The sequence below is a fragment of the Pinus tabuliformis genome, chromosome 3_2 (genome assembly GCF_031772625.1).
Source record: "Pinus tabuliformis cultivar Carrire ecotype Pingquan chromosome 3_2, CPIR1, whole genome shotgun sequence".
Classification (NCBI taxonomy): Eukaryota; Viridiplantae; Streptophyta; class Pinopsida; order Pinales; family Pinaceae; genus Pinus; species Pinus tabuliformis.
Window position 1 is genome coordinate 375487896 of NC_142302.1, and position 72089 is coordinate 375559984.

Consider the following 72089-nt stretch of genomic DNA (forward strand, 5'->3'; position numbering starts at 1 on the left):
AATATTTTCTAATACTTTTAGTACATTTCTGTTGGTAAGTATTTTTATTACATTTTAGAATATTTTTAATAGTATGTATAAATATTGATGTTATTTTAAATTTTTATTGAATATATTTATGGATAATGTTTAATTTTGATTTTGTTATTAATAAAAAATTGTTATGTGGATAGGGAATTACCTTTTGTATAATATTTTCTAATATTTTTAGCACATTTATGTTGGTAAGTATATTTATTACATTTTAGAATATTTTTAGTAGTATGTATAAATAAAAGGATCACATTTATTTTGAAATAGATTTCTCTTTTTTGTTTTTCTTAATTAAATTTATTAATTAAAAAATATGATATAAACATTTATGATATGAAATGAGTTATATTTTTTAGACTATATTGTATTGATTATTCATTGTTTTGGCCTATAGTATTGTAACAAAATCTATTTACAAATTAAGAATATGAATGATAAAGAGATGGTGGATCTCCATTATTAAGAATCTTGTGATATATATATATATATATATATATATATATATATATATATATATATATATATATAGATATCACTTATATTTTAATTTTTTCATCATTAATAACAATAATTTTAAATAAAGCTATAGCTTAACTAATTATTGCATGAAGAGATTATTAGCTAAAGCACTCGAACAGGTAGCCATGGAAATGGTAGAACTGGGTCAAGTATCCCTGTCATGAAAAAGGATCTGAAAAATATCCAAGTCACTTTACTGATGCAAGAGAGGAAGATGGATGAGATCATGAAGTTACTTCAAGCAAGCGGTGCGGGCGTCAAGACTGAGAAAGAGGCCAATCTGGAGACAAGGACTGAGTAGAAGATGGAGCTGCTGCAAGGAGGTTTTTTGCTTTCAGTTTTGTTTAGATTTACTAGTTACTGATGACTCAAATGAAACTTAGTTTGAATGTAGTACAATTAGATGGATATATAGCATGGATAGAAAGACTGGTGGTATTCTATTTTTGGATGGCTGTTAAAAATTTCAGGTGGTCAAGAAACCCGGTTTCCCTTCGGGGCGGGTTGAGACCTGCCCATGTATGTATGTTTCTTATTTTACAGTAATAGAAATGCAGTATCTCGCCTTAGCTTACAAAAAAAAAAAAATTATTATCATTCTTAAAATTTTAACCACCTTCATATTTGTATGACAAAATAAATATTTTGATACTTAGCATTTAGTTACTATTTTTTTTTAAATAAAAATGAAACTAAACTTAAATTTTATTTTATGTTTGGTTATATATTTGTTTCTATTTTTGTTATTTTTATATTAGAAATTTTTCCTTATAATTCAATAGATAATAAATAAATAAATAATCATATATATTTAGTAGTTATATTTTAAATTTGTTAACATATATTTAGTAATTATATTTTAAATTTACTGTTTTAATTATTTGAATTAGAATTACATTAAAAGATAATAACTTGTTTATAATTTGAAAAAATATTATATTATTCAAATAAGAACTAGTGTAAAAATGGTTTCTTATTTCAAATATTGAAGTACTAATTTGTATTATTGCATATGCAACCGGACATAATTCTTCCCTTTGGAAATATTCTTGGGTAATTTTAAATTTTCATTTTAAGAAAAATAGGTGGAAATTCATCTTCCACTTTCGTGCCTCATATGGAAGGTTAGAATTCTTAACTAACCCTAATATTATAAATGTTTTCAGTCGGTTTCTAATTTAATATATTGAGTCAATCTTTCTCCCTATGACTTCTCCCTATTTATATTCGATCTGGAAATCCGTTTGAATCGGGCTCCAAACGGGAAATAATTATTGAAGATTTGGTGGGTGAGTCGTTAACGGTCAAATTATTACATCAAACGTTCATGTGATATTTTTTTTTTTTTTTTGTAAATTTAAAATTTAATATTAAAAAATAAATTTCAAATATGACCTGATTTAGAAATTCTCTTTTCGAACAATCATTATTAGTATAATAAGTTTGACTAACATCATTATTAGTTTTATAACAATCTGCTAATAATATTAAGATTTATTAATAATAATAATAAAATTTTAAGTATGAAAATTTAATATTATTTAATAATAATAATATTTAATATATAAATATTAAAAATTATAATAATATATTATTATGGTTAATATTTACATAATTTTTAGTAATATAATTATATTTAACAATAGTCAAATTAGCTCAAAAATGGTCAACCTAAAAGAATTATGATTCTTCGAATAAAACTTCGTGTACATTTCAAACTTTACCTTTTTACCTTAACCCTCAAAGAATAGGAATCGACAGCTTCTACCATACTGCACTGGTAAGCTAACCTGACAGTATTATACACAGACACCCGAGCTCGTCATGGAAGTTACCAGGCATCTAAATAATTCTTCATATCCCATATGCTTTTAGATTCATTTAATTTATAATATTTTTCTTAATTTTATATTTATTTATTTATTTACTTATTTATTTACTTACTTACTTGATCAAATGTTACTAAAGTTTTCTCAAATATACTTTATCAAATAATAAATAATAAAGTTGGTAGAAGTATAAAAGTTATTATTATAGACTAATTTCGTTTTGCAAATAACAAAATATTTCAAAGTTCTAATATGGAGGCCCTTGGGGTGAGGTAGAAAATATTATAACTCTCGAGAGTAACTTTTGAAGTTAAGGAAAAGCTCATGAGGTTGATTCCGGGAATTTAAATTTTTGGTTTTTATATATTTTTTAAGTATAAAATTTTAAGTGTATTTTTATATTATGTTTATATATAATAAAAATATTAATGAGGGAAAGAAAGATTTACAAATGTACAGGTTAAAGTTAAGGCGGCTGAAAATTTACTGATAGAAAATAAACTATTTGTCTTTCAAAATAGTGTACCTTTTGTGGAATATTTATAAGTAATAAAAGTAAAGAATGAAATAATAAATTTTGCATTATAAATATAAATATATTTATTAACTTACTTATTGAGCTATTGACTTTTGTGTATGATTTAAATGTTATTAGTATATGTATGAAGTATGTGTATGCTAGCTATATGACCAAATGTTGCACTCATATGCTAGTATTCTAAAGCTTAACATGTTAGATGGTTATTTAATGGTCAAATTTCATTAACTATAAATTTTGTGAGTATCCATATTCTTCATGAATGGATAAGCTCGAATAGTAATTAATTAACCCTTAAATCCTAATTTATAATTGGTGATTATATTTTAAACATAATTTGTCAAGTGATTAAATTAATAGAATTTTTATGAATCTACAAATTTGACTAACATTTGAATCATTCCCAAACATTTGAATGATTGAAGGATTGCCCAAAGTTTTAATTAAGGGATAGAGGAGTAAGTGCATTGATAAACCAATTAAAACATGTTTTATGGTTTGTTTTTCTTTGATGTTATTTTAAAATTTTTATTGAATATATTTATGGATAATGTTTAATTTTGATTTTGTTATTAATAAAAGATTGTTATGTGGATAGGGATTTACCTTTTGTATAATATTTTCTAATACTTTTAGTACATTTCTGTTGGTAAGCATTTTTATTACTTTTTAGAATATTTTTAATAGTATGTATAAATATTGATGTTATTTTAAAAAATTTATTGAATATATTTATGGATAATGTTTAATTTTGATTCTGTTATTAATAAAAAATTGTTATGTGGATAGGGAATTACCTTTTGTATAATATTTTCTAATATTTTTAGCACATTTTTGTTGGTAAGTATATTTATTACATTTTAGAATATTTTTAGTAGTATGTATAAATAAAAGGATCACATTTATTTTGAAATAGATTTCTCTTTTTTGTTTTTCTTAAATAAATTTATTAATTAAAAAATATGATATAAACATTTATGATATGAAATGAGTTTTATTTTTTAGACTATATTGTATTGATTATTCATTGTTTTGGCCCATAGTATTGTAACAAAATCTATTTACAAATTAAGAATATGAATGATAAAGAGATGGTGGATCTCCATTATTAAGAATCTTGTGATATATATATATATATATATATATATATATATATATATATATATATATATATCACTTATATTTTAATTTTTTCATCATTAATAACAATAATTTTAAATAAAGCTATAGCTTAACTAATTATTATCATTCTTAAAATTTTAACCACCTTCATATTTGTATGACAAAATAAATATTTTGATACTTAGCATTTACTTACTATTTTTTTTTAAATAAAAATGAAACTAAACTTAAATTTTATTTTATGTTTGGTTATATATTTGTTTCTATTTTTGTTATTTTTATATTAGAAATTTTTCTTTATAATTCAATAGATAATAAATAAATAAATAATCATATATATTTAGTAGTTATATTTAAATTTGTTAACATATATTTAGTAATTATATTTTAAATTTACCGTTTTAATTATTTGAATTAGAATTACATTAAAAGATAATAACTTGTTTATAATTTGAAAAAATATTATATTATTCAAATAAGAACCAGAAATAGTGTAAAAATTGTTTCTTATTTCAAATATTGAAGTACTAATTTGTATTATTGCATATGCAACCCGACATAATTCCTCCCTTTGGAAATATTCTTGCCTAATTTTAAATTTTCATTTTAAAAAAAATAGGTGGAAATTCATCTTCCACCTTTGCTGCCTCATATGGAAGGTTAGAATTTTTAACTAACCCTAATATTATAAATGTTTTCAGTTGGTTTCTAATTTAATATATTGAGTCAATCTTTCTCCCTATGACTTCTCCCTATTTTCTTCATCCTATTACATGTTATCTTTTGAGTTGTCGAGGAAATGCTATCCCCTCCGTTTAGTGAGTTGTCTCCTCTTATTTTTTGGTTCCTTCCTTGTTTGGGACGAGAACTTTATTTGAAAATAAGTTAGGCAGGTTCCTTCCTTGTTTGGGATGAGAACTTTGTTTGAAAATAAATTAGGCAAAAAAATGTATATTTTTATAATTTAATAGGTGTGTTCACTAAAATTTCTATTGTTTTAATAGAATGTGATCTCAAGACTTTTGCTTAGGTCAATTTCTGTACATATGGTGGAGAAGTAAAATTATTTTTAAGGTTCTATCTAAATAACTTTTTTTAAAATTTCCCAAAATGTTGTGGAGATAGTGTAGAACCCAAGAGTTCAAAAAATAAAAGGGAAATTTTGGAAGCCTTACCCACACTCACATCATTATTACCACCATATTTGTTGCATCAAACCCTCACCTATTGAATAAGAAAAATCCCTACCCTAACTAAAACCATGAATCGTCTTTTAAAACCTTTTCCACATATTACCTGTTCTCAAATTGTACAATGAAAAAACTTTTAAAACATAAAAAAAAATAATGTGTTTTATAGTCCATCAAAAATGTACCCACTCATACAAATTGTCAGCTTTTGGTCAAAATAACCAAAATCCATCAACACTCAAGGATTTTAAATCATCATGATAAAGTTGTATCTCTGGGGTTTTGAGGTCCACATATGAAACCTTGTCTGTTTGCTCTACAATGTACGGGACTGGTGGATTTTTAAATGGATCCACTTATGTGGCTGCGTTCCCTTCAAGCACATCTTTGAATGAAGTGGTGCCATTTTGATTTATGGAACTTCCGGGCATCCTCAGATTTAGTATTATTCTTCCATCTTTTGTAACACTAAATGTAATTTATTTATTATTTTTCACTATGATCCTCCTAATCCTCACGATCACAATTAGAAATTTCAACGGAGCAGCGCTGATCTGAATAAAAAGGGGCCTGAATGATAGATCTGGGCCGATATACATTCAACGCCAACAGATTGATGTAGATCTCGTCAAAAGTAATTAGATCTGTCGAAATTTTTATCAAAAGAAAGCCTCCGATGGCTTCATTCAACGACAACGCACTTATGCAGGTAAATCTAAGGATTTTAATTTTGTATAGTTAATATGGTTAAAAGAAGATTTTATATGGTTTGATAATAATAGAAATATTAAGATTGGGTAATAATAATATTCAAATATAGGTAATAAGGTTTAGTATTATTTTTATGTAATAAGAGATGTAAAGCTGCAAATCATGTTGTATTTTGGATAACAATTCAAGGTATATATTACACATATGTATATGGATCTTCTTGAAATATAATAGAAATATTATATAGCTTTTTCTTCTGAAAAAAAAAAAGAAGGTTTAGTATTATTTATTATTATTAATAATAATTAACATATAGATATTAAAGTTTTATAATAATAATAATATTATTATTATTATTTATATAAACTTTTAATAGTATGATTATATGTAATTATAGTGTTACTAATTCAAAGATGGTCAATATTTGTCATCATGGTCATCCATGTTTAATATTGTCAATCATAATGAACATGTCAATCATATTCATCTATAGTTAAGTATTGAAAACCATGTTTAGCAATGTTTACCCATTGTCAACCATTGTTGACTCTAGACAACAATATTAAAAGGTTGACATATACATATCATAAATAAATGTGAGTGTCCTAATGTGTCAAACAAAAATCACTCAATCTATATGTATAGATATGTTTTCAAAAGGGCATGAAATAGATAAACTTAAGGAAAGGAAAGTATTTTCAATTTAGAATAACAATAAAATGCAATGTTGGGAAACCAATAGCCATGGATATTAATAATACATTATTCAACTTATTAACACTTTGTAATGCCCCTTCCTAATCATGTTATCTTACATTACCTTATTAACCTACCTACTATGTGGTTGACTTTTAGCTTGATTCAAGTGTTATTAGTATACTTAAGAGGCAAGTGTACACTAGCTACATAAGAACACCTTGCACAAATTTGATAGTACAATCAACATCTATAACACCTCCCAGATAATAGTCAAGAATTACTTTATCATAATTAAGATTTTAGTAAACAGAACTCAGGAAAGACCAATGACTTTTGAGATGAATATTTAAATAGCAAATAATTTTTTTTTTTGTAATTATGAAATCTCATAATTCAAGAAGGAAGACCAAAAATGAATTCCAACCTCCAAGAAGCTAGAAATAGTTAAAGACAATTACACCTTTCTCTCCTGGAGATAAAAAGAGATCTTTGTGCAAAGGAAGGGGTTCAACCTTGAATTAAAAATAAGAATAAAGGAAAGTCTCTGAACGAACAACACGCTATTAGAAGGGAAAATCCAGAGTTGGACCTGGCCTAGTGGATAACCTCAATAAAAAATTAGAATTAGTGGTATTTTGGAATGGACTATAGTCTTGACGTCTATTACTAGATTCGAGAGATAATACTAAAAAAAAAGTTCGCAGGTGTCCCAGAGTGGATCTTGGGGGGAGATGTGGACGTGATTTCCCTTCTCAAGGTTCAGTGGAGAAGGTATCACCTCATATAAATTCGTGCATTGACATAGATAGACAAGTATTCCAACTTTGCTTAAGTCTAAAGTTATGAGTTCATGAATGAAAATAGATATATACTTGGCTAGTGTATGTGGTAAAATAGGTATAAACCCAAGTGTTTATGTTATATTGAACATAGTAGCTTGAGACTCTGAGAGTATGATAAATTGTGTAATTTTATATAAGTAAAACTGCAACGCTAAATTATGATAACACAGTGAAATTTTAGAAGAGACTTTTGAAAATATAGACCAGCAGATTGTAACTCAGAGTATTGGATGAATTCCTAATGCCTTTATTACATAAATTATATTCCCTTATCCCTTTAGATTTTCTGATGGAAGCAATTGGAAAATTGGTCTCCAATAGGGAAGAACCAAATGCATGCTTAACCATAAATTAAAAAATGCAGTTACGACTTCCTATAGGAAATGTATATATATGCGCCAACATTACATTAAAATTTGGAACCATTTGATTTGTATAAGTAGAGAGTTTACATTTGGTTAACGAAGTGGTTAGGACCTAGCTGATGCTTCCACAACAACATCGTCTAGTCCCATAGGAATCTATTAACAAGAAATTCGAACCAAAACTAGAAACTCTCCTACCATTTCTATCTACAACATAAGTATTCAAACTAAATACAATAGAGTAATTTCATAAAATAACACACTTTGCAAGAAGCCTAAGTTATTTATCAGGATGCAACACAATCTAATGAAACAATTCCCTTTTCCTTGGAACGAAAATTGATAGAGATATAAAACAGTGAGAGAGTTATAAATAGAAACCAACGAGAATTTCCCATTTCCATCATGAGGGAACATCCATCCATATAAACCAGTTGCAGTCAAATAAATAAAACAACATAAGTATAAATATTTAGCGAAAATGACAACTATCTTTTTACCCAGAACTCAACTATTGAGAGCACTGATTTAGTTCAAAAGTCAAACTCGACTGAGGAGGATAAGTTAAATAACATTCATCAAAATCTTAGTTACTTAGTAAAACTGGTATTTAATATGTTACTTTTAGAGACATTTCTGGAGTGGAAAATACAAAACCCTTGAAAGGCTTTACAAGAAATTTATGTGCGGAAATTCTAATTTCTAGCTAGCCCCTCTAAAACTTAAAAACCCTCATTTATATTCACTACAAGCCAAATGGATATGTTTTAAATGAAAAGCACCTGGTGGTAAGGATATCGAAGTGGTGTAGCAGTCAACATTCGAAACCCACTCAAATGTAAGCCTACAAATTACAAACAAACAAAGGTAAGACTCTAAAGAAAACCAATAAAGCACCAAACAAAAAATACACCTATTCTGTGCATAGCGTTATGAGTAATTTTCGATATGAATGAGGGTTACCTTCAGCAAGGGTTGTGGTTCCCCGGAATCTAGGGATCCAAAAGCCTACAGTTTGTCCATGAAAATTCTCGTTCGAGGGTTAGGACCTCCATAAATGAAAAGAAGATTGTGAGGAAGTTAATCAAACAACTGAGGGTCATGAGGGTTACATCAAATGAGACAGTGTAATTAACAAAGATACCTTTACCTATAGTAGAGAGTGCAACATGTGTGCTGGAAGAAGCTTTAGGAGAGAAACTCTCTAGATGGCAGAGTAGCTTGTAAAGAAATTGATAAATCACAGACATAATTGAATAACTAGCTATTGAGATTGCACATAGCCCAGTGGATAACCCATATTTGTCCGTGAACCAATTGGTTAACAGTGAAAATTTACCCCTTGCATTGAGTTGCCAAACACGTCCTCATGGATCTGCGTCGAGCGAATGGAGCAGATTAGGAACAAAAGCACCCTATCTATAGCCATAATCATTCACAAGCAAGTTCATGCCATCAGATCAGAATCATAATGATCAATGGTTCCATAGCATCCAACTGTCCGTGGCAGTGAAACCCAGTTGTAATCATATAAACCTTCTTGATGCTTTCATCGTTTCTTTTGCAGGTTCATTAGGGCACTTAATGGATCTAATTAAAACACATACCATATTGTGATCCTTACACATATGTATTATGTTCACCGATAATGAAGCCAACGTATATATATATGATATTAATAAGGTTAATACCAAATTGCAATCTTTATGCATATGGTAATGATATGGTCATGAAGGTAAGGGTTTAATATTATGAGTTTAGAATAGAAAAATAAAAACAATATTTTTTAATATGCCTTTACATGTTACAAGTGGTATTAGAGCCACGAGTTCTAACTATGTAGCCTTGGGCAAGAAATTTATCAATAACCAAATGTTTAAATGCACAGAGAGGAGAAAAGAAATAGTATGAAAAGGGGACGAGGAACTACACCATCTAACCCATAAATGTTGTTATAGTTGGGAGAAATTTCTACAAATGAGAAAGTTGTGTTGCTAGAGACTCTTTAATGATTATGAGTAGAAGTGATGAACATGTGCGCTGATAATTAGAGATTGATATTAGAGTAGGAGAGAATCCTGAAAATCCTCTTGAATCGACAAAATCTAAGGGATCCAGATCCTAGTGCAGACAATGGAAACATAGAGGAGACAAGGCAACAATAGAGAGGTGCTCCGAAAAATAAGGAAACTCGAATGAATAATGATGAGGAAGAATCAGGGAATATTTCTAGAGATAGAGGGGCTAAAAATCTAAGAATTGAGTTAGAGGGAGAATTTTAAAAAATAAAAACTCCATTATTTGACGGAGAAGCAGAAGAGGCAGTAGAAGCTTGGTGTATTAATATGAACTAGTTTTTTCATATATACGAATATGATGATAATTTGAGGGCTCGACTAGTTGTGTACCAATTGCAATGTAAAGCCACCCTTTGGTGGGAAGAGATTAAAACAAATTAAAACATAGACAAGTAGGGGATAACTTGGGATACCTTCGAGAAGTATTTTAAGGATAAATACTTGAAAAAAAGGTTGTATGATGAGAAGGCGAAGGAATTCCATGACTTGAGGTTAGTACAATAGTCCATGGACAAATTTATCACCAAATTTACATCTTTGTTGTGCTAAATTCGATACATGAGTGAAGAGAAAGTTAAAGTACATCGCTTCCTAAGAAGTTTTCCTACTCATATGAAGGACTGAATAGAGTTTAAAAATACGAAAATAATGGATGAAACTATTCAGAAGGCTCATATCTGCGAGACACAAATGTAGCAGAAAGGAGAAGGTAATAAGATCTAGATAGGAAAAATGAGGAAGAAAGGATTTTCAAGAAATTTCAAGGGAAATAAATTAGGTTGAATGAAATTTGTACCCAAAAATGTAGGGGGAGGAGGCCTAGGAAATTATCAGCCGTGAAACTGAAATCTGTATGAATCCAAAACAATTGAAACTCACAACAAGACAAGACTTGGCGAACCAACAAAATCACCTTGGAATGTTGGGATTGTGGAGAGCCTCACCATACCAAAACTGGAATTACAACAAGTGTTAAAGAATCTTCCATGGTTGGAGATGTGGCCATGAACATATGAAATATTAATGCTACCTTGGAGGATCATCAAGAAGAGTATCAACCTGCTATGGTCGAGTTTGAAGGTAAGATAGCTAACGAGATAGTGTCTATTTTGATTGACCCAGGAGAAAGTCTTAGCTATTTCATTACAAAAATAGTCAAAATATGTCATTTCCAAGTATGAAATTTAAAACTTCGTGGCTAGTGAAATTAGCCACAGGGGAAAAATGTAGAGTGACATCCAAGATAGAAAATTGTTCCGTAGAAATTTAAGGTCAATCCACTAAAGTAAACTTAAATATATTACCTTTGGGTTCTTATGATGTGTTAATTGGGATGGATTGGCTGGAAGGACATTAGTCCTTAGTAAATTCTTAGGATAAACCCATCATTTTCCTCACAAAGGAAGGAAATAGAAAATAAATATAGGGTATTAAAATAAATATTAACTTGCCATCTATAACCACTAACTAGTTCAAGGAATGTGTCTAGAAAGGTTGTCAAATATATGTTGTGTAGGTTAGATATGCCAATTAAAAGGATAAATTGTTAGCTTTAGAAGATATACCTATTGTCTAAGAGTTTATAGATGTGTTTCCAGAAGATATACCTTGGTTACCTACAAAAAGAAACATTGATTTTACCATAGAACTTATCCTTGGAGCTTCCCCGGTGTCGGAAACAACATACCATATCAGTATTTCTGAGTTGACTGAACTCAAAATGCAGCTACATGAATTACTCAACAAAGGGTACATCCAACCAAGTGTATCCCCTGGGGGAGCACTCGTATTGTTTGTAAAGAAGAGAGACGGAACGCTGAGACATTGCATTGACTATAGGAAATTAAACAAGTTAACCATCAAGAATAAGTATCATTTTCCTCAAATATATGACTCGTTTGATCAGGCCAAAGTTGCCACTGTATTCTCTGAAATAGATCTGTGATCGGGGTATCATGACATTCGAATTAAAGATGAGGATGTTTGTACAAAACTGTTTAGAACACAATATGGCCATTATGAATTTATCATGTTACCTTTTGGATTGACTAATGCCCCAACAACCTTTATGAGTTTAATGAATGGGATTCTCCACCACTACTTGGGCAAGTTCATTCTAATTTTCGTTGAGGATATTTTAATCTACTCGAAAAATGCATAAGAACATAAGGAGCATCTGAGGATTGTTCTCCAAACCTTAATAGAAAATAAGCTCTATGTGAAATCCAACAATTGTAACATTTTCAATCAACAAATACAATATTTGGGGCATGTGATATCTTCAGAAGCCACTGCAGTTGACCTTAAAAATATTATTACTATCCTAGATTGGCTTGTCCCTAAAAATGTAGGAGAAATTCAATCCTTTATGGGTTTGGGAGGCTATTATCATCAATTTATTGAGGGTTTTTCTATAATTTCTTACCCCGTGACATCTCTATAGAAGAAAGGGAGAATTTTTTAGGCAGACAACAGAATGTCAACTCAGTTTCAAACAATTGAAACATTTTTTAACATCTGCTCCAATACCAAAAGTAGCTGATCCAGAAAAGGACTTTACTATTTGTATGGATGCTTGCCAGTAATGAGTTGGATGTGTGTTGATGCAAAACAATAAAGTGGTGGCTTACGAGTCAAGAAATATTAAAGAGAATTAACAGTGATCTTCGACATACAATATAGAACTTACTGTAGTAGTGCATGCATTGAAAGTGTGGCACCATTACTTGTTGGGAAAGAAATTCTTACTTATGACAGGCCATACAATTCTAAGTAATTTATTTAATAACCTTTATTTAAATGCACGCCAAGCTCAGTGGACAACATTCCTCAGTGAATTTGACTTTGATATAAGACACCTTCACAGCAATAAAACCAAGTGACCAATGTTTTAAGAAGAAAGGTTTAATGTGTGTATGAAATTTGGTATCACCGCATAGACTTTGACGCGATAGAACAACTAAAGGAAGTTTCCCTTAAGGATCCTGAATATAATTTTTTATGGTGGCAAACTAAGAAAATGCAGGATTTTAGGAAACCTACTAAGTATGGCATAGATGATAGGAAATTTTTTATTCTTAAAGGAAGTGTGTATGTTCCTAATCAGGTAAGATTCAAACAAATGTTGTTAGATGAGTTTCATCGCAGACCTTATGCCACTCAGCCAGGTTATCAGAAGTTGTTCTCTACAATTAAGAAAATATATTTTTGGCTTGGAATGAGGAAGGACATCATGACATACTTGGTGACATGTCTATAATGTGATTTGGTTAATGCTGATCATCAGCATCCCGTTGGACAGCTTCAACCACTTCCTATACCTGAGTGGAAATGGGAAATGTTTACATTAGACTTGATAACTAAACTTCCAAAAGCTCATAAGAAGCATGAGTCCATCATGGTGGTGGTGGACAAGTTGACAAAAATCTCTCATTTTATTCGTGTTAAATCTGCCTATAAGGTGGTGGAAATCATAGACATATTTATGAAGGAAATATTCGAACTACACGGCATGTCGAAAGTAGTAATTTCAGATAGAGATGTGAAATTTACATCTGCATTCCAAAATGTTGTTTTTAGAGGGCCAGGTACTTGGATCCAATTTAGTACCACTTATCAGCCTCGGACGGATGGACAAACAATGCAGTTCAATCAAGTATTGGAAGATATGTTACGAATATATGTGATGCAACAAACAACCAAATGGGAAGACTATCTCCTTTTGGTTGAATTCACTTATAACAAAAACTACCATGAATCACTACAGATAAACCCCTATGAAATGTTGTATGGAAGAAGGTGTAGGACTCCAGCTGGTTGGCACAAGTTAAAAGACAAGATGATCCTAAGACCTAAAATGTTAATAGAAATGGAACAAGAATTAAAGAAAGTTTGACAAAACTTGAAAGGGGCTCAGGATAGACAAAAGCTTTACACGGACAAAAAGAGAAGTTTCAAAGAATTCCAATTCGGAGATCATGTTTATGTCCAGAGGAAACCCAAGAAAAGAACCTTGTAGTGGGATAGTTGTGCTAAATTGGTATTCTGCTACTATGTCCCTTTTCAAGTCTTGGAAAGGATAGGACTGATACCTTATGAGCTTTCTCTTCCTCATCACATAAAATTTCATAATGTGTTTCACATGTCACTATTAAATAAGTATGTTTATGACTCCAATCGCATTATTAATTGAAAATTTGTGAAAATAATTATGAATGAATTTTAATTATATTATATCCAAGATAGAATGGATAACTAATTGTGGTAATGATGTTTTTGACAGTTCGAACCGGAAGGGGAATTTTTGTTAGAATCCCCGTGTATTCTCGATTGTAGACAAACAATGTTGTGGAAGGAAGTTATCACCCAAGCTAATGTGCCGTGGAAGCACTTTATCCTAGATGAAGCTACTTGGGAAGATGAAAGTCTATTGAGACAATCTTATCCTACTATGTTCCATGGGCTACAGTAGACACCGAGGATGGTGTTCTTCCTAGGGGGAAGATGTAACACCTCCCAGATAACAGCTAGAAAATAATTTATTGTGTTTAAGATTTTAGTAAATAGAACTCAGGAAAGACCAATGACATTTTAGATGAATATTTAAATAGTAAATAATATTTTTTTTGTAATTATGAAATCTCAGAATTCAAGAAGGGAGACCAAAAATGAATTCCAACCTCCAGACATTTACGAATAGCTAAAAATAGTTACACCTTTCTCTATTGGAGATAAAAAAATATCTCAGTGGAAAGAAAGGAGTTCAGTCTTGAATTAGAAATAAGGAGAAAGGAAATTTTGTGAAGGAGCAACACACTATTAGACAAGAAAATCCAGGGCTAGACCTGGGCTAGTGGATAATCTTAGTGCAGACTAGACTATAGACTTGATGTCTATTACCAGATTCAACAGATAATACTAAAAAAATTGTTACCTGATGTCCTAGAGTGGAGCTCGAGAGGAGAAGTGGATGTGATTTCCCTTCTCAAGGTTGGGTGGAGAACGTCTCACCTCAGTTGAATTCGTGGATTGACATAGATAGATAAGTCTTCCATCTTTGCTTAAGTCTAAAGTTATGAGTTCATGAATGAAAATAAATATATGTTTTGTTATTGTGTTTGGTAAAATTGGTATAAACCCAAGTTCTTATGTTCTACTGAAAAGAGTAGCTTGAGAGTATGATAAATCGTGTAATATACTGTTAGTACAATCGTAAAACTAAATCATTATAACACAATGAAATTTTAGAAGAGTCTTTTGAAAATATAGACCAGCAGATTGTAACTCAGAATATTGCATGAATTCCTAACTTCTATTTTACATAGTGTATATTCCCTTATCCCTTCAGATTTCGTGATGGAAGCAACTGGAAAATTGGACTCCAATAGTGAAGAACCGAATGCATGCTTAACTATAAATTAAAAAAATACAGTTATGACTTCCTGTAGGAAATGTATATATATGCGCCAACATTACACTAAAATTTGGAACCATTTTATTTGTATAAGCAGAGAGTTTTCATTGTGTTAACAAAGGGGTTAGGACGAAGTCATCGATTCCACAGCCACCCGATCCAATCCCCTAGGAATCTATAAACAAGGAAGTTGAACTCAGAAGTAGAAATTGTCCTACGATTTCTATCTGAAGCATAAGTATTGAAACTAGATATAATCCAATAATTTCATAAAAGAACACACTCTGCAAGAAGTGTAAGTTATTTATCAGGAAGTGGCACAATATAATGAAACAATGGCCTTTTCCTTGGAACGATAATTGATATATATATATATATATATATATATATATATATATATATATATATATATATATATATATATATAACAGTGACAGAGTTATAAATAGAAACCAAAAATAATTTCGCATTTCCACAATGGGGGAACATCCATCCATATAAACTAGTTGTGTCCAAATAAATAAAATAGTATAAGTATAAATATTTAATGAAAATGGAAATTGTCTTTTAACCCAGATCTTAGCTGCCAAGAGCACTGAGTTTAGATAAACAGTCGACGTCAACTAAGAAGGATAATTCAACTAACATTCATTGAAAGATCGGTTACTCAGGAAAACTTAAATATTTAATAAGTTACAGAAAGCAACATTTTTGGAAAGGAAAATACAAAAACCTCGAAGGGTGTCACAAGAAAATTGTCTCGGAAAATTCTAGTTTTTTACCAGCAACTCTAAAACTTAAAAACCCTCATTTCTGTTCACTACAAGCCAATTGGTTATGTTTTAAATGAAAGGAACCTCATGGTTAGGATATCGAAGGAGTGTGGCAACCGCCATTCCAAACCCACTCATATGTAAGCCTATAAGATCCAAGAAAACAAAGGTAAGACTCTAAAGAAAGCCAATAGAGTGCTAGACAAAAAGTACGCCAATTATGTGCATGGCATTACGAGGAATTTCTTGTATTAATGAGGGTTACCTTTAGCAAGGGTTTCGGTTGCCAAAAATTTAAGGATGCGGAACCCACCACTCTATCCATGAAAATACCTGCTTGAGGGTTAGGACCTCTATAAATGAAAAGAAGATTGTGAGGAAGTTAATCAAGAAACTCAGGGTTATGAGGGTTACATCAGATGAGATAGGGTAATGAACAAAGATACCTTTACCTGTAGAAGAGAGGACGAGTTGTCTACTAGAAGAAGCTTTAGGAGAGAAACCCTCTAGATGGGAGAGTAGCTAGTAAAGAAATTGATGAATCACAAACATAATTAAAGAACTCACTGTTGAGATTGAACATAGCCTGGTGAATAACTTAGATTTTTACATGAAACAATTGGATAATGGTGAAAATTTATCCCTTGCATTAAGTTGCAGAGCTCGTCCTCATGGAGTTGCGCGGAGCAAATGGGGTAAAATAGGAATTTAAACACCCTATCCAAAACCCTAACCATTCACAAGGAAGTTCATGCCATCGGATTGAAATCAAAATGGAATGGTTCCAGAACATCCAACTGTCCATGGGAGTGGAACCTAGATGTAATCTTATAACCCTTATGAATGCTTCAATCGATTCTTTGGAGGTTCGTTAAAGTGCTTAATGGGTATAATTAAAACATGTACCATATTGTGAAGCTTACACATATGTATTATGTTCATCGATAATGAAATCAATGTATATATATGATAATAATAACATTAATACCATATTGCGATCTTTATGCATATGGTAATGATATGGTTATGAAGGTATGGGTTTAATATTATAAGTTTAGAATAGACAAATAGAAAGAAAATAAAATTATATGCCTTTACATGTTACATGATCCTTAAATGAAATTAATGGTTAAGCTTGAATAGCGATTAATTAAACCTTAAATTCTAATTTATAATTAATGATTACATTTTAAAATTGATTTATTTAATGATTAAATTAATAGGATTACTATGACTCCATGAATTTGACTAACATTTAAGCTATAGAATTAATTTATTTCATTAATGACGAGTGGACTGGGAATTCCCACCAAAATTGTTAATTGAGGGACAGAAGAGTAGGCATAGCGATAAGTAGGGGCATGGCTCAAGGATGGTGTGAGTGGAAATATTTGCATGAAGAGAAAGGGACAAGGGGGTAGACTAGAGAAGAAAAGGGGAGTATTTTTCGTTTCATGATGCACGAAGGAGTGTAAGAGGGAGTCCCAAAAACCAAGCTAGAACTCAAATTTTGACAGTGTAGTTAGGAGAGCATTGGATTGATAAGCCAAAAACAAGACAACTACACTTTTGACTTGGGCTTAGAGGGCTAGGAATCCTATAGAGGTTCTCCAGGCTAGGATGTTGAATAGGTTGTTCTTAGTTGGGGTGCTGCCTTATTTAGTCCAGTGATCCAATGAGGAGCACCACAATATAGTCATCCTAAAATGATTTTTTCTTGTTAAATGTTATTGTTAAAAATAATTATGATTTTTGAATTATATGAATTTCATTGTTGTTAAATTTGAAAATGAAAAGAATGTTTTTGGAATCAATAGAAACAATAGTAGTGAGAATAAGATTATTTTGTTGTTAACTTTTTATTATTTAATTATATAAATGCAAGAACCAAGGAGAGGGTCTTACATGTGGTATAAAAGCCAACTTAAAAAAATGGACCTTAAAGCGCAATATAACAACGTTAATCCCTACCTAAAAGGAGGTTATAAACAATTAGATGAACTCAATGACTATCAAAATCACAAGTAAATCAAATTCAATAAAAGAAGTGAAAAATATAAAAAATAATTTAACCCCATAACTTTACATTTGAGAGGAAACTTGGGAGAAAAATATGTTGCAATATGAACACTAACTCTGAAAGAATGAACAAATTCTAGCAAGAATATGATGTCGAAGATGAACGCTAAACTTCAACATTTGATTAATTTATGGGGAAAACATTAAAAAAACATCATCAAGTTATTAAATATTCCACATTAAAAACCACATCATAAACAAGATCATAATGTGCAGTCTAAAGCTCAGTACACAACCTTGGTATTTACATAACAAGTGAAAAGTCTAAAGCTCAATATACACCTTGTCATTTAATGGAATAAGAGTAGAATCTAAAAATCAATCTACGCCTCTCGTTTTATGTGTCTCCACTCATCTTTAATAGTAGAAATATTATGAAATAATTATTCAAGCAATGCATTTAGATCTATGATTTTGAAAATTCCTTCATATAAAGTACAAAACAGGAAAAAAATGGGAAAATTATCAAGAAAAATAAAAAGGAACTCAAATAAAAAGTAAATGTAACAAATCCAACAAGCTTGTAAAAGTTTAAAAACAACTATAATATTAAGGATCATTATAATACTATGATATAGGAGTAGCTTCTTGACACATCCTTGAACCAAAGAGATCCAAATTAGGCTATCCATTGCACAACAACTCCCCATGGATTAAAAAAAGTAATAGCAATAAACAATTAATGTATTAACAATTAACAATGTTAACAACTGCAAGCTTCCAGAATGAATTGATGTGAAGTATCATAGTGAAGTAATGATAGAAATTACATAAAAAATAGTGAAAAGGTAAAAAATAAATAAATAAATAAGTGTAAAAAATATTATAGACAGGTTGAAGATGCCAAGAAAATTAATGTGGAATGTACTCACACGAAAAAAAAAATATCTTAGCTTATTATTGTTAGGTTCTCGTAGGATTAATAACGTGTTTTGATGATTGGCAATGGCCTTGATATAAAGTATTATGTAAAGCATGAGATTCAAAGTTCAAATCCCTGTGGGTTAGACCACGATATATATGGCATGCTTGGATTGGATTCATTTCATAATATGGTCTCGTAATCCATTTGGTTCCACCCCATGTGAGAAGGGTTTGTTTCAATGCTACTATTAATATTTTCAAATATGACACTCATCTATATGTCTAGTCCTCAAGATAAAAATGGGGACACCCAATTGTGTCATCCCCTTTCTATGTTTTTATTCAACCCTTGTCATTATATGATTTTGGTATTTATTTAACTAGTTGGTAATTCTATTGCAACCCATGGCACTAGGTAAAATAAAGGTTTTTGTGTGTATTTAGACCCATCACCATACATAGAAGGTCGATATAGGCACACTATAGTTTAATATTGCAGTAATACCTAATGCACTTGTCCACTCGACATTTGTGAAATGTGACTTGGGTCTACGTGGTTCCACATATGGTGGTTAACCTTAACCACCCACATTAATTGATTTAAAATGGATGTAATAGATCTCTAGGAATGATCCAATGGTGAAATAACTCGTAGTGTATTTTTGGATGTCTAACAAACCTCCTTGTCGATTCATTTGTTCTATTCATTAGCTACTCCTTAGAGAAACTTTTGAGGTAAAAAATACATCAAGCAACATCGTATGGGGATTTAGAAGAAAATTGAATCAAATAAAGGAAAATAGTGAAAAAAATATTAACTTATTTCCATACCTAAAATGATTGTAAATTAGATAAGGAGAAGCAATAAATGTGCTAATAAGAAGATATGAGACCCAAATTGTTAGGCACTATAAAATCCTTGCCAAGACATTGTGCCACCATGGAAACCACGGTGTTATACACCTTACCAAACTTGAATAGAATGTTTCTGAAAACACAAAAACGCAGGGGTAACTCTTTATTTATCGTATAGTCGGTAAGATCTAAGAAAACTTAGATGGAAAAGTCTAATCACCTCATCCGTCCATGAGGAAGTGTCAATCTACACATAAAAAAATGATTTTATAGAGAGCATAGAGAAAAATAATAATAATACAAATAATTTACCACAAGAACCATAAAAAAAGGAATCAACTCATGTAATACAACTATAAAAAAACAGATCATATCAACGACCAAGGAGATATTTGGTGCCAAATAGCATAGAGGAGAATAGTTGAACCAAACATTGTCCCACCTCTAAGTTAAGTTTAATGGAAGTGGAAGAATAGGGTATGTCGGTTAGGGTTGTCCTAATTCAACCCGAGCCCTTCATTTACATAAAATTAATCATTTCCAATTAAAAATGAACATGGAAATCATGTGTACAAGTGTAATGAGGCATATGCCTGCAACAACAAGCATAATGTGAACAACCAGTAGTTCAAACCTACAATTTCATATGTCCTACCACCTACTTGACAACACCATAATACAGCACGAGAAATAGAGAAGAAACAAAACGAGAGACAAATGAAATGAGAATGTTTTGAACGCATACAAGAGACAGGGATAGGGTCCTTGAAATTTATTTAAAGGCCTTACCACAAATATTGTTGGATAGGGGGTATGGGTTCCATAGAACCCTCTTGAAAAACTAAGTTCCTAGGATACTTGAAATTTTCATGATGGTCACCACCAGGCACGACACCCTTCCAGAATAGCGAAAACACCAAATGAGGAAGACAAGACTGCGAGACATAGGGTTAGGTTAATCGAGAGGAATCCTCACCATTGGAATTATGGAACTCACCACCACCGCCCATAATAACCATCACATGGACATGACATGATCCGGAAGGACTTGTCGAGTTTTGATTCGATCACAAAATTCAAGAAAATAGCCATTGAACCATATAATTCCACCTTGATTCGATTATGAACAAAGTCAAGTACAAAATTCCAATGACATGCATAAAAATAAATAGAAAAAAATAAAAACAATACTTTAAGTTTCCTAAACACTAAGGTATAGAATCGCATAGAGAGAAATAGAATAATGTTGTTTATATTTCCAACTAGTCCCTCAATATTAATATGCCTTGGAGTTAGATTAACTTCTTTTAGCAACGGAATGTTGGTGAGGTTAGAGTTAAATTAAGAGAATGATTTTAAGGAAATGCTTAATTGAAAATACTTTGTGTACACATATCCATGAGCATTGTAAATTCACCAACCCTTAACAAAAAAAAAAAGATTTGTGAAATGTAGGTACGTAAATCCATGTTTGCAAGAAATATAAAGAAGATTGTGGAAATAACTTGGTTTCTTCTTCCGTAAAAAAAAAAAAAACAAATTATTTCTCACCACCTTATGACATGCCATTTCACTATAAAAGTGTGAAAAATGGTCAATGGCCTTACAAATGGTAAGGGAAAATGGGAAGGTTCCAATGTATAGGAAGAAATGAAGTCTTTGTTGATGAAAGGAACTAGGAAGCACTTCTAATTCCTATGGTTTTAGATTATGAGAATTCTTCGGCTTAAATCACATGATAGTACATTTGTCAACGCGTTTCGAACCAACAAGTGTGGTACATCGTCAGGACAAGTTGAAGAACCAGATCATGGCTGCATATTAAATAGTGAGAGCAGATCATCCAATAGCTAGGTTTGACTAAAAAACGACTATATTAGATCAGACCTTGATAAACGGATAGACTTGACATTCAAATTGTTTTATTATATAACATTATTATGCTAAAATATTATTATAATACTTATTGTATGTAATTTATGTGAAAACATGATAATAGGATCAGGGAAAATAGCTCGAAATAATATATCTAGGGACAATAATTGAAATAACTAATAATAATTACTATCCTATTATTGTAATGTTATAGTGTTAATCTTATTGTTAATGACTTGTGTAAATAATTAAAATAAATTAAAATAAATCTATGGATATTATTAATAATAACTAAAAGGATCTTATAATAGATCATTGAGATTAGTATTACTATCACAATTATTATTATATTAATATTATTTCTATTGGTATTAAAACTAAAATTTAATATGATAATGGTATCTTACTATCAATGGATAGGGTATCAAATTATTAGTAATCTACTAGGAACCCATGTTACTAGTCTTAAGGAAATTAGTAATTGTAAGGATAATATTAGAATTAAATTAAGGGATGGGTAACTAATTAACATAAATTTAAAAGAACATAAATTCGCTATTTAAATATCGTATACTATATAATTTTACCTTGAAGGAATGAAAAGAATTAAAATAAACCAAGGAAGAAAGCTAAAGAAAGAAGGTTAAAGGAAATCAAAGGGGAAACTCTAGAACAAGCTACGAAAAGAGGGAGGGGAGGAAGGGGAGGAAACGACTAGAGGTGAGGGCCAAGATCCAACATCTGCTGATCTTCCAACCGTCATCTCTATTGAGATTGCTTGGCCTTATTTCAATCTCAATGGATTCATATGGTTTTCTATTCTTTGCGCTATTCAGGTGAGAATAAATGCTTTTGTTTACATAGATTACAACCAACCAAGTGGATCCATGGACCGGGTAAAAACTACCACGTAACATCCTATGGCATCGAGTAAAGGGTTTAAACCCTAATCCCTACCAATCAAAACATCAAAATCCTCAACTGCGAGACCGTACTAAGGCCAGCCATTTGACTCACCCCAATCCGAATGGGGGACTAACACTCATACCAAAGAAACACCTAAATCAAAACAGAAATCAATGATGATGCCTTTAATCTCCACTAACAAAACATCATGCCTGATCCAATGGTAGAGGAAGATATCACGGTGCTAAGGAGCCCAACGATGAACCGTATGGACCCACTGACATGCACAAAGGTTCCAGATTGTAGATCATCCAAGCTTGTTCTAGCGGCAGAGGAAGATGTCACAATGCCAAAAATCTCGCCGCTTAACCACCTGGACCCACTGACATGTTCGAAGATTCTTAGCCATCGATTCTCCGTGCTTGATCCGACAGCCTAGGATCATATCGCACGGGCCTAAAACACCACTAGTTAGCGTGAAATTAGGGTGGTATACGTATCCACCCCTCGGCCACGTGTAGTGACTTGAGTGGAATTTCTCCCAAATCTCAAAAACCACTTTTTGCTTGAAAGGCGCCCGATGACAAAAAAACCACTTCGCGGGCGGAATTATGTCCCCGTGAAGAGAATCTAGGGAATTCCGACTGCCACAAAAGCCTGGATTCCGAATTCTCACTCCATCCCCTCTGCACCAGTTGATGAACCCATGCAAAGTACAGTCCCATCCCTCTAGCCAACTGCTTGGGCCATAAAAACTATTGAGCCACCAAAGAAGGGGAAAAGAGAGGAAAAATTAGCAACTCATGTCGAAACTAAATTATCTAGACTCTACCTCCATGGCTCTGTTATGATACACTATCATATCTTCATCTGCTTAGCAACCACACTATTCCTTGAGTCTGTTCTGAGACAATAGTTGCCAACCCATCGCAACTCTGCAAATGGTACAATTCACACCTTGGTTGGCCAATAAATCTGCCAGTTTGTTAGCCTTCCTACGTACATGGTTGAAACTTACTGTGTGTAGGCCCATCAGGTGGAGCGAGATCCATTGAAAGACCTGGATCAACCTCCAATGTTTTGAAACCTTCTCCGGCCCTGTGCCCCAACTGATTCTTTTGACTGAGTTAATGATTATCTCAAAGTCCGCTTCGATAATCACATTTTGCCGATTTTCCTTCACTAGGAGCTCTAATAATTTCTCCATAGGCATTAGTCCTGCCATGTTGTTAATGGCTTTGCCTAAATGGAAATGGATGATGGATAGGATATTACCCAATTCATCCCTTAACACTCCTCCAAATCCAGCAATACCCGGGTTTCCTTTAGAGGCCCCATCAATGTTATATTTCGGAAAACCCTGAGGGGGAGGATGCCAATCATCCTACTCAGTTTCCATTATCCTAACCTTTCTTTCCAGGCCCTAAGGAATAAGCCCCTGCATGCCCAACTGTCTGAGAATCCTCATATCAGATCTAAAGGTGGATTCTTAGGGGGAATTCTCACAGTCGTACTAACCGTCTTCCTATGTTGTCTTAAGGTTTGCTCAAAAAGACATTGGAAGGGTTCATTTTCATTTTTAAAGATCCTATTGTTCCTTTCTTTCCAGATATTCCAAATAATAAAACTAGGCGTGAGAGCCCAAGCTGACGAAAGAATTTCAGAATCAGAAAAATTTCACCTCCAGTTGTTTAGGGTATTGATAATAGTCCCTCTATCCCTATTGGTCTTTTCGAAGATGGTAGCAAAAGAGTCCCATAATCTAGAGGTGAAGATGCAATTGTTGACGAGGTGTTCCATAGTTTCCCCTTGGGCCTCACAGAACTGGCATTTGGAAGGCCCCAGAACCCCCTTTTCTGAATGTTGTCCCAAGTCAGAATTTTCTTATGATAAACCAGCCACATGAAGAGTTTAATCTTCATCCAACCTTGATAACTGCATATATTCTGCCAAATTCTTCCGGAGCAAGAGAATCCAGCACAAGGAGTATGCATTTTGCCTCCTTAAGATTAAAGGTGCCCTCATTGTTGTTGCCCCATCTTAACTGATCAAGCCCCCCTATTACTAGAATCTTCCTTTGTTCCAACATTTTCATAAGAGCCTCTCCTTTAGCTTTCAAGGGGTTGTCTTCCCTCTAAACAATATTCCTCTAGTTTCTCCATTTTCCTGCAGTATTGGTTTGATCCCAAAAATGTTTAACCTTAGATAACCCTATGATGTTTGTTTCTATCTTGAGGTCCTTAAAATCCTCTTTTAATAGTATCGGTTCTTGTTGCCATTTGTATTCACAAAATAGTGCTAGATCTCTCTCTCTAATTTCCTAGAAGCTGTTCTTTTGAACTAAGCCTCTATTCTCCCAGGCCTTATTCCAGATATAAGAACCCTTCATACTTCTATACATCCTTATATGATCGTTAATTTTCCAGGTACTAGCATATTTTTCTTTCCAAATACTAGTCCACAGGGCCTTTGGTTCTTTAACCCATCGCCACCAAAGTTTAGCCCCTAAAGCTCTGCTTAGAACTTCTGGATCGTCCAAACCAAGACCTCCGTGATTTTTAGGTTTGCAAATCCTTTCCCAGGCCACCAAGGCCCATTTCTTTCTATTCTCCCCCTTTCCCCAGACGAAGTCTCTTTGAATGGTTTTGAATTGTTGTAAGACTCCTTTTGGTGCAGGGATAGCTGAAAGCATGAAAAGTGGGATAGATTGAAGAACAGCCTTTGTAAGCACCAATCTACCAGGTAGGTTTAAAGATCTGATGGTCCAATTCCTAATTTTATCATGCATCTTGTTAATCACCGGCTCCCATATGCTCTTATGCAGAGGTTTAGCAGTTAGAGGAACACCCAAATATTTTGAAGGAAATCCCTTTGAAAGCCCAGAATTTTGGAGATATTCCTTTGAATAGCAATATTGGTATTAAAGAAAAAAACCTTGGATTTCGAAAGATTAACCTCCATACCTGATTCCACGGCAAAGTCACTTAGAAGTTGTTTTCAAGCTTGAGCCTCTTTAACCGTAGGTATTCCTTGAAACATGGTATCATCCACAAATTGTTGATGAGTCAAGGACCGTCCATTCTTATAAAGGTGGAGACCCTTGATTTTGCCATCTTCCTTTGCCTCCTTGATGGACCTACCCAATCCTTTCATCATGAGAATGAAGAGAAAGGAGAGAGTGGATCACCCTGCCTAAGGCCTCTATAAGGAATAAAAGTCTCAGAGGGAGAACCATTTACCAAAATAGGAAAACTGGGTGAAGTTACCAAGGCCATGACCCATCTGACCTGGTTATGATAAAACCCAAAAGAAATAAGAACCCTCCTAATATAGGTCCAATTCAGCTTGTCATAAGCTTTGGCTAGGCCCAGTTGCATGATCATTCCAGCCTTTCTGTTGCTATTCAGTGAGTGCACCACCTCCTGTGCTTGAATGATATTACTGAGAATTTTCCTACCTTCCACATAACCTGATTGTTCCCCAGACACGAGAGTGGCCAAAAGAGGTTTGAGTCTATTGGCTACAACCTTGGATATTATCTTGTGAACCACATTGCACAATGCAATGGGTCTAAACTTATTAGGAGTAGGCATTATCCTATTTAGGGATCAGAGAGATGAAGGAGGTGTTGAGAGCTTTCAGAATAGTTCTATCCCTCCTGCAATCTTCTACTATATTCAGAATGTCCTATTTAACAATATTCCAGCAAGCTTTAAAGAAATCTACATTGAAACCATCAGGGCCTGGCACTTTACGATTCTGGATTTACTTGAGAACATCACTGATCTCCTCTTCAGTTACTGGCCTATTGAGTTTGCAGTTATCCTCACTGGACACTAGTCTTGGTATATGTCTTGTTAGGTCCTTGATGAAATGCTCTCTTTCCGAAATGTTTTCCTTTTCTATCCCACGAAATTGATGGAATAACACAGCTTCTATGTCTTCGTTGGAACTGACAAGTTTCCCTCCCTCATCCTTGATCGAAGAGATTCTATTGTGGGCTCTGTTTGCCAAGGTGGATCTGTGGAAGAATCTGGTGTTTAACTCTCCTTCTTTTAGCCATTGCACTCTAGATTTTTGTCTCCAAAATATTTCTTCTTGTTTACAAAAGTTCTCCCATTCTTGTTGGAGTTTGGTAGCTTTCTCATTTCTGACTTTGTCAAAGCCAACTGTGATAAGGGTTTGGTTTAGTTCCTGCAATTTGTTTTCAACAACTTTTTTCCCTTCAAAAATATTACCAAATTCATTCCTGTTCCAATCTTTTAGCTTGCACTTGATATGTTTTAATATTTTGTGAAGAAGGAACATACTTGTACCCTGAATGTGTAAATATTCAGACCACCAACCTGAAATGTTGTTGATGAAATCTAGATGGGAGAGCCATATATTTTCAAATCTGAAAGGCCTATTCCTTGAGGCACCTATGCCTTTGACCTCGAGTTCGACCGGCCAATGATCTGATCCTTCAAAAGGGAGAATACTCGCTGCTATTTTCTTATCATTGAGTATAAGGCCCTCTGAGATGATGAATCTGTCTAACTTTGATGCAACTAGAGATTCTCCTCCTCTTTTATTGTTCCAAGTAAAGAGACCATCACTCGAAACAATGTCAACTAGCTTCATAAAATCCATAAAAGCTGAAAAGGCTAAGGAGTCTGTGTTTAATGCTCTGGTACCCCTTTTTTTCTCTGATAGTGATTTGATCATGTTGAAATCACCACCCAAGATCCATGGTATATCTACATATCTCACTCTGAGATCCACTAGAGAATCTATAAACATGAGTTTATCATCCATTCTCTGAGGTCCATAAACATTTGTGACCAGATATATCTCCCTATCCCCCACAGGTTGAATAACTAGTGATAAATAATTTCTAGAAGCCTCAGCATCTATTATACCAATATTTTGGGGATTCCAAAGAGTAAGAATGCCTCCTGCTATATTTTCTGCCTTGACTTCTAAAAACTCAAAACGATTGAGCCATTTGCTATATATTTCTTTATTTTTCTGAATGGAACATTTAGTTTCCTGGATAAACATCATATTCGGAGCTTCTTGTTTCATTCTATTACTAATTAATCTTTGTTTCCTTTTACTACTTAGACCCCTGATATTCCAAGAAGTGAACTTCATCATTAAAGATTTGTGAAGGAGTAACTGGTCAGGTCTATCATCTTACCTAAATATATTATTAGCTGTCCACATTCCATCAACAACTCATTCTGCTTTTTTTTGCCTCTCTTCTTTCCTGGGCATCTAGGTGCTAATCCTGGTGTGTTTTTCATAGTTTTCACTCCTTCGCTACCATGTCTTGCAGTGTTACTTTGCATGTCCATCCCTGTAGTCTAGATTTTCCATAAGTACAGTTGTTGTACTCTAGTGAACTCCTCTTGAGGTAATGAGTCTATCCCTCCCATGGTTCCTTGTTTCAAGAACCCTTCAAAATCTAGGTTTTCTCTCTCAAGAATCTCCTATAGTTCATGGTCATCCATTTCCATCTCACTCTGGGTCATTTCCTGGTCCATATCCAGTTCTACATCACACATCATAGCCTCTTTCTATTTATTATTATCCTTTGTTTGCTCCTTGTCTTCCTCTTTCTCATTCTCCTCTGGACTTCCCTCCATTCCCTGATCTGCTCTTTTTCCCTCTTCATCTTCCTCGAGCACTTGGTACCTGTTCAGGCTGGCCTAAGGCCCTTCTGCTTGATATTTCTTAAGTCCCCTTATGCCCCCTTTTCCTCTATGGTTCACTCTATGAAAGCTTTTAGTATCTTTCATAGTGGTAGCTTTGCTCTTATTCTCTTCTTTGCTCAGAGGGCAATCCTTGAGAAGGTTTCCATGCTCATGGCATCTGTGACATCTAAATGGAATATGCTCATAATCAACTGTTTGAACCCATTCTTCATCAAAAACTTCAAAGATAACCTCATCCGATAGGGCTCCGAATGGATCCATTTCCACACAAATTCTTGCAAAAGAAGTGTATTTTCCCCTTCTGGTGGCTTCATAGGCTTTGAAAAAACGTCCTAATTTATTTCCTATGGCTGTTAACGACTTTGTTTTCCAATAATCAAGAAGAAGGGAGTAAATCCTTACCCAAACTGGAACCGAAGTGAATGTCTCCCGCTCTGGGACAAATTTCATCCATGGCCTCATATAGAGGCCAGCGGCGGTGAAGAAGTAGGGACCCCCTTCAAACACTCTGTCTTTATCCTCAATATTTGTGAAGACCACAGTGAAGAATCCCTTTGACCCAAGATGTAGGTCAATGCTTCCTTTTGGTTTCCAATGGTATTTAATCCATGTCTATAATGCTTTTTTGAGTGGGCCATACTCCCATGAATTTACAAATGATAGCATATGTCTGCATGTGGTCCGTGTGTGCCTGCAAAGCAGTATCATTCAGAACTACTATGGGTCTGACTTCAGTTCTGTGTTTACATGGGCCCTTTTGTGCCTTGGTTTTTTCCCTTGTTCCTTGTCGTCTTCCTCCTTGTCTTTTGTGCTATTATTCCCCTTTGCTGTAATTCCCTCTTGCTCTTCTTCCATGCTTTCTTTCGCTACTTCAGCAATACCTCTGACCTCTTCTATTGGCTTCTTACCTCGGCTGGCTACAAACTGCTTGTAGGAGGGAGTGGAGCTCCCTCCTTTGCGCCCTTCCATGGAGTTCAATGCCTGTTAACGACTGTAAACCCTAGCTGTTCATTCCTCGCCGAATATAATTGAAGGTTCTTAGTAAGTATTAAAGGGGGCGAATAAAAATACATAAGGCAATTTATGATTCCCTCGAGAGTGTGGAATGTCAAGATATACCAATAACAATGCAAGGCTAAGAAATAAAATAATTATTTTGAGTTAACAACTAGACATAATGTAGTATCTAGTGTTCAATATATTGTGTATTTATAATGAGATGAATGGTAGAAATGAATCTCAAGTTGTATAGATTCGTTCTAAAAAAATATGGGTTTGATGGATTTCTAAATATAGTTATGTTTGTGTAAGCATGTTATGAGGGAGGATAATATGGATGCCAATCACCTATAAAGTAAGGATGTGAAAGTCATGCAAGATTTATGAATATGATAGAGTTGTAATAACAAGATTCAAGATGAGCCTTCCAAGATATATTCTTTTCACTATAAGAGCATCATTTCAACCTAGTTTTTTGAGTCTTTTATCCTCTAGTTCTAAGAGTATATAGTGGAATATATCTAATTTCTATTGTCTTTCTTGAAGACCCAAAGGGTTTTAAAGAATTATGTGATGTACCTTTTTATTATTATTTCGTGAATAATGTTTTTTTCATGTGAAAAGAAAACCAACAATGGAAAATTGTTTAGCCACACTTCACAAATATAGATACTCTTAGAAATTACGAGTGTTAATCACATTTAACCTTTCATTTCCTTATAACAAATATTTATTTTTCCTTATGAGTAATACTAATATCATTTTGATAAGTAACAATTATGAAATAAGTCTCTTTTATCAATTATGGAAAAATACAAATTTTTTCCATATATATATAAGCAATGACAAATTTTTATCTTTTCTTTTGCTCATAAGTATACTTGCTTTTAAATATTGTAAACTTTTTTGAATTTTGATTTTTATCTAATACCAATTTTATTTCCTTTTTCACTTATTTTTTAAAGTGATATTATATTTTCTTCATTATGCTATAGCAATTTCAAGGTGGTTGTTTTCATCAAGTGCTTTGAATGTCTCCATTATTTGTGTGAGTTCTTGAATGAATGATTGACATTAATCTATATTTGGATTTAACGAACACATATACAAATAATGAATCTTATTTATCAATAGGTGACTATTATAAATAATCCATTTTAATTAAAAGGAAATGAAAAGAAATAGATTTATTTTTATGGTAGATAAGCAAATATAATATAGTTATTTAAGGTCTAGACTCTAAAACACTTACTACTTAATGATATTTTTTTTTTCTTTTTGTAAGGTTGTGGACTACATTTTCATCGTGTCCAATATATCAACTTATTGGGACAAATAATTGAATGGTGACTTGGCATCAAGGATGCCTAAATAGAGCACCGATCACCATCTATCCAAGACCCAAGACCAAGTGAACTCATTATAATGAAATTAATAAAAATATTTTAATATAATTAATGGTCAGAGTTTAAACAACATATTGTATTATTGAGAAAAAGAGTAACCATCTATCCAAGATCCTTCGGACTCATTATAATAAAATTAATAAAAATATTTTCACATAATTAATGGTCTAAATTTAAGAAACATACTTTATTATTGAGAGGAAGAATAATATTTTTTGACTGGTCGGTTTGGCGATCCTCCACTTTCTGAACCTCTATGAAGTTGCCAATTACAATTCCTTATGAGAAAAGTCATTTCAAGGCGTTTTTAAGAAATTTGAGAATGCAAACATATATAAAAATCTAAGACAGATTATTAACAATGGCTTTTAAAAACACAAAAAATCTAAATCAACATAATTCCATATAACATTCCATGAGAAATGTCTGGCATGCCAAATTAAAAAGATATGTTTCTTTGTGAGAAAAGAAAACAAACAATGGCAAATTATTTATTATAGCCTCACTTCACGAGCTTAGACACTCTTAAAAACTGTGAGTATGAATTATATTTCAATACTTTTGTCTTTCTAATATATATTTGTATTTCCATGTGTAGCAATATTCATTTTACTTATTTTTCCATGAGTAGCAATATTGATTTTACTTTTAAAAATTCTGGAAAGATACAAAAAATTTCCAAAAGTAATGCCAAGTGTTTATGTTGACTTCTACTTAATTAGGTCAATGAATTAAACATTATAAATTATTTTGATTTTGATCTAGTATCATATTTATATTTTCCATTAATTTTTGGATGTGATATTAGATTGATTTCTTTATTTTATAGGGATTGTAAAGTAATTTGATACGAGTGCTTCAATTTATTAAGTTTTGACTTATTTTTGGAAGTGATATTAGATTTATTTTTTTAGAATATAATAATTGTTTAGTGGTTGTTCTCATCCATTAATATGTGTACGAGTGTCTTCTATTTATTATTATTTTCAATTTGATTAAAGGAACATATATATACAGATCATGAGTCTTATGAATTTTATTTGTTAATAAATGATTAAATCATCTAAAATTAAAACTAAAAGAAATACATTTAGTTTAATCCTAATTAAACATATATATTATAAATATAGAAATTAAATCATAAATTTAAGGTGTCAAATTAAAAAATTCATGATAATGCAATTGATAAAAATATTAAAAAATTCATGATATTGCAATTGATAAAAATATTTTAGCGGGATTAATGATCGGACCTCAAGGACATAAATATAAAAATATTTTAATGGAATTAAGGAAAATAAATATAAATACTGTATGATTGAGAAGAGCAGTATTATCCTCTCACGGGCCAATTTGGATATCCTATGTATTATCCTCTGACGGGCCAATTTGGATAGACTATCCATTATCCTCTAACCGACCAATTTGGATATACTATGTATGAATAAAGTTATTTCAACGCGTTTTTAAGAATTTCCGGAATGCGAGAATATAAAAATAAAGGACGGAATACTAACTGAAGTCTGAAGCTTTTAAAAATATAAAAGTCGCTCAGAATAATTATATAAAATTCGCTCAGAATAAATGGATGGAAATCTACCTAGTTCCATATTGCATTGCATGAGAAAGTCGGAGATGTCAAATTAAAAAGAGTCCAATTATGTATATGAAAGCTGCAATATCCAAAATTTCTTTCTATGCCAGAGGACAGCATCTCATTGAACAAGTACGCATTTAGTTTATCTAAAAGGAGGGAGTTAATTTGTTAATTTGTGAAGATCAACCCTAAACCACTTGAAGACAATTCAATTTATTGGAGGATTTCTACTCTCTTACATCTCAGAACTACATTTCTCATACGCCATTCATTGGAGGACAGGTAAACGCGTGTTTTAAAGAAGAGGAAAAGAAGGCTTGATGCGAATTTGAAAACTAACAGTTGCTCTTTAATTAACAAGAATGATTAATAGAACAATGTTTATACACAATGTGTTGCTCAGAATATTAATTTGCAAACTAAAAGTTGCTCTCCAATTAACAAGAATGATGGATCAAGCAGACCATTAAGAGACCAAGGTTTATACACAATGTGCTGCAGAAATTTTTTTACTTCTGCACTGCATTTATTTTGACTAATAATAGGATCCAGTCCTATGTTTTCAGCAAGGCTTTTGCATATCGACTAAGAGAAGCTATTCAAACAGAATTACAAGAGATGTATGAGGTCATATTGTAGCTGGAATTTGAAAATAATCATTAAGTATCACCGGTCCCTTGCACTTGGTCTTATAGATCACATAGAGCAAAACCCTAGTATCTTAATTCCTTTAATAACATTGCGCCAGATATATCCAATCAACTATAGGAATTTTTTGAATTTTCTAGGAGCAATACACCTGCCTCCAAACCTTTGTTGCAGAAATAAAATCAACGCAAGAAGTAGTCCTCCAAAATCGATCACAATATCCCAGGAGGTCGAGTAGAAATCCAAGTCTGGATTGGCATAGAAATAAGAACTGCTGTACAGTGGTATAACCCGGCATGCACCATATACATGTCGAATGGAACGTGCCAGTGTGATTCCAATATAAAAGTATGGTACCAAAATTATCATTTTTGTGTCACTGAAAAAGTTTACCAGAATTTGTGGTAGCAAAAATCCATCGAGGATGACGCCTGCATAAGCTCTAAAATTTTGCCACAGAACTTGATTATTATTGTTGTGAAAGAAATGTCTGCTCTTAGAATGTGATGCCCCAGAAAGATGATGAAGAAGATAAGCTATTAGACCTCCAAAAGCTATACAAAGAACCTTTGGTTCCCAGAACCATGCGGTCTTCGCATGTGGCACAGCAAGTATGGCAGTCGAAACTAATTGAAGAAGTCGAATCTGCAAAACAAATACTACGATCGTCATTATTGGAACTACAATTCCATTCATTTCTAACCACCCACCCCGGAACTGCAAGACATTCTTCCCCTTCTGGTTCGTGAAAAATGCTTCAAAGTTGAGTAGCAAAGGAATCAGATGCCCTAAGGCAAGCGCAGTGTGCGTCAACAAAGAGACAAATGGCAGTACATTTGGATGTCTCCTAATGTGCAAGAGCTGGGTATAGATGACAACAGCCGTTAGTGAGAGAGAGACCAGCCCCATAATGATCTCCAGATCGTTTCTCCACGTGGGTTTTTCTACATGGCCTTTGTAAATAGATGTTGATGACAATTTCATTGGCTTAAAATAGTGTGGATCCTGATGTGACCTGAGACTTGTAATGCTGCCACTGATATCAGAATATAGCTCCGGATTTAACGAAGCATAGTTGACCATTATATGAATTTCACAATCCATATCCCCTTCAATATTTTTACTCCCAACATACCGACATCCAATCATACACAGTGATCCTGTTAGAGGATTATATATGCCCTCTGCTGATATAGTTGACACATGTACAAACGAGGTTTTGGGTACAACAGGCATCTCGAATTTTAAATTGAAGCTGACATTCAACGGGGCACCGCCAGGATTAAATCCATTTGTAGCGGGAAGCTGCAAATCCCTCTCGAATCTATTACCAATGGTAAATGGGTATGCATGGCCCTGCATTCTCAAATTTCCAGAGTTCTCAATGGCAAAATCAAAATGTTGGAATTTTCTAATAAATTTCATAATAGACAGACAAAAAATTGATCTGTTATTGCACTCTGTTTTTGCACAGAAAAACAGAAAATTGTTTGCTAGAAACGGTGTTTCAGCAACACAGTTTGGTGTTGCAGCAACTGAGTTTGGTGTTGCATCAACGCAGAATAACACTCTGTTTTAACACAGAAAAACACTCTGTTTTTAACTCAGAAAATAGAAAAATTCGTTCTCTGGAAATGGTGTTGTAGCAACGCAGTTTTTCTTCAGTTGTTGTAACTTGTGTTGCAGCAACGCTGTTCGTGGTGTTGCAGCAACGTAAATTTTTGACGTCAAGTATTTTTTGAGTTACGGTGTAACAGCAACGGTGACGGTGTAACAGCAACAGAAAAAATTAACTTGTATTCATCAAAATAAACTAACTGTTACAGATTTGTCTTCCTCGTACTGAAGGAATTTCACAACTTCTATTACAAAATAGATTTACCAAGGAACGTTTCTGTTCCACACAAATAACATCTACCCTTTCTATCAGCAAACAACAAGAAAGCAAATTACATTCAAATTTCTGCACTGCTGTGCATTTCACTGTTCTAAAATTATTCTTCTTCCTCACGCTGCTGCGTGCTCTCCTCTGTTCTGTGTGATTCTTCAGCTGCTGCTAACCTCAAAACAGAACTGCTGTGTGATATTTATATGCAAAAACATATCTCATTAAAACAGTAAAATATTACAAAATATCTTCTAATGTTTATCTCTGTATTTAATGCATCAAGGCGGTGATGTTTCTATCAAAAAACAAGTCGGCTGTCTGTAGGGGAATTCAATTGAAACTTTAATGCATATTAATGTGCAAAAATATCGGGCTTGACTTTGATGCATCGATCAGCCTGGAGTCTTTACTGCAGATCAGATTCTTATCCAGCTGTTCATTGTTGCAGTTGGAATTAAATTCCAACACTCCCCCTGTTGTGGGGAAAAGTATCCAACACGGAATGACCCTATCCCACTCTAAGGGTGACAGTTCCTTAGCAACAGCTGAAAGCAAAGCTATCTAAAGTTTCTTCTTTATGACATGCAAGAGATAAAAGGAAGAGATCCACTTACCGATGTCTTGCGCAAATGGTCGATCCAATCTCCTTTGATTGCCGCTTGCTCCCAGCTCCAAGTCTTTTCACGGGCCCAGCTACACGAGATCCTGCAAACAAGACAAAGAAAGGAAACTACAAGAAGCATGCATTCATAACTGATTCAAGGATTAGCATAAATCAAAGACGCAAGTAAGACAATACACCATTGAAACACATGCGAATAGAAGAACCTCAAATGCTTTATTAATATATGGAAGTAAGGTTCAGGCGGTGATACAATCATGAGAGGTCCAATCCAGCATCACCTTCCCGACGGAGAGAAATCTCTTCTTCACCTCCCTCAAGCAATCACCCAATGCTCATAACTGTAAACCAACAGCAATTCTTTGCACAAAATTCCCGGCCTCCAGATCCCATGGGATGAGATCCTTATATAGAGTTTTGGAGTGAAGATAAGTCAGCTTGATGTGTGACTTGTTGTCCTCTTCAACTCCAGTTGTTCTTCAGTCCTTCACTCAGAGTTTCTGCCTTCCACTTGGAGTTTTAGAACCTCTTAACTCATCATTAGGCGAATCTTCTGATCCAAGTGTCAATTTAGAAGCTTCCTGGGCACTGGCACATTGAGAAAAGATTCCTCCACATGTCCAAGTACGCTCAGCGCAGGTAGCCTTTGTCCTACTTGCTCTGCAACGCAGGTAGCCTTTGTTGTACCTGCTATGCAGCGCAGATGCCTAGTGGAGCAGCTACAATGATCCAAAACTGACCTGTTTTTGAGTGTTTTTAGTGGAGAACTGAACTGTAGTGCTGTGGTTTGCTGACCTTGTTCCTCTAGGGGTAGGAACAACATGTTTGGGGACTTTGGATCCCTCAGATTATTGACATTTCATGCTCTATGCTGTAAGGCACAAAAATGTCTATAACAGTTGCCCCCTAAAGTATGAGGTCGTTTATCGGGTGAAATGCTTTATTAGGAGGATCCGAAGTTCATTCAATCGCCGGGAGGTGACCTGTAACAAAATACAATACATTATCTTTTCATACTTTCTTTTCATGATCTAACTGATGTGGGCATTTCCCATGCTCAGCTTTATAAATACGTTTGTTGTACATAAACAGACGATCGTCTGATAATAGACTGATAATTCTCTGCTTTTAATTATCATCCTTTTAGTAGGATGACCATCTGCTGCACATGCCTATGTCTTTATCTCCTGAATATATATCGCAGCCCGGATGGATGAAACTAGATCCGGGGTCTTCAAACTTCCGATCTTCACACTAAGTACAAGTCGATCCATGTGAGAATTTCTTGAAGTCGAACATGGAAAGACATCGCTTGATTACCAGTCAATAATGTAAACCGTTAACAAGCGCGAGAGGAATCACCGATAATGATGATGACCCTCAAGGTACTGCAGCACAATTCACGTGGCGTGAATATAGGATCTGACGTCGAACACCACGCAAAGTCTTCCGGTCGAAGGTCATTAATGTATACCTATCGCCGGAAGTGAGAAACTTGCCATTGGGGCATGCAAGCTTCAAAGTACTGAGGGGGTGTTCCTAGATCAACTTCTCAGATAATGAGCTGATTTCGACAAGAAGTGATCCGTCAAAGGAGGGCCTTAATGAATCCCACATCAGTGACACGGAACGGAGCTAGTGATGATGGTGAAAACGATCTGTGAAATATGATTCAGGGTGGCGGTCATGGAAGGATGAAAGATGATGTATGGTAGTGGATGGGACCGGTTGACACTTTCTGAATGACATCTCTTGAACATATAACGACACTGATGTGATGGATCGGTAGCATTACCCCATGTATGGATGGTAGGGCGAGACCATGGTGAAGGGACCGGTGAATGATAATAACCCAACCCGATATTTACGGAGGCAAAAGTGTCATGTTCAAGAGCGACCTGCTACCATTAAGCTTTGAGGTTCTTCCCAATTTTTCCCCAGTCATTTCTGACCAGTACCTCTTTATTTTTGTCAAGCTTGAGGAGGATAACATATGCTTGATCTATAACCTGCCCTTCGGGCAAGCCCATCGCTATGTTTTTAATGAGCTTAGCGATAGGGAAACTCGTTCTCGTCTAAAGACAAGTTTGTCGCTATCCAATATTTTTAACGAGCCCAGCGACAATGACAACTCGGTCCTTTTCATTTTTAGAGAGTCTGAAAAGGGTACATAAAGTGGACTCCAGGGGTCCTTTTTCGTCATCTAATCCCTTAAGTCCGAAAAAGTATAAAACAATACAGAAGGGATGAATGTTTGATATCTTTATCGAGCCGAACTAGACAAGCGCTCGATCTTTTTGTGCAATAATCCCTCAGGTCCAAAAAGATTAAAATCTAGAGGAGGGATAGCTCTTCCGGTCCTTTTAACGAGCTGGAAGGCCAAAACTCGGCAAACTTTTCATATTTTACGAGTCAGTGAAAAGAGCTCAAAGAAGACTCGTCTTTTGAGGAATGAGTGATAAACAGGGATAGCAGCAGATTCCAGGTACAGGTTGGAATTTTCCAATCACGGCAGTATTACAAGGATGGCTAAGTGAAATCACTCTTCGCAGCTGTTCCTCAAAATAGGTAAACAATCAAGTGGATGTGAATGATCGGCCAAATGAAAAGTGGAGGTGACGGTGCACAAACACGACCAAGGCTTTTATGGCTAATGAATTTACGGTCTCAGATGTTTATTTACCGGTACTGGGTTCATTTTTTTTAAAGAGCTTGAATGCGCCAAAACACTGCTCAATCTTATGTTTATTTTTTAACGAGCATGAACTATGCACTAAAACTGCTCGGTTCTTGCGTTTATTTTTTAACGAGCATGAACTTTGCCAAAACTGCTCGTTTGATAAGATCAAATTCATATTTTACCATGACTAGCTTTTCTTTTTCATAGATAGTACTGTATCATCAATTGCTGCAACAAACTTTGTTAGAAACGGATAATATGAAGTAAAAATACTAATATTTCACTTTGAACTACGTAAAAAGCAATTAAAAGATGTTTTTACCTCTCATTTTACCATTTCATGTGCATTTGGTTTGTTGGAGCTTTGGAGGTGCCTCTTCCTCTTGATTTTTCACCAGCTGATTTCGGGAGATTCTGTGGACGATTTTCAGCGCCGTTTCCACCAGGTAGGAGCTAAACCCTAGCTCTATCTTTTCATGGTTTGATTTCTCAGTTTCATGCTTGTTTTCCTGCCCCCATGAGCCCCTGGGGTTTCTCTAGGGCGCTCTGCCATCAGCGCAGGTACCCTATATCGAAACCTGCGTTGGGGCCTTCATTTCCAAAGGCAGTTTGCCTCCCAACGCAGGTGAGGCCCTTCCCTACCTGCGTTGGGCGCAGAAAACATCTTAGTTGCATATTTTTTCATGAGAATTTTGCCATTTTCTTCACTGAGTCAGGGATCTTACTCCTCCTCTTGTTTGTTTTGCAGAGTTTATTGGAGCAGAATGACTCTTACGTGGCGAGAACGAGAGCATGAAGAGGAGGACATGATTGCCCTCCATGATCCCGTTACTGTGAGCGCGTTGCGGAACTGTGGCTTGCTAAAATTCTTTCGCATATCTAGCATGAGGGCACAGATACGTTTACTGCAGTACCTGCTTGATGCTTGGGATCCTGTTAACCAAGTGTTCCAGATTAGGGGCAAGTCCATCCCCTTGACCATAGTGGACATTTACTTCTTGACCGGGTTGTCAAGGCGGGGTGCCCCCATTTCCTTGTCTGGTTCGGCCCGAGGGAGTGATTCTGTGAAATATTATATCCGTCAGTATTGCAGAGAGGGATCCCAGCCGAGCAGAGATGGCAAGATTTCTATCTGTGATATTACTGACAGGTCTCTCAGGTCTATTCTGTACACGATTTGTAGGATGGCCGGTAGTGCATCCCCTCATGTTGCCAACAGGTCATATGTGCAGCATGCCCTGGAGTGTCTTCAGCCGAAAGTTTTTAACTGGTGTGATGCAGTACTGGTTCAGATGAAAAACCAGTTGACCAAAGTAAAGGACAGGAGACTGAAGAATTTTGGCTTTGGTTCAGTTTTGACTGCCTTCGCTTTGGAGAAGATACCCCTGATGCAACCTCAGTACATTATCCTCGACTTGCCATCTCCTACTGAGCCGCGCATGCAGAGGTGGGTTGACCACATGGCTAGACATGCAGGTCAATCTAAGATTACTTTCACCGATGCTTTCTTTAGGTGGTTCGAGCGGCAGGATATGGCCTTTTCCGAGTATCCATATGTTGGCATGGATTTCCGAGGTGATCCGGATTTGATACTACCAGATGGCGAGCAGTGGGGTGATCTTGGTAAAATCTTGACCTTATCACTGTTTACCGTTTTTATTTGTAATGTCCTTGTGCTTTACTCTATCAAGACTCTAATCAAACTCATGTGTGCATGCAGATGTGGGCCCTGTCCGTCCAACAGTTCGTCCGAGAGCTCCGGCCGCTGCCCCCGCAGGGGAGGCTCCTGGGAGAGCTATTCTCCGTGACCTTGACTTGGCCGAGACTCTTACAGCTGTGCAGGAACATGTCGAGGGTCTTACCCTTGGGATTCCGGATGTACGGGTCGACGAGTTGCCTCTACGATTGCAGCGACATACTGTTGGTGTCCCCAGATGATGGTCTCGTCTTCTGCGCATGATTGCACAGGCCGCGGCATGTTATCATGAGCATCACTAGGCTAGGGTGCCCCCCAGCCATTTTTGAGTTTTGGGGTCATATGACCGATTTTGTCTTGGTTATAGAACATTATATGTAAACCGTAAACGGTTATATATATTTTTGATTTTCGGGGTTTATTCCAGTTTTTATGTGATCCATGTATGAAACATCGATGATGCTTCTCTTTTTTATCAATTTTGCAAATGTCTATCTAACACATAGTTTGCTAATGAGTCGGTTAATGTGTTTAAGTTTCTGGAAATGTGTTGATATTGGATAAAATCAAACTGTCTTTCCAAGATTTTAACTCTTAGGAACTTGCGATAAATAGCTGGATTTCGGACAGAGTAGGTACCATAGAGCTGTAGTACCACGAGCTGTGAGTCTAGCCTGACGACTAGCCGGCATATGCCATGGGTGATGGCATCAGAGAGGAGCTCTATCAACGCGCTATACTCAGCGATATTATTTGTTGATTGACCAATACATACCCCCCTGAAACTCACTAGCTCGCCGCTTGGGTTAAAAATGGCCCATGCTGCAGAGGATAGGTTCCTCGAACTACGACTCGCTCCGTCAGCATATCCAACCCACGGTTCCAAAGGATTTGACATCTGCAATAAGTGTAAAAAGCGGATTACTTAAACCGGAACAAACGCTTTAGCGAAAACAAAAATGTAACAAAAGCACACAGGTTACTATTAGGCATAGTAACGCTTAAGGTACAACCCGTTACGGGGTTGCGCCAGTGGAATTCCGTCATAATCCACCAACTCGTAGGCTCCTTTTGCTAATACACTTTTAACAATATAAGGGCCCATCCATAAGGACTTGAATTTCCCAGCTCCCAATTTATCGGATTCTTGGTCATAAAGCAAGACCAAATCACCTTCTGAGAAGACACGCGGTTTGACATTTTTGTCGAACTGCGCTTTGACTTGTTTCTTATGGGCTTCGTTGGCCAAGGTGGCATCACGACGAGTTTCATCCAACTGGATTAACTCTAAGAAATGAGCTTCTTCTTCTGAGGTTCCGGGGAGGAGATCAATTGCGAGTTTAAGGGACGAAATTTCGCACTGGATTGGTAGGATCGCTTCCAGGCCATACACCAGTTGAAACAGTGTGAACCCAGTGGCATTCCTTACCGATGTTCGGTAGGCCCACAAAGCCGAGTACATGATCAAATGCCATCTTCTTTTGTGAACCCCCACCATCCTTTGCAGCATGCGCTTCAGGACCTTGTTGATCGCTTCAACTTGTCCGTTAGCTTGCGGATAGTACGGAGTAGAGCTGTCGTGAGACAATCCTAGTTTGGCAGTTAATTCAACCATCATGTGATTGCGAAAATGCGATCCATGATCTGTTACTATGGCTTGTGGTACGCCGAATCTAGCGACTACATGATTAAAAAAGAATAGGGCTGCTGTTTCACCAGTGTTATCCAATGTAGGCATCGCCTCGGCCCATTTGGTAAAATAGTCAACTGCGACTATAATATACCCATGCCCCCCGGTCGAGTTGGGGTTACATTGCATGAAATCGATGCCCCACTTGGCGAAAGGCCCCACAGCTATTATTGGCTGTAAAGGAGCGGGGGGTCTTCTGGTTTTGCTATCAAAAATCTGACATGCATGGCAACTTCTAACCGCAGTTATGCAATCTTTGAACATGGTTGGCCAGAAGTATCCTGCTCGTAAGATTCTTTGTACTGTAGCATATCCAGATTGATGCCCCCCACAGGTGCCTGAATGACATTCATTCAGGGCTTTTTCGGCTTCCTCATGGGTTAGACACCTTCTCAGGACCGTATCGACACCACGACGGTAAAGTGTATCACCGACGATCATGTACTCTTTTGCTTGGTATCGAATGCGTTTTCGTTCTGAGTGAGAGGTGTCTGGCCGAAACTTTTGGGTTTGGAGATAAATTATTATATCTCCATACCACTCATCACTTGCTGATATCAGAAACAAACTTTCGTCCACGATCGATTCTTTGGACGTTTCATCGTTGTACGATGACGGGAGATCGCATAATAATTCTGCGAAAACTAAAGCTTTCTTTGATTTGGATTTCACAAATTCCAGATCAAACTCTTGAAGGATAGCTATCCACTTTGAATATTTGCCCCCAAGCAACTGTCGCGACAGTATATAAGTCATGGGGTTGCAATCTGACAATACAGTGGTCTTCCTAAAGAGGACATAATGTCGAAATATTTGAATCGCTTGAACAGCTGCTAATGCCAACTTTTCAACATGAGAATATCTACTTTCCGTATCATTTAAGTTTTTGCTTAAATAATATATAGGGTGTTCAATTCCATCGACTTCTTGAACCAAAACCATTGCAATGGTCGTATCTGCTGCAGCCAGATACAGGTTAAAATCCCTTAGATAGTCTGGGGCGTACATTAATGATGCTTTGACTAGCGCTTCTTTCAAAGCATCAAAGGAAGCTTGTGCAACCTGGTCCCAGATGAAAGGTACATCCTTTTTCAGGAGACGGGTATAACCTTTAGCAAGTTCTGCGTAATTTGGAATGAACCTCCTCAGAAAGTTTGCTTTCCCTTGGAGTTTCTGAATCTGAAGCAAGTTCGAAGGTGGAGGCAAATTAATGATTGCCTGCACCTTGCAAGGGTCGAGACGAATCCCATCCTTGGAGACTATAAAGCCAAGTAAACGACCAGAACCGACGCAAAACACACATTTGTGTGGATTGAGTCTTATCTTGTAGTGTCGGCAACGTAGAAATATTGCTCTTAAATGATGCGGATGATCAGTCCGCTTTTGCGAATGAGCCGGAAGATCGTCGAGATAAGGTTGAACGATGTTCTTGATGTCATGGAAAGCATAATTCATTGCTCTCTGAAATGTCACCCCTGCGTTCTTTAAACCAAAGGGTAATTTTCGATAAGCGAATGTGCCCCACGGACAAATAAATGCAGTCTTTGACTGGTCCTGTGGGCGGATATTAATTTGATTATACCCGGAAAATCCATCCATAAATGAAAAGATTTCACATCCGGCGCATTCATCAATTATCTGGTCGATGAAGGGTGTAGGGTAGTTGTCCTTTGGACAAGCTTGATTTACATCCCTATAATCGACGCACACTCGTATTGTTCCTTGTTTCTTCATAACAGGGACAATATTCGATACCCAATCAGTTAGAGGAACCGAGTAGATGAAACCAGCATGGAGGAGCTTTTCAACTTCCGCCTTGATGGCAGCGGCTTTCTTGGGGTGCACCTGCCGAAGCCGTTGTCTTACTGGTTTGACATCAGGATACATCTTAATTTCATGTTCAACTATACTCGAGTCGATGCCTGGCATTTCATCATATGACCAAGCAAAGACATCTCTAAATTCACGGAAAAGAGCTTTATATATTTCTTGTTCTGAAGGGGAACAACCTTTGCCGACATAAATATTCTCTACAATGTCTGTTTTGGTCGAGATATTTATGGCTATAGTTTCTTCTATATTGGATAGGTTTCTCTCAGAGTCCACCGTATTTACAGTATTTGTTAGGAACTCAAATACTGAAGGGTGATACAGGTCGCCTTGAGTATCTTCCTTTGGAAGGGAACGATGGTGGTTATCATCCCATGGTGCCCCCTCAATCCACATTGATTGCAGGATTCCTTCGTCACTTGCATGCACTCGTGACCAAGGATCCAAAGGGGTACCACATTCTCCTGACCTATCTACCCAAACGCTTGACGAGCATTGATTTGGGCTCGCCTCCCATGCCTGAAACATTGATTGCTACAATATTTCGATTGGGCTTGGGTGTAACACCATTGCCCGATCCATGATGACTTTGTCTTTTGCGACCTTCGTGGAAGATATCATGTTGCAGGTGGCCACCAATGGTACATTTCCTATGTACATATGATTTGGTAGCGAGAAAGTCCCCATCATCGTGGGGTCTTTCAACAGGCCTTCTCCTATATCTTGAATTGAATGGTCGCTTTCATGGATCATGGGAATGCTTCCCGTAACTTGTGAACCATTAAGGAGGAAGTTCTGTTGGTCGACGACCGTAATCCCTCCTTCAAACGGGAAAGCGATCTTCCTAAAATAAGTCGACACGACAGCTGCCATGGCATAAATCCATGGTCTTCCTAGTAGGATGTTGTAATCTAGATTTCCATTTATGACTTCAACATCAATCTCTACTGTTTTCCCACCTAGTTCAACTTTCAAGTTACTTAGGATACCGTAAGGGGTATATGTCCTACCGTCGAAAGCCTTTAGTGTTGTCGAAGATCTCGACAAGGTTGGTGACCCCAGCGTTTTCCAGCAGCTCATCGACATAATACATGTCGATGCCCCCTCGTCAATAATTGTTTTGTGAACAGTTTTGTTGAGGGCTTTCACTTGAATAAGGAAAGCTAGTTGAGCTGGTAACTGAGGGTCATACCCTTTGTGATCAAAGGACACAAGATTGGAATCCTTAGGATCAACCCCCCGTATTGCTGATAACAATGCCTGCCTCTGGGATGGACAATTTTGTAGTACTTCTAGAGTCGACATAGCGGATGGCGATTGAGCCAAATCTTCTACTATGTTATAATGTTGCGCCGCTCTGGCACGAGGATTAAACGTCGACTTGTGTACTACACCCTTAGGTGGTTTAATCGTTAATTCTGGCATTATGGGCGGGACAACTTCTGTCGAAGTTGTTGTCGAACTACTAGGTTGATCTTTACCTTTTTCGTTTGACAGTTGCGGATTCCCGTAATCTTTGCTCCTTGTCGAAATCAAAGCATCATTTTGCTGTTTAGAGATCGACAACATCAGCACTTGCGACGGGGAAGCATTTCCACTATCAACCATATTTTGACCTGGATTGGGAAATGGATCAGTCAACACAGCTGGGTTCTTTGGACTTTTAAAGAATCTCTTGAGCTCAGCTTTGTACGGACACTCTGTTGTCTTGTGATCTTCGTCACATATCATACAGGGCCATTTCTTTTTCCCTTTCTCAGGAGAGTTAGAAGAAGTTTTTTCAGGTGATGGGTCATCCTGTGGCTTCTTCTTCCCTTTGTTTTGCTTCTTCTTGCTTCCTGGTTGATTGGTTTCTTTGCCTTTATCTGCTGATATGGCATTTACTTCCGAAGCAAGAATCTCTTCATGGGCATTTTGATCTGAAGTCTTACGGGTTTTCTGAGGTGAAGCCTTTTTCGACTTCGCGCTTGCAGTGCCAATCACGCCATCTCCGGCATGAGAGTCAATATTCGATTTAGGAGGGGGAGGAATTGAAAATTCAGGTCTGGGGGCATCAGGTATTTTGTCATAGAGCGTGCCAGACTGAGTATATACCAAGTCTAAATATTGAGCACGAGCAATGACTTGCTCCTCTGTCACGACTCCTCCCTTGGCCACATCCTCCGTTATAGCTAGAAGCAGTGACTTTATAAACCATTCAGCTAGTAGCTGATCAGGAACGTATGTTTTCACCATCCTACGACGGTGACGCCACTCATGTATATGATCAGATATGTGAGTAGCTGTCGTCTGTTTGAAGTTGGTCAGTATCTCAGTTCCTGTTTCATACCTGATTGGTAATTGAAAATGGGTTAAGAAAGTCGTGGCTAAGGAGCTGAAATTGTCGAAAGAGGCTCTTGGTAATTCTATATACCATTTAGCCGCCGGACCTGTCAATGTCCTCTGGAAGAGGCGAAGTCTTATCGAATCATCGTTCAGGGTGTTCGATGAACACCACAGATGAAAGGTCATGACGTGATTCGACGGGTCTTCACCTGGATTTCCATTGAATTTAGGAATGTCCGATGGAAGTTTGTGAGGAATCATGGGCCACCAAGGGGCGTAGGCGATAGGATCGTTTGTCAACCGATGTAGATCGGGTAACTCCAGAGTTGCCACGAATGGCAGCTGCTGACTCAAGTTAGGTGAAGCGTACCCAGGGTAAGATGGAATCGCCTGAATTAATTTTAGACGCTTTTAAGACACAACTTGCTTTTTCATGTTTTAAGAGTCGAGAAAAAGCTAAAGATGACTCTAGTCTCCTTCGATGTATTAACGAGCCCGAAGTGACAAATGCTCGGATGGACTTTTTCAGTTATAGAGTTTGAAAAAGGCCAAAAGAAACTACTCTGGAGTTCTAGGCAAGGGTGTGCCAAACCTTTCGTGAAACCACAGAATACGTTTTATGGTACGAGTGGTCGATCTTCGTGAATGCTGTGTTCACTGCATCGCGATCAGTAGGGCGGCCGACACGGCTTCCTATGGATAAAGGCTTTGTTCCTATAGGGGTCCCCCAATATACGCGACGGTACGCGGGGGCACAAGTCTGTATTAGTGCTATCGTCCCTCAGGAGGAATCACCCACCTTCGTAGAGATCAACAGTCACTATGTTTAACGACGCTGGTTCATGTCTCTACCTAGACCTCTACTGTGTTTCGTTATGTTTCAAAGCGTTGTTAGATAAATTCAGTTATTTTTAGGTTGATCTTGCTTAGCAGTTTGCCTTTATGGATCACCACGTGATGTATGAGACAACTCCTAAATGCAGTCTAAGAATGATAAGCAAGCTTTTTCAATTCTTTCAACTTATGAAAACCTTAACTACTGAAGGAAAAGAAAGACATCATCTTTTCAAACAGATCATAGAGCACACACTGATGCACTTTTCCTAAATCGACATGCAAGCTGTCAAAATGCACATGCACAATGCAAGTATTTCTTTTCTTCTTTCTTAATGTTTGGTGTATGACAAAAAGAAAGCTGTTGTACGATTTCGAATTCAATTTCAAGCGAAAACAAACAAGTATTGTCCAATAATCAAAAGAACACCTTAAGATTTACTCGTTTCAATCACAAGAAACACTGAGATTCGAACCATATAACGAAAGCAAATGCTCAAGCAGCTATGAACAGCAATAAACTAATTCTTAGAATCACAACGACACTTTCTCACAGGTCTAGATTCAAGAGGTCATAGCAAGACTAGTTCACTTTCGCTATGGGAAACTGTGAATGACAGCAAGAAATACAATAAGAACAATCACGGTTTCTTCACACAACTGAGGCAGAATGAAGGCAAAGAGAAGTGGTTTCAGCTGGGTATACAGGTTGACAACACGCTGCAAAAACAGTACTGAAAACTGGGCAATAGACAGTGGAGAATCCCAGCTGCACAAGGCAAGACTGGATCAGCGCAGGTGCTGCACTGTCAATCTGAGATGCAGCGCAGGTAGCCCCTTCGGGACCTGCGTTGCAGTGCAGGTAGCCTTTGTTGCAGCTGCACTGAACGAGACAACTCTCGTCTCTCTCAGATTCCGGCTCACAGTTTGCTAAAAAATGAGCGGTTTTTGGCCAAATCAGTTGCTATCAGTCAAGTATACTCTAGAGGATGATTAAAGGAAGATGAACACTATCACAAAGAGATAAAAAGAGTCCTTGTGGATCTGCTCTTCAAATCATAAACAGGCCCAGCACTGGGCTAGAGTAGCTGCCCTCTACTTTGCATTCGAAGGACTCGCATGCAGTTCGATTCGGTACTCTTTCGTTTAAGAAATGAATAGCAAGAAACACAAGCTACCAACAAGACACGATCCCCAGCGGAGTCGCCAGTCTGTTGTGGGGAAAAGTATCCAACACGGAATGACCCTATCCCACTCTAAGGGTGACAGTTCCTTAGCAACAGCTGAAAGCAAAGCTATCTAAAGTTTCTTCTTTATGACATGCAAGAGATAAAAGGAAGAGATCCACTTACCGATGTCTTGCGCAAATGGTCGATCCAATCTCCTTTGATTGCCGCTTGCTCCCAGCTCCAAGTCTTTTCACGGGCCCAGCTACACGAGATCCTGCAAACAAGACAAAGAAAGGAAACTACAAGAAGCATGCATTCATAACTGATTCAAGGATTAGCATAAATCAAAGACGCAAGTAAGACAATACACCATTGAAACACATGCGAATAGAAGAACCTCAAATGCTTTATTAATATATGGAAGTAAGGTTCAGGCGGTGATACAACCATGAGAGGTCCAATCCAGCATCACCTTCCCGATGGAGAGAAATCTCTTCTTCACCTCCCTCAAGCAATCACCCAATGCTCATAACTGTAAACCAACAGCAATTCTTTGCACAAAATTCCCGGCCTCCAGATCCCATGGGATGAGATCCTTATATAGAGTTTTGGAGTGAAGATAAGTCAGCTTGATGTGTGACTTGTTGTCCTCTTCAACTCCAGTTATTCTTCAGTCCTTCACTCAGAGTTTCTGCCTTCCACTTGGAGTTTTAGAACCTCTTAACTCATCATTAGGCAAATCTTCTGATCCAAGTGTCAATTTAGAAGCTTCCTGGGCACTGGCACATTGAGAAAAGATTCCTCCACATGTCCAAGTATGCTCAGCGCAGGTAGCCTTTGTCCTACTTGCTCTACAACGCAGGTAGCCTTTGTTGTACCTGCTATGCAGCGCAGATGCCTAGTGGAGCAGCTGCAATGATCCAAAACTGACCTGTTTTTGAGTGTTTTTAGTGGAGAACTGAACTGTAGTGCTGTCGTTTGTTGACCTTGTTCCTCTAGGGGTAGGAACAACATGTTTGGGGACTTTGGATCCCTCAGATTATTGACATTTCATGCTCTATGCTGTAAGGCACAAAAATGTCTATAACACCCCCTTAATTTCAACTGCTGCATACCCAGACATTTTCTGAAATGATCAAAACCTTTCTTTGCTAATGGTTTTGTCAAGATGTCAGCAAGCTGATCCTCTGTTCTGCAGTGTTGCAAAACAATCTCACCATTGTTAACCAATTCACGTATGAAGTGAAATTTGGTGTCTATGTGCTTTGTTCTTTTATGAAAAACAGAGTTTTTAGACAATGCTATTGCTGAGCTATTGTCACAGTAAATGGTTGTGCCATTTTCTTGTTCATGACACAAATCTTTGAGAACTCTTCTCAGCCATACTGCTTGGCATGCTGCTGTTGTTGCTGCCACATACTCTGCCTCTGCTGTTGACAAAGCCACAACTGGTTGCTTCTTGGAAGCCCATGAGATGGCTCCCGATCCCATATGAAACACATATCCCGATGTGGTTTTCCTATCATCAACACTTCCAGCCCAATCACTGTCAGTGTAACCTGTCAACATGAAACTTTCAGAAGAGGAGTATAAAATACCAAACCCCTTCGTTCCATTCACATACCTTAGAATCCTATTGGCTGCCTACCAATGAGTCTCTTTCGGTCTTTCCATAAATCTGGAGATTAAACTCACAGCGTGCATAATGTCCGGCCTAGTTGCAATCAAGTACATAAGGCTGCCAACTATGCTCTTGTACAGTTTTGGATCAAAATATTTGTTGTTGTCTTCTTTGGTTAATTTCAGCCCCACTACTGTTGAAGTCACAACAGCCTTGCTGTTCTGCATGTTAAATCTCTTCAACACAGCTTCTACATATTTATCTTGAGAAATGAAAACACCATTTTCACTTTGGTCTACTTCAATTCCAAGAAAATATCTTAAGAAGCCCAAGTCAGTCATTTCAAATTCACTTTTCATGACTGCTTTAAAATCAGCAATGAGAGAAGCATCATTGCTAGTAAAAATCAGATCATCTACATATAAAACAACAAAAATAATCTTACTGTCATTCTGCTTTATGTAGAGTGTGGGTTCACCATCACACTTATCAAACCCATTCTCAATCAGATAAGCATAAATTCTGTTGTACCATGCTCTTGGAGCTTGCTTCAGCCCATAAAGAGCCTTCTTCAGTTTACAAACTTTATGCTCTTGGCCTTCAACTTCATAGCCTGGAGGTTGATCAACATAAACCTCTTCTTTTAACACTCCATTCAGGAATGCAGATTTAACATCCATCTGATAAATCTTCCATTTGTGTTGTGCTGCAATAGACAACACTGTTCTGACTGTTTCCATCCTTGCTACTGGTGCAAAGGTTTCATCATAGTCTTTGCCTTGTTGCTGCTTGTAGCCTTTCACAACAAGTCTTGCTTTGTGCCTGTCAATCTTACCTTCAGCATTGCTTTTGGTCTTATAGACCCACTTAACTCCAATGGCATCTTTGCCTTCAGGGAGGTCCACTAACTCCCACGTTTTACTCTTCTCAATTGCACCAATTTCTTCATTCATTGCTTCAATCCATTTATCTTCATTTACAGCATCTTCAAAATGGATTGGGTCATCAATATGACAATACAAAGCGAATAATGAATTCAGACCGGTATTGTTACTTACCTCTCCTTGTTCATAAATCTCATTCAGATTTCTGAATCTTGGTCTTCTTGGTGTGCTTGGAGTTCCATCCGAACTTGAGGGTATTTCAGATCCCTGTGGTGTTTCAGCATCAGCTGTTTGTGGTGTAACAGCATCTGTTCTTCCTTGACTTCTCAAGGTTGTTCGAATTCCAGCTTGTGGTGTGGTTTGTTGAACTTGCTGTGGTGTAGGAGGAGCCACCAAGGAAGGATTATTTGTTGCTGTCCCTTCCTCTTGTTCTTCATGAGACACAATTGTCTTCACATTCACTGTTTTTTCCAAGCTTCCATCCCAAGCTTCATCTTCAATGAACTGCACATCTCTGCTTACTATTAATTTCTTGGTGGATGGATTATAGAGTTTGTATGCTTTTGACTCATCACAATAGCCAATAAAGACACACTTCTCCCCCTTACTATCAAGCTTTTTCCTTAGCTGATCCGGTACATGTGCATATGCAACACAACCGAATACTCTCATGTGAGTAACAGTTTGTTTTTTACCACTCCATGCCTCTTCTGGTATTCTGTTCATGACAGCTTTAGTTGGGCATCTATTCAAGATGTAAACTGCGCAAGTAACAGCTTCTGCCCAATACTCATACGACAAATGTTTTGCCTTCAGCATACTTCTGACCATGTCAAGAATGGTCCTATTCTTTCTTTCAGCAACACCGTTTTGCTGAGGTGTATACCTTGTGGTGAACTGCTTTTGTATGCCATTCTCTCTGCAAAAATGCAGAAAGTCTTGGTAGATGTACTCTCCTCCTCTATCTGTTCTGAGCACTTTGATATAATGCCCACTCTGCGTTTCAAAAAGAGTTTTGAAGTGGCGGAATTTCTCAAACACTTCACTCTTCTGTTTCAGCATATACACCCATGTCTTTCTGGTGTAATCATCAATAAAAGTTAAAACATATTTATTTCCAGTAAATGATGGTATTTTCATCGGTCCACACACATCAGAATGAACAATTTCCAAAGGTGCTTTTGCCCTTATACTCTTTCCTGCTGGAAAGCTTTCCTTGTGTTGCTTGCCCAAGATGCAACCTTCACAAAGGCTGTCCAGTTTCTCAATCAACGGCAATCCCTTTACCATGCCCTTTCTGTGCAACAGATTCAGGCCTCTGAAATTGAGATGTCCAAATCTCAAATGCCACAACCAATTCACATCTTTCACTTGTTCCTGAAAGACTTCTTGTGTTACAACTGCAATAGTTCTGCCTTCCTTCAAATCTGCCCTGAGTTTGAGAGGAAACATTCTATTGCTGGTCATCTGCACCTGTGCAATGATCTTCTTACTTGGAGGTATGTCTCTGATAGTACACAAATTATGTTTGAAGAACACGTTGTAACCTTTGTTTATGAGCTGTCCAATGCTCAAAAGATTACATTTCAGACTAGGTACATAGTATACCTCTGGCACAATCATCTGTTCTCCATTTTTTGCACGAATACTGACTCTTCCCTTACCCTTGACAGTTATCTTATCATCAGTCCCAGTTGTTACCTCAGATTTCACATTTTCATCCAGATTGGCAAACATTGCAATATTTCCAGTCATGTGATTACTACAACCTGAGTCTAAGAACCAAAAATCTTCTTGTTTGTCTTGTGCTATGTTACATGTTAACAGCACGTTCTTTGAGTTCTTATCTTCTTCATTTGCAAAATTAACATTCTTCCTATTATTAATGTCATTTTGTTTTTTCTTGCATTCATTGGCGTAGTGCCCAAATTTTTTACAATAATGACATTGGACTTGGGATTTGTCATACCTTTGTCCATGAGCTTGCTGTTTGCTTGAACCTTCAGCTTAGTTCTGATTGCAGCTCCTTCTGCTTGTGCTAGCAGGATAATTTCTGCCTCTGTTTTGGCTTCTACCACGACCTCTGTTATTTGCTCTGCCTCGACCTCTTCTTTGGCCAAAAGACATTTGAGTCTTGAATGCTTGCTCAAATGAGGAATCTGTTCCTCTACTCAGTCTGTGTTCATGAGACAATAGAGAAGCACTCAGTTCATCTACCGTGAACTGTGAGAGATCTTTTGTTTCTTCTATTGCCACCACAATAGATTCAAACCTTGAGGGTAAACATCTCAAGATTTTCTCTACAATCCTTCTATCTTCAAGAATCTCACCATGAGATCTTATCTGGGTTATCAAGCCAATAACCTGAGTGAAGAATGAATCTATTGTATCAGATTCCTTCATGCTGAGATTTTTAAAGTCTCCCCTCAACATCTGCAACTTTGCAGTCTTCACCTTCTCCATGCCTTGATAGGCAGTTTGGAGAATATCCCATGCCTCCTTAGATTTTTTTGCTGCTGCAATCCGCGGAAAAACACTTTCATGTACTGATTGGAAGAGGAAAAAGAGGGCTTTGGCATCCTTCTTTCTGTCACCCTTCAACTGGTCTCTTTCTGCTGCTGTCAAAGCAGCCAACGCTGTTGCATCTGTAGGTTCAGCATAGCCAGTTTCAACCAGCTCCCATATTCCTTGAGAAGCAAACAATGCTTTCATTGTTATGGACCAATAACTATAATTTTTCCCATTAAACTGAGGCAGTTGGGGATTTGTCAAACCTATTCCAGCATCTGCCATCTTAACCTGTATTGGTAAAGAAAAGATACTGACTGTATTTTGAAAACAAGCAAAAAACTTTCTCTGCTGGAAAAATCTACTCAACAAACTTCTTACAGCTCCTACAGTGAAAAACAATCTTTGTTTTTGACTCACTGAGTTCCTAGACTGGCTCTGATACCATGTTGGAATTTTCTGATAAATTCCATAACAGACAGACAAAAAATTGCTCTGTTATTGCACTCTGTTTTTGCACAGAAAAACAGAAAATTGCTTGCTGGAAACGGTGTTTCAGCAACACAGTTTGGTGTTGCAGCAACTGAGTTTGGTGTTGCAGCAACGCAGAATAACACTCTGTTTTAACACAGAAAAACACTCTGTTTTTAACTCAGAAAACAGAAAAATTCGTTCTCTGGAAATGGTGTTGCAGCAACGCAGTTTTTCTTCAGTTGCTGTAACTTGTGTTGCAGCAACGCTGTTCGTGGTGTTGCAGCAACGTAAATTTTTTACGTCAAGTATTTTTTGAGTTACGGTGTAATAGCAACGGTGACGGTGTAACAGCAACAGAAAAAATTAACTTGTATTCATCAAAATAAACTAACTGTTACAGATTTGTCTTCCTCATACTGAGGGAATTTCACAACTTCTATTACAAAATAGATTTACCAAGGAACGTTTCTGTTCCACACAAATAACATCTACCCTTTCTATCAGCAAACAACAAGAAAGAAAATTACATTCAAATTTCTGCACTGCTATGCATTTCACTGTTCTGAAATTATTCTTCTTCCTCACGCTGCTGCGTGCTCTCCTCTGCTCTGTGTGATTCTTCAGCTGCTGCTAACCTCAAAACAGAACTGTTGTGTGATATTTATATGCAAAAACATATCTCATTAAAACAGTAAAATATTACAAAATATCTTCTAATGTTTATCTCTGTATTTAATGCATCAATGCGGTGATGTTTCTATCAAAAAACAAGCCGGCTGTCTACAGGGGAATTCAATTGAAACTTTAATGCATATTAATGTGCAAAAATATCGGGCTTAACTTTGATGCATCGATCAGCCTAGAGTCTTTACTGCAGATCAGATTCTTGTCCAGCTGTTCATTGTTGCAGTTGGAATTAAATTCAAACACAAAAGCCAGATCCCCAAAGGAGGACCCATCTGGGTACCATCTTACCGAAGACATCTCGCTGCCCATAAATGTCTTATTACAAACTTTGCCCACCTGGTCAAGTTTGGTGTACTTGTACTGAACAATGGGCAAATTAGTGATATTTCCCATTCCTCCATCGATTCCAGTAGGGCCTTTGAATGTGAAATTCTTAAAATTGCCCTTCTGGCTCTCAACATGTCCGACAACCATATACCTATCCACAACGGTTAAAGCCGTCGGAAACTGCATAGAAATGCTGATACCACAATCCTCCTCCTCAGACAATACGTTTCCACCATTTTCAATACGGCAGGCTACCATACACAATTGATCCCTTTCAGCATCCCATTCACCCTCCCCAATCAAAATGGTCTCTGGGAGGGTAAACCTAAAGCCTGAATTCCATAGATTGGAGAATCGGAAATACCCACGCACTTGCCCTTGTGGGGTACATTTCAATTTCTCAACAAACACAGTGTTGGGAAGTGATTCTCGTTGACTCACATTGAAGGGACTACAATCCTTTCCAATGCACCCAGGGTTCCAGAAAACTTCTAGAGGCCTTCTCAACCAGTCCAAATTACAGAGACTGCTGCCACTGTTCAAGATATGTTTATTTGTATATAACACTTGAGGAGGCTTTTTGACTGAGCAAACCCTTCTGGCATCATCCACCCTAGTGTACTCATAAAACCTATCATACGTTGCATATATGGATATGGGTTCGAACAACTTCTCTCTGTCTAAACTCTCTATTGTCCCGTTAATCAGATTACTCACCAGGGTGCTCGTTTTGGGATAAGAAAACTTAGCGGAAGCCAAGAAAGTTGTGTGGGAACCGTTGACAAAGTACCTGTGGGCCAATCCCACGGTGCACATCCTGCTTTGGGACGAATTAGAGTGGAAACCCTGCGCAAAGATGGCAAAAACCCGACCTCTCGGCATTGACCGCGGCGGGCCAGCCGGCCTGAAATGGGATGGTGGCCTTTGAAACCGACGATTGATAGCAGCTGCTCCGTTGTGGACCGTTAAACGCCCCCTGATTTTGAGCACATCTTCCCGCTCAGTTCGCCACACATCAGAGACAGAAAACGACACGGAATTGGATCATGTGGGGGCACTCTAGTTAAAGATCGAATCTCCTCCCTCGTACCAACCCTGGTAAAAGCTCAGTGCTTCGGCTTCTTCGTTGAAGAAGCCCCCTTCTCTGATGACGGCTTTTGGCGCAGGAACGAAATCCTGGCAGTGTTTGGAGTACAGTTCATAGTACAGTGAAGCGTTTATTCCTCCTATGATAGCCAGCATTGAAGCGTTTACCGGGGTTGCTCCCATGACAGCCAGCAGAATCAAGATCACCCAGATGGAATTTGAGCCCATGAATCCGTGTAAACGACCCATGGGTTCAGATTTGGGTATTAGAGCGCCTTCCCAACAATTTTTAACTATAATTCCGAAAGCAATATTCATCTTGTGATTTCTTTTTTTATCGGCGAGTGTGTGCCAAGTCTTCTTGAAAACAAAGCGAGTGCAAAGTCATTCGAAATCTTTTTCATTCCGAGAGTGAAGGGAAGTATTGAATTTATATTCGATCTCAGAAATCCGTTTGAATCGGGGTCCAAACAGGAAATAATTGTTGAAGATTTGGTGGGTGAGTCGTTAACAGTCAAATTATTACATCAAACGTTCATGTGATATTTTTTTTTTGTAAATTTAAAATTTAATATTAAAAAATAAATTTCAAATATGACATGATTTAGAAATTCTCTTTTCGGATAATGAAAATGTACTTCTCTCTGTCACAATTTAAGTATAATAAATTTGACTGACATCATTATTAGTTTTATAACAATCTGCTAATAATATTAAGATTTATTAATAATAATAATAAAAATTTAAGTATGAAAATTTAATATTATTTAATAATAATAATAATAATATTTAATATATAAATATTAAAAATTATAATAATATATTATTATGGTTAATATTTACATAATTTTTAGTAATATAATTATATTTAACAATAGTCAAATTAGCTCAAAAATGATCAACCTAAAAGAATTATGATTCTTCGAATAAAACTTCGTGTCCATTTCAAACTTTAGCTTTTTACCTTAACCCTCAAAGAATAGGAATCGGCAGCTTCTACCATACTGCACTGGTAAGCTAACCGGACAGTATTATACACAGACACCCGAGCTCGTCATGGAAGTTACCAGGCATCTAAATAATTCTTCATATCCCATATGCTTTTAGATTCATTTAACTTACAATATTTTTCTTAATTTTATATTTATTTATTTATTTACTTATTTATTTACTTACTTATAAATATTTACTTATTTATTTACTTACTTACTTGATCAAATGTTACTAGAGTTTTCTCAGATATACTTTATCAAATAATAAATAATAAAGCTGGTAGAAGTATAAAAGTTATTATTATAGACTAATTTCGTTTTGCAGATAACAAAATATTTCAAAGTTCTAATATGGAGGCCCTTGGGGTAAGGTAGAAAATATTATAACTCTCAAGAGTAACTTTTGAAGTTAAGGAAAAGCTCATGAGGTTGATTCCGGGAATTTAAATTTTTGGTTTTTATATATTTTTTAAGTATAAAATTTTAAGTGTATTTTTATATTATGTTTATATATAATAAAAATATTAATCAGGGAAAGAAAGACTTACAAATGTACAGGTTAAAGTTAAGGCGGTTGAAAATTTACTGGTAGAAAATAAACTATTTGTCTTTCAAAATAGTGTACTTTTGTGGAATATTTATAATTAATAAAAGTAAAGAATGAAATAATAAATTTTGCATTATAAATATAAATATATTTATTAACTTACTTATTGAGCGATTTGACTTTTGTGTATGATTTAAATGTTATTAGTATATGTATGAAGTATGTGTATGCTAGCTATATGACCAAATGTTGCACTCATATGCTAGTATTCTAAAGCTTAACATGTTAGATGGTTATTTAATGGTCGAATTTCATTAACTATAAATTTTGTGAGTATCCATATTCTTCATTAATGGATAAGCTCGAATAGTAATTAATTAACCCTTAAATCCTAATTTATAATTGGTGATTATATTTTAAACATAATTTGTCAACTGATTAAATTAATAGAATTTTTATGAATCTGCAAATTTGACTAACATTTGAATCATTGCCTAACATTTGAATGATTGAAGGATTGCCCAAAGTTTTAATTAAGGGATAGAGGGGTAGGTGCATTGATAAACCAATTAAAACATGTTTTATGGTTTTTTTTTCTTTGATGTTATTTTAAAATTTTTATTGAATATATTTATGGATAATGTTTAATTTTGATTCTATTATTAATAAAAGATTGTTATGTGGATAGGGATTTACCTTTTGTATAATATTTTCTAATACTTTTAGTACATTTCTGTTGGTAAGTATTTTTATTACATTTTAGAATATTTTTAATAGTATGTATAAATTTTGATGTTATTTTAAAATTTTTATTGAATATATTTATGGATAGTGTAAAAAGTGTTTATCCTTATTTCAAATATTGAAGTACTAATTTGTATTATTGCATATGCAACCCGACATAATTCCTCCCGGTGGAAATTCATCTTCCACCTTTGTTGCCTCATATGGAAGGTTAGGATTTTTGACTAACCCTAATATTATAAATGTTTTCAGTCGGTTTCTAATTTAATATATTGAGTCAATCTTTCTCCCTATGACTTCTCCCTATTTTCTTCATCCTATTACTTGTTATCTTTTGAGTTGTCGAGGAAATGCTATCCCCTCCGTTTAGTGAGTTGCCTCCTCTTATTTTTTGGTTCCTTCCTTGTTTGGGATGAGAACTTTGTTTGAAAATAAGTTAGGCAGGTTCCTTCCTTGTTTGGGATGAGAACTTTGTTTGAAAATAAGTTAGGCAAAAAATTGTGTATTTTTATAGTTTAATAGGTGTGTTCACTAAAATTTCTATTGTTTTAATAGAATGTGATCTCAAGACTTTTGCTTAGGTCAATTTCTGTACATATGGTGGAAAAAGTAAAATTATTTTTAAGGTTCTACCTAAGTAACTTTTTTTTAAATTTCCCAAAATGTTGTGGAGATAGTGTAGAACCCAAGAGTTCAAAAAATAAAAGGGAAATTTTGGAAGCCTTACCCACACTCACGTCATTATTACCACCATATTTGTTGCATCAAACCCTCACTTATTGAATAAGAAAAATCCCTACCCTACCCTAAAACCATGGATCGTCTTTTAAATCCTTTTCCACATATTACCTGTTCTCAAATTGTACCATGAAAAAACTTTTAAAACATAAAAAAAATAATGTGTTTTATGGTCCATCAAAAATGTACCCACTCATACAAATTGTCAGCTTTTGGTCAAAATAACCAAAATCCATCAACACACAAGGATTTTAAATCATCATGATAAAGTTGTATCTCTGGGGTTTTGAGGTCCACATATGAAACCTTGTCTGTTTGCTCTACAATGTACGGGACTGGTGGATTTTTAAATGGATCCACTTATGTGGCTGCGTTCCCTTCAAGCACATCTTTGAATGAAGTGGTGCCATTTTGATTTATGGAACTTCCGGGTATCCTCAGATTTAGTATTATTCTTCCATCTTTTGTATGAAGTGGTGCCATTTTGATTTATGGAACTTCCGGGTATCCTCAGATTTAGTATTATTCTTCCATCTTTTGTAACACTAAATGTAATTTATTTATTTTTTTTCACTATGATCCTCCTAATCCTCACGATCACAATTAGAAATTTCAACGGAGCAGCGCTGATCTGAATAAAAAGGGGCCTGAATGATAGATCTGGGCCGATATACATTCAACGCCAACAGATTGATGTAGATCTCGTCAAAAGTAATTAGATCTGTCGAAATTTTTATCAAAAGAAAGCCTCCGATGGCTTCATTCAACGACAACGCACTTATGCAGGTAAATCTAAGGATTTTAATTTTGTATAGTTAATATGGTTAAAAGAAGATTTTATATGGTTTGATAATAATAGAAATATTAAGATTGGGTAATAATAATATTATAGGTAATAAGGTTTAGTATTATTTTCATGTAATAAGAGATGTAAAGCTGCAAATCATGTTGTGTTTTGGATAACAATTCGAGGTATATATTACACATATGTATATGGATCTTCTTGAAATATAATAGAAATATTATATAGCTTTTTCTTCTGAAAAAAAAAAAAGAAGGTTTAGTATTATTTATTATTAATAATAATAATTAACATATAGATATTAAAGTTTTATAATATTATTATTATTATTATTATTATTTATATAAACTTTTAATAGTATAATTATATGTAATTATATTGTTACTAATTCAAAGATGGTCAATATTTGTCATCATGGTCATCCATGTTTAATATTGTCAATCATAATGAACTTGTCAATCATATTCATCTATAGTTAAGTATTGAAAACCATGTTTAGCAATGTTTACCCATTGTCAACCATTGTTTACTCTAGACAACAATGTTAAAAGGTTGACATATACATATCATAAATAAATATGAGTGTCCTAATGTATCAAACAAAAATCACTCAATCTATCTGTATATATATATATATGTTTTCAAAAGGGCATGAAATAGATAAACTTAAGGAAAGGAAAGTATTTTCAATTTAGAATAACAATGAAATACAATGTGGGGAAACCAATAGCCATGGATATTAATAATACATTATTCTACTTATTAACACTTTGTAATGCCCCTTCCTAATCATGTTATCTTACATTACCTTATTAACCTACATACTATGTGGTTGACTTTTAGCTTGATTCAAGTGCTATTAGTATACTTAAGAGGCAAGTGTACACTAGCTACATAAGAACACCTTGCACAAATTTGATAGTACAATCAACATCTATAACACCTCCCAGATAATAGTCAAGAATTACTTTATTATGTTTAAGAATTTAGTAATCGGGAAATACCAATGACTTTTTAGATGAATATTTAAATAGAAAATCTTTTTTTTTATGTTATTTTTTTTTTATTGTATTTTTTTGTAATTATGAAATCTCATAATTCAAGAAGGAAGACCAAAAATGAATTCCAACCCGTAAGAAGTTAGGAACAATTAAAGACAATTACACCTTTCTCTCCTGGAGATAAAAAGAGATCTTTGTGCAAAGAAAGGGGTTCAACCTTGAATTGAAAATAAGGAGAAAGGAAAGTCTGTGAATGAACAACACGCTTTTAGAGGGGAAAATCCAGAGCTGGACCCAGCCTAGTGGATAACCTCAGTACAAAATTAGAATCAGTGGTATTTTAGAATGGATTATAGTCTTGACGTCTATTACTAGATTCGAGAGATAATACTAAAAAAATTGTTACCTAGTGTCCGAGAGTGGATCTCGGGGGGAGAAGTGGACGTGATTTCCCTTCTCAAGGTTCGGTGGAGAAGGTCTCACCTTATCTGAGTTCGTGCATTGACATAGACAGACAAGTATTCCAACTTTTCTTAAGTCTAAAGGTATGAGTTTGTGAATGAAAATAGATATATATTTGGCTAGTGTATGTGGTAAAATAGGTATAAACCTAAGTGTTTATGTTCTACTAAACTTTGTATCTTGAGAGTATGATAAATTGTGTAATTTTCTTTAAGTACAACTGCAACGCTGAATTATGATAACACAGTGAAATTTTAGAAGAGACTTTTGAAAATATAGACCATTAGATTGTAACTCAGAGTATTGCATGAATTCCTAAAGCCTTTATTACATAAAGTGTATTCCCTTATCCCTTTAGATTTTCTAATGGAAGAAATTGGAAAATTGGTCTCCAATAGGGAAGAACCAAATGCATGCTTAACCATAAATTAAAAAAATGCAGTTATGACTTCCTATAGGAAATGTATATATGTGCGCCAACATTACATTAAAATTCAGAACCATTTGATTTGTATAAGTAGAGAGTTTACATTAGGTTAACAAAGGGGTTAGGACCAAGTTGATGCTTCCACAGCCACACCGTCTAGTCCCCTAGGAATCTATTAACAAGAAAGACGAACCCAAAACTAGAAACTATCCTACCATTTCTATCTACAACATAAGTATTCAAACTAGATATAATCGAATAATTTCAGAAAATAACACACTTTGCAAGAAGCCTAAGTTATTTATCAGGACACAACACAATCTAATGAAACAATTGTCTTTTCCTTGGAATGAAAATTGATAGAGATATAAAACAGTGAGAGAGTTATAAATAGAACCAACGAGAATTTCCCATTTCCATCATGAGGGGACATCCCTCCATATAAACCAGCTGCAGTCAAACAAATAAAACAACATAAGTATAAATATTTAACAAAAATGACAACTATATTTTTACCCAGAACTCAACTATCGAGAGCACTGATTTAGTTCAAAAGTTGAACTCGACTTTGGAGGATAAGCCAAATAACATTCATCGAAAACTTAGTTACTTAGTAAAATTGAAATATTTAATATGTTACTGTTAGAGACATTTTCGGAGTGGAAAATACAAAACCCTCGAAGGGTTTTACAAGAAAATTGTGTGCAGAAATTCCAGTTTCTGGCTAGCTCCTCTAAAACTTAAAAACCCTCATTTATATTCACTACAATCCAAATGGATATGTTTTAAATGAAAAGCACCTAGTGGTAAGGATATCAAATTGGTGTAGCAGTTGAAATTCGAAACCCACTCAGATGTAAGCCTACAAATTACAAATAAACAAAGCTAAGACTCTAAAGAAAACCAATAGAGCACCAAACAAAAATTACACGTATTTTGTGCATAACATTATGAGTAATTTCCGATATGAATTATGGTTACCTTCATCAAGGGTTTTGGTTACAAGGAAATCTAAGGACCCAAAAGCTTACACTTTGTCCATGAGAATTCTCGCTCGAGGGTTAGGACCTCCATAAATGAAAATAATATTGTGAGGAAGTTAATCGAACAACTTAGGGTTATGAGGGTTACATCAAATGTGACAGTGTAATTAACAAAGATACCTTTACCTATAGCATAGAGCACAAGATGTGTGCTAGAAGAATCTTTAGGAGAGAAACCGTACAGATGGCAGAGTAGCTTGTAAAGAAATTGATAAATCACAGACATAATTAAATAACTGGCTATTGAGATTGAACATAGCCCAGTGAATAACCAATATTTATCTGTGAACCAATTGGCTAACAGTGAAAATTTACCCCTTGCATTGAGTTGCCAAACATGTCCTCATGGATCTGCGTCGAGCGAATGGGGAAGATTAGGAACACAAACACCCTATCTATAACCATAATCATTCACAAGCAAGTTCATGCCATCAGATCAAAATCAGAATGATCAACAATTCCATAGCGTCCAACTGTCTATGGCAGTGAAACCCAGTTGTAATCATATAAACCTTCTCGATGCTTTCATTAATTCTTTTACAGGTTCGTTAGGGCGCTTAATGGATCTAATTAAAACACATACCATCTTGTGATCCTTACACATATGTCTTATGTTCACCGATAATGAAGTCAACGTATATATATGATATTAATAAGGTTGATACCAAATTGGAATCTTTATGCATATCTTAATGATATGGTCATGAAGGTATGGATTTAATATTATGAGTTTAGAATAGAAAAATAAAAATAATATTTTTTTATTTGCCTTTACATGCTACAAGTGGTATTAGAGCCACAGGTTCTAGCTATGTAGCCTTGGGCAAGAAATTTAACAATAAGCAAATGTTTAAATGCACAAAGAGGAGCAAAGAAATAATATGAGAAGGGGACGAGGAACTACACCATCTAACCCAGAAATTTTGTATAGTTGGGAGAAAATTAGGCAAATGAGAATTTTGTGTTGCTAGAGACTCTTTAATGATTATGAGTAGAAATTATGAACTTGTGCACTGACAATTAGAGATTGATATTAGAGTAGGAGAGAATCCTGAAAATCTTCTCGAACCGACAAAATTTGAGGGATCCAGATCCTAGTGCAGACAATGGAAACATAGAGGAGACAAGGCAACAACGGAGAGGTGCTCCGAAAATTGAGGAAACTCGAATGAATAATGATGAGGAAGAATCAGGGAATACTTCTAGAGATAGAGGTGCTAAGAATCTAAGAATTGAGTTAAAGGGAGAATTTTAAAAAATAAAAACTCCATTATTTGACAGAGGAGTAGAAGATGTAGTAGAAGCTTGGTTGATTAACATGAACCAGTGCTTTCATATATACAAATATGACGATAATTTAAGGGCTCGACTAGTTGTGTACAAATTGCAATGTAAAGCCACCCTTTGGTGGGAAGAGATTAAAACAAGTCAAAACATAAACGAGCAGGGGATAACTTGGGATACCTTTGAGAAGTATTTTAAGGATAAATACTTGACAAAAAGTTTCTATGATGAGAAGGCGAAGGAATCCCATGACTTGAGGTTAGTACAAAAGTCCATGGAAAAATTTATCACCAAATTTACATCTTTATTGTGCTACGTTTGATACATGTGTGAAGAGAAAGTTAAAGTACATTGCTTCCTAAGAAGTTTGCCTACTCATATGAAGGAACGAATAGAGTTTGACAATACGAAAATAATGGATGAAACTATTCAGAAGGCTCATATCTGCGACACAAAAATGTAGCAGAAAGGAGAAGGTAATAAGATCTAGTTAGGAAAAACGAGGAAGAAAGGATTTTCAAGAAATTTGAAGGGAAATAGATCAGATTGAATGAACTTTGTACCCAAAAATGTAGGGGGAAGAGGGCTAGGAAAATATCAGCCGTGAAACCGAAATCTGTATGAATCCAAAACAATTGAAACTCACAACAAGACAAGACTTGGCCAACCAGTAAAATCGCCCTGGAATGTTGGGGTTGTGGAGAACCCCACGACTACAAGAATTGTCCTCACCACACCAAAAATGGAATCACAACAAGTGTTAAAAAATCTTCCATTGTTGGAGATGTGGCGATGAACATATGAAATATTAATGCTGCCTTGGAGGATCATTAATAAGAGTATCAACCTACTATGGTGGAGTTTGAAGGTAAGATAAGTAACCAAATAGTGTCTATTTTGATTGACCCAGGAGCAATTCTTAGCTATTTCATTCCAAAAATAGTCAAAATATGTCATTTCCAAGTATGAAATTTAAAACTTCGTGGCTAGTAAAATTAGCCATAGGGGAAAAATATCGAGCGACATCCAAGATAGAAAATTGTCCTGTAGAAATTTAAGGTCAATCCACTAAAGTAAACTTAAATATATACCTTTGGGTTCTTATGATGTGTTAATTGGGATGGATTGGCTGGAAGGACATTAGTCCTTAGTAAATTGTTAGGATAAACCCGTCATTTTCCTCACAGAGGAAGGAAATAGACAGGAAATATAGGGTATTAAAAGAAAATTAAGTTGCCATCAATAACCACTAACTAGTTCAAGAAATGAGTTTGGAAAGGTTGTGAAATATATGTTTTGTAGGTTAGATATGCCAATTAAAAGGATAAATTGTCAGCTTTAGAAGATATACCTATTGTCCAAGAGTTTATAGATGTGTTTCCAAAAGATATACCTGGGTTACCTCAAAAAAGAAACATTGATTTTACCATAGAACTTATGCTTGGAGCTTCCCCGTTGTCGAAAACAACATACCATATCAGTATTTCTAAGTTGACAGAATTCAAATGCAACTACATGAATTACTCGACAAAGGGTACATCCGACCAAGTGTATCACCTTGGGGAGCGCTCGTACTGTTTGTAAAGAAGAGAGATGGAATGCTGAGACTTTGCATTGACTATAGGAAATTAAACAAGTTAACTATCAAGAATAAATATCATTTTCCTCAAATAGATGACTTGTTTGATCAGGCCAAAGGTTCCACTATATTCTCTGAAATAGATCTATGATCGAGGTATCATCACATTTGAATTAAAGATGAGGATGTTTGTACAAAATCGTTTAGAACACAATATGGCCATTATGAATTTATCGTGTTACCTTTAGGGTTGACTAATGCCCTAACAACCTTTATGAGTTTAGTGAATGGAATTTTCCACCACTACTTGGGAAAGTTCATTCTAATTTTCATTGATCATATTTTAATCCACTCGAAAAATGTAGAAGAACATAAGGAGCATCTGAGGATTGTTCTCTAAACCTTAAGATATAATAAGTTCTATGCCAAATTCAACAATTGTAACATTTTTAAGTAGCAAATACAATTTTTTGGGCATGTGATATCTTCAGAAGCCACTGCAGTTAACCCTCAAAAGATTAGGACTATCCTAGATTGGCTTGTCCCTAAAAATGTAGGAGAAATTGGATCCTTTATGGGTTTGGGAAGCTATTATTGTCGATTTATTGAGGGGTTTTCTGTAATTGCTTACCTCGTGACATCTCTATAGAAGAAAGGGAGAGTTTTTAAGTGGACAGTAGAATGTCAACTTAGTTTCAAACAATTGAAACATTTTTTAACATTTTCTTCAATACCAAAAGTAGCTAATCCAAAAAAGGACTTTACTATTTGTATGGATGCTTGCCAGTAATGAGTTGGAGGTGTGTTAATGCAGGAAAATAAAGTGGTGGCTTATGAGTCAAGAAATATTAAAGAGAATTAACAATGATCTTTGACATACAATATAGAACTTACTGCGGTAGTGCATGCATTGAAAATGTGTCACAATTACTTGTTGGGAAAGAAATTCTTACTTATGATAGACCATAGAATTCTAGCTAATTTATTCAATAACCTTAATTTAAATGCACGCCAAGATTAGTGGACAACATTCCTCAGTGAATTTGACTTTGATATAAGACACCTTCAAGGCAAGAAAACCAAGTGACCAATGTTTTAAGAAGAAAGGTTTAATGTGTGTATCAAATTCGGTATCACCGCATAGGCTTTGACGTGATAGAACAACTAAAGGAAGTTTCCCTTAAGGATCCTGAATATAATATTTTATGGTGGAAAACTAAGAAAATGCAGGATTTTGGGAAACCTATTGAGTATGGCATAGATGATAGGAAATTTTTTATTTTTAAAGGGAGTGTGTATGTTCCTAATTAGGTAAGATTGAAACAAATGTTGTCAGATGAGTTTCACCATAGACCTTATGTCGCTCACCTAGGTTATCAGAAGTTGTTCTCTGCAATTAAGAAAATATATTTTTGGCTTCGAATGAGGAAGGACATCATGACATACTTGGTGACTTGTTTATAATGTGATTGGGTTAAAACTGATCATCAGCATCTCATTGGATAGCTTCAACCACTTCCTATACCTGAGTGGAAATGGGAAATGATTACATTAGACTAGATAGCTAAACATCCAAAAACTCGGAAGAAGCATGAGTCCATCATGGTGGTGGTGGACAAGTTGAGAAAAATATCTCATTTTATTCATGTTAAATTTGCCTATAAGGTGGTGGAAATCATAGACATATTTATGAAGGAAATATTTGAACTACACGGCATGTTGAAAGTAGTAATTTCAGATAGAGATGTGAAATTTACATCTGCATTTTTAAAATGCTCTTTTTAGAGGGCCAGGTACTTGGATCCAATTTAGTACCACTTATCAGCCTCAGACAGATGGACAAACAATGTGGTTCAATCAAGTATTGGAAGATATGTTATGAATGTATGTGATGCAACAACCAACCAAATGGGAAGACTATCTCCTTTTGGTCGAATTCACTTATAACAAAAACTACCATGAATCATTACAGTTGAGCCCCTATGAAATGTTGTATGGAAGAAGGTGTCGGACTCTAGCTAGTTGGCATAACTCAAAAGACAAGATGATCCTAAGACCTAAAATGTTAACAAAAATGGAACAAGAATTAAAGACAGTTTGACAGAACTTGAAAGGGGCTCAAGATAGACAAAAGGTTTATTCAGACATAAAAGAAGTTTCAAAGAATTCCAAGTAGGAGATCATGTTTATGTCCGGAGAAAACCCAAGAAAAGAACCTTGTAGTGGGATAGTTGTGCTAAATTGGTACCCTGCTACTGTGGTCCTTTTCAAGTCTTGGAAAGGATAGGACCGATAGCTTATGAGCTTGCTCTTCCTTATCACATAAAATTTCATAATGTGTTTCAGATGTGATTATTAAAGAAGTGTGTTTATGACCCCAAACACATTATTAATTGACAATATGTGAAAGTAATTATGAATGAATTTGAATTATATTATATCCAAGATAGAATGGATAACTAATTGTGATAATGATGTTTTTGACAGGTCGAACCGGACGGGGAATTTTTGGTAGAACCCCTGCGTATTGTCAATCGTAGAGAAACAATGTTGTGGAAGAAAGTTATCACCCAAGCCAAAGTGCAGTGGAAGCACTTTATCCTAGAGGAAGCTACTTGGGAAGATGAAAGTCTGTTGAGACAATCTTATCCTACTATATTCCATGGGCTACAGTAGACATCGAGGATGGTGTTCTTCCTAGGGGGGAAGATGTAACACCTCCCAGATAACAGCTAGAAATTAATTTATTGTGTTTAAGATTTTAGAAAATAGAACTAAGGAAAGACCAATGACATTTTAGATGAATATTTAATAGTAAATAATATTTTTTTTTTAATTATGAAATATCAGAATTCAAGAAGGGAGACCAAAAACGAATTCCAACCTCCAGACATTTATGAATAGCTAAAGATAGTTACACATTTATCTCTTGGAGATAAAAAAATATCTCAGCGGAAAGAAAAGAGTTCAGTCTTGAATTAGAAATAAGGAGAAACGAAATTTTGTGAAGGAACAACACACTATTAGACAAGAAAATCTAGGGTTGGACCTAGGCTAATGGATAACCTCAGTGCAGACTAGACTATAGACTTGATGTGTATTACCAGATTCAATAAATAATACTAAAAAAATTGTTACTTGATGTCCTAGAGTGGAGCTCGAGAGGAGAAGTGGATGTGATTTCCCTTCTGAAGGTTGGGTGGAGAAGGTCTCACCTCAGTTGAATTCATGGATTGACATAGATAGATAAGTCTTCCATCTTTGGTTAAGTCTAAAGTTATGAGTTCATGAATGAAAATAGATATATGTAAATTGTTACTGTATTTGGTAAAATAGGTATAAACTCAAGTGCTTATGTTCTGTTGAAAAGAGTAGCTTGAGAGTATGATAAATTGTGTAATCTACTGTTAGTACAATAGCAAAACTAAATTATTATAACACAATGAAATTTTAGAAGAGTCTTTTGAAATATAGACCAGTAGATTGTAACTCAGAATATTGCATGAATTCCTAAATTCTATATTACGTAGTGTATATTCCCTTATCCCTTTAGATTTCTTGATGGAAGCAACTGGAAAATTGGACTCCAATAGGGAAGAATCAAATGCATGCTTAACTGTAAATTAAAAAAATACAGTTATGACTTCCTGTAGGAAATGTATATATATGCGCCAACATTACACTAAAATTTTGAACCATTTTATTTGTATAAGCAGAGATCTTTCATTGCATTAACAAAGGGGTTAGGACCAAGCTGTCGATTCCAAAGCCACCCGATCCAATCCACTAGGAATCTATTAACAAGGAAGTCGAACCCAGAAGTAGAGATTTTCCTACGATTTCTATCTGAAGCATAAGTATTGAAACTAGATACAATCTAATAATTTCATAAAATAACGCACTCTACAAGAAGCCTAAGTTATTTATCAGGAAGTGGCACAATATAATGAAACAATGGCCTTTTCCTTGGAATGAAAACTTATATAGATATATATATATATATATATATATAAAACAGTGACAGAGTTATAAAAAGAAACCAAGGATAATTTCACATTTCCATAATGGGGGAACATCCATCCATATAAACCAATTATGTCCAAATAAATAAAATAGCATAAGTATAAATATTTAATGAAAATGGAAATTGTCTTTTAACCCAGATCTCAGCTGCAGAGAGCACTGAGTTTAGATAAACAGTCGACCTCAACTGAGGAGGATAAGCCAAATAACATTCATTGAAATATCGATTACTCAGGAAAAATGAAATATTTAATAAGGTACAGAAAGAAACATTTTTTTCAAGGAAAATGCAAAACCCTCTAATGGTGTCACAAGAAAATTGTCTCGGAAAATTCCAGTTTTTGACCATCAACTCTAAAACTTAAAAACCCTCATTTCTATTCACTACAAGCGAATTGGCTATGTTGTAAAAGAAAGGCACCTCATGGTTAGGATATCGAAGGAGTGTGGTAGCCGCCATTCGAAACCCACTACTATGTAAGCCCGTAAGTTCCAAGAAAACAAAGGTAAGGCTCCAAAGAAAACCAATAGAGTGCTAGACAAAAAATACGCCAATTATGTGCATGGAATTACGAGGAATTTATTATATGAATGAGGGTTACCTTTAGCAAGGGTTTTGGTTCACAGAAATTTAAGGATGCAGAACCCGCCACTCTATCCATGAAAATACCTACTTGAGGTTTAGGACCTCCATAAAGGAAACGAAGATTGTGAGGAAGTTAATCGAGCAGCTCAGGGTTATGAGGGTTACATCAGATGAGACATTGTAATGAACAAATACATTTACCTGTAGAAGAGAAGACGAGTTGTGTGCTAGAAGAAGCTTTAGGAGAGAAACCCTCCAGATGGGAGAGTAGCCAGTAAAGAAATTGATGAATCACAGACATAACTAAATAACTCACTATTGAGATTGAACATAGCCTGGTGAATAACTTATATTTGTCCATGAAACAATTGGATAGTGGTGAAAATTTACCGCATTGAGTTGTAGAGCTTGTCCTCATGGAGTTTCACGGAGAAAATGGGGCAAAATAGGAATGTAAACACCCTAGCCAGAACCCTAAACATTCACAAGGAAGTTCATGCTATCGGATTGGAATCAGAATGGAATGGTTCCACAACGTCCAACTGTCTGTCAGAGTGGAACCTAGATGTAATCTTATAACCCTTCTGAATGCTTCAATTGATTCTTTTGGAGGTTCGTTAAAGTGCTTAATGGGTATAATTAAAACACGTACCATATTGTGAAGCTTACACATATGTATTATGTTCATCGATAATGAAGTCAACGTATATATCTGATAATAATAACATTAATACCATATTGCGATTTGTATGCATATGGTAATGAAGGTATGGGTTTAATATTATAAGTTTAGAATAGACAAATAGAAAGAAAATAAAATTATATTCCTTTACATGTTACATGATCCTTAAGCGAAATTAATGGTTAAGCCTTAATAGCGATTAATTAAACCTTGAATTCTAATTTATAATTGACGATTACATTTTAAAAATGATATATTTAATGATTAAATTAATAGGATTACTATGAGTCCATTAATTTGACTAACATTTAACCTATAGAGTTAATTTATTTCATTAGTGACGAGTGGACTAGGAATTCCCACCAAAATTGTTAATTGAGGGACAAAAGAGTAGGTGTAGTGATAAGTAGGGGCATGGCTCAAGGAGGGTGTGAGTGGAAATATTTGCATGAAGATAAAGGGACAAGGGGGTAGACTAGAGAAGAAAACGAGAGTATTTTTTGTTTCATGATGCAAGAAGGAGTGTAAGAGGGAGTCCCAAAAGCCAAGCTAGAACTCAAATTTTGACAGTGTAGTTAGGAGAGCATTGGATTTATAAATGAAAAACAATACAACTACGCTTTTGACTTGGGCTTAGAGGGCTAGGAAATCTATGGAGGTTCTCTGGGCTAGGATGTTGAATAGGTTGTTCTTAGTTGGGGTGCTGCCTTATTTCGTTGAGTGGACCAATGAGGAGCACCACAATAGAGCCATCCTGAAAAGATTTTTTCTTGTTAAATGTTATTGTTAAAAATAATTATGATTTTTAAAATATTTGAATTTCTTTGTTGTTAAATTTGAAAATGAAAAGAATGTTTGTGGAATCAATAGAAACAATAGTATTGAGAGTAAGCTTATTTTGTTGTTAATTTCTTATTATTTAGTTATATAAATGCAAGAACCAAGGAGAGGGTCTTACATGTGGTATAAAATCCAACTTAAAAAATGAACCTTAAAGCGCAATATAACAACGCTAATCCCTACCTAAAAGGAGGATATAAACAATTAGATGAACTCAATGACTATCAAAATCACAAGTAAATCAAATTCAATAAAAGAAGTGAAAAATATAAAAAATAATTTAACCCCATAACTCTAAATGTGAGAGGAAAGTTGGGAGAAAATTATGTTGCAATATGAACACTAACTCTGAATGAATGGACAAATTCTAGCAAGAATATGATGTCGAAGATGAACACTAAACTTAAACATTTGATGAATCTACAGGGAAAACATTAAAAAAACATCATCAAGTTATTAAATATTCCACATTAAAAACCACATCATCAAAAAGATCATAATGTGCAGTCTAAAGCTCAATATACAACCTTGGTTTTTACATAATAAGTGAAAAGTCTAAAGCTCAATATACACCTTGTCATTTAATGGAATAAGAGTAGAATCTAAAACTCAATCTAGACCTCCCGTTTTATGTGTCTCCATTCATCTTTAATAGTAGAAATATTACGAAATAATTATTCAAGCAATGCATTTAGATCTATGATTTTGAAAATTCCTTCATATAAAGTGTAAAACGGGAAAAAAATGGGAAAATTATCAAGAAAAATAGAAAGGAACTCAAATAAAAAGGAAATGTAACAAATCCAACAAGGTTGTAAAAGTTTAAAAACAACTATAATCTTAAGGACCATTATAATACTAGGATATAGGAGTAGCTTCTTGACACATCCTTGCACCAAAGAGATCCAAAGTAGGCTATCCATTGCGCAACGACTCCCCATGGATTAAAAAAAAGTAATAGCAATAAACAATTAATGT

At 35.5% G+C, this 72089-nt stretch overlaps 1 protein-coding gene across 1 annotated transcript; it reads right to left on the reverse strand.

The window, feature by feature from the left end:
* Window positions 1-33154: 33154 nt before the first annotated feature.
* On the reverse strand, window positions 33155-55610 carry LOC149180985 (uncharacterized). The gene is made up of 3 exons (XM_089414055.1): window positions 55366-55610; window positions 54103-55251; window positions 33155-34610 (listed from the first exon to the last, which is right to left on the reverse strand). The coding sequence occupies exons 1-3, from the start codon at window positions 55608-55610 to the stop codon at window positions 33155-33157; spliced, it is 2850 nt and encodes a 949-aa protein (XP_089270181.1).
* Window positions 55611-72089: the final 16479 nt, after the last annotated feature.

What these genes read in the sequence shown, in the direction of transcription:
- LOC149180985 (XM_089414055.1), bottom strand. Translation starts at nt 55,610, where the DNA reads ATGGGTCGTTTACACGGATTCATGGGCTCAAATTCCATCTGGGTGATC. An exon ending in CTGAGCTTTTACCAGGGTTG is followed by an intron (nt 55,252 to 55,365) that starts GTACGAGGGAGG and finishes GCTCAAAATCAG; the next exon opens with GGGGCGTTTAACGGTCCACA. An exon ending in AGGCTGATCGATGCATCAAA is followed by an intron (nt 34,611 to 54,102) that starts GTTAAGCCCGAT and finishes GTGTTAAAACAG; the next exon opens with AGTGTTATTCTGCGTTGATG.